General features: G+C 51.8%; 5 protein-coding genes across 11 annotated transcripts in view; all 5 read right to left on the bottom strand.

The window, feature by feature from the left end:
- Positions 1 to 12,981: 12,981 nt before the first annotated feature.
- Positions 12,982 to 14,830, bottom strand: HOXD1 (homeobox D1). Its single transcript, XM_075093544.1, has 2 exons — positions 14,038 to 14,830; positions 12,982 to 13,891 (listed from the first exon to the last, which is right to left on the bottom strand). Exons 1-2 carry the CDS (start codon positions 14,480 to 14,482, stop codon positions 13,620 to 13,622), a joined length of 717 nt encoding a protein of 238 aa, XP_074949645.1. The 5' UTR covers positions 14,483 to 14,830; the 3' UTR covers positions 12,982 to 13,619.
- Positions 14,831 to 20,589: 5,759 nt separating this feature from the next.
- Positions 20,590 to 53,357, bottom strand: HOXD3 (homeobox D3). 4 transcript variants are annotated; one of them, XM_075093539.1, is made up of 5 exons: positions 52,660 to 53,357; positions 44,448 to 44,474; positions 28,631 to 28,714; positions 24,528 to 25,073; positions 20,590 to 24,076 (listed from the first exon to the last, which is right to left on the bottom strand). In XM_075093539.1, exons 4-5 carry the CDS (start codon positions 25,021 to 25,023, stop codon positions 23,325 to 23,327), a joined length of 1,248 nt encoding a protein of 415 aa, XP_074949640.1. In that variant the 5' UTR covers positions 25,024 to 25,073; positions 28,631 to 28,714; positions 44,448 to 44,474; positions 52,660 to 53,357; the 3' UTR covers positions 20,590 to 23,324. The 4 variants fall into 4 exon arrangements, with proteins under 4 accessions (XP_074949640.1, XP_074949643.1, XP_074949641.1 ...); XM_075093542.1 differs by lacking the exon at positions 52,660 to 53,357 and adding an exon at positions 45,737 to 45,753; XM_075093540.1 differs by lacking the exon at positions 44,448 to 44,474.
- Positions 36,005 to 42,188, bottom strand: HOXD4 (homeobox D4). Its single transcript, XM_075093543.1, has 2 exons — positions 39,923 to 42,188; positions 36,005 to 39,519 (listed from the first exon to the last, which is right to left on the bottom strand). The coding sequence occupies exons 1-2, from the start codon at positions 40,332 to 40,334 to the stop codon at positions 39,215 to 39,217; spliced, it is 717 nt and encodes a 238-aa protein (XP_074949644.1). The 5' UTR covers positions 40,335 to 42,188; the 3' UTR covers positions 36,005 to 39,214.
- Positions 53,358 to 56,336: 2,979 nt separating the features above from the next.
- HOXD8 (homeobox D8) lies at positions 56,337 to 58,669 on the bottom strand. Of its 2 annotated transcripts, XM_075093538.1 has the most exons (3): positions 58,205 to 58,660; positions 57,778 to 57,925; positions 56,340 to 57,191 (listed from the first exon to the last, which is right to left on the bottom strand). In XM_075093538.1, exons 1-3 carry the CDS (start codon positions 58,616 to 58,618, stop codon positions 56,896 to 56,898), a joined length of 858 nt encoding a protein of 285 aa, XP_074949639.1. In that variant the 5' UTR covers positions 58,619 to 58,660; the 3' UTR covers positions 56,340 to 56,895. The 2 variants fall into 2 exon arrangements, with proteins under 2 accessions (XP_074949638.1, XP_074949639.1); XM_075093537.1 differs by having other exon boundaries at positions 56,337 to 57,191; positions 57,778 to 58,669.
- Positions 58,670 to 62,947: 4,278 nt separating this feature from the next.
- HOXD9 (homeobox D9) overlaps positions 62,948 to 66,016 on the bottom strand; it is a 4,756-nt gene continuing 1,687 nt past the window's right edge. For 2 of the 3 annotated variants that reach the window (XM_075093535.1, XM_075093536.1), the window contains 3 exons: positions 65,985 to 66,016; positions 63,934 to 64,554; positions 62,948 to 63,529 (listed from right to left, as the gene is read on the bottom strand). The exon at positions 65,985 to 66,016 is cut by the window's right edge. In XM_075093535.1, the coding sequence (XP_074949636.1) occupies positions 63,288 to 63,529; positions 63,934 to 64,554; positions 65,985 to 66,016 (895 nt within the window). In that variant the 3' untranslated portion in view covers positions 62,948 to 63,287. Of the gene's footprint in view, positions 63,530 to 63,933; positions 64,686 to 65,984 lie in introns of those variants that run through there. The other variant, XM_075093533.1, reaches the window with a different exon arrangement.

Raw genomic sequence — 66,016 nt, 5'->3', positions numbered from 1 at the left:
GTGGAGCTCCAATACATGTGAGCTCCAATACATTAATCCCATTAGTTCTCTGAAGATAAACTACTAAATATCGTTTAGAGCCTGAAAGCAGAAAAAAAGGTGACTCTCAAACTGCCTGAAAGTGCCACACTAATTGCAAGTTGGAATTCTTCCCCGATATGAACAAAAATGTTAGTTCTGGCTATGTAGCTTTGGAATATATTGCTCCCCTGGGCTGGTCCAGAACAATATACCAGTTTAACCATTAATTTTTTTACCTTTAAAACACATATGGTGGAGGAGAGGCAAGGTGGGCATAAAATGATCTGAATCTGACAGGAGGCTGTTCTGAGAATCTTCAGTGCTTTCTTTATGCACCATACTGAACATCTTTTCAACATCCTGATATCAAAATGCTTCCTGAAGTATCTTGGGGACAATAAGGTATAACTAAAGGAACTCAGTAAAGGGTACAGCTGCCTTTTCTTCATCCACGTTAAGATTCCAGAAGACAAACTCTGCAGGAAAGGAAAGATACACACCTTTCCTTTAAACAATCATTAATTTCTTAGTCTCAATTCTAAAACACAAAAATTACCCAAAGTTTGGGAAAATGCCATAAAATTAAATTATGCATCCAATATGTAGATTGCAGAGAAGGTAGTGCGTATGTGAAAGACTTTCTACAGTGCTGCTTAATTCTCATTTCTCTAGTCACACTTTAGTAAGAATTAAGAATATCTCATTTTATCAAATAGACTTATTCTACTGTGAAGGACAGACAACATGATATTTCAGTCTTGTAAGATCTTAATTCTTGTAAGGACTAGAAGTTATGGAACAAATATAGAAATGTATTAATGTTTGCGAAGTATGTGAACGTCCTCTGGTGACACCTACTATTGAGTCGCTAAGCAGCATTACTAAATACATTCTTCACATGGTAGTGGAAACATGCTATTAGAGCAGTAGCAAAAGCAGAAGAGCCAGTAAATGTATTGGAACAATGGACTGAGGACTGAAAACAGTGATGTGCTAGACCACTGATTATTTTAAAATGCTAATGAAAGCAACATTTTTAGTTTCAGTTCTAAGTTGAATAGCACCAAAAGTACAGAAACACTGAGAAGTCTTGAGAAGTGAAATGGCTTTTTATTAGATTACCACAGTCTAAATTAAGCTGGTGTGCCCTATTTGAGTCTTTCATCACCAACAGTACTTCGAAGGCTAAAAACACAAGACATGGTGCAAAAGTTGCTCTGATAAGGCTGAGCATCAAGGAGGTATGAGCTAGGCCGAATCCACATGGTAGTACCAATTAAAGAGGAAGGTTGCTCTGTAGACCTCAGTTTGATACAAAGAGCTCGTCTCCAGAAATGGAGATGTATTATGCAAACTAAGTCAGGGAAAAGAAATCAGGCAGTAATCCAGGAAGTATCAACAAATACATACCAACAGAAATCTGTTGACAAATCCAAACAATTAGCCAAAACAGGAGGAAAACTGAGTGGAGCTGAGCCCATGCCTCTGACATGTGGCAGGACACAGATGCTCAGGCTCCCTTCTCTGGGACAGGCGATCAGGGCAGTGATTTTTGTTTCTGCACTCCCAGCCCTCCTCCCTGCTCCCACTGAAAGGACTGGTTTAGCAGAGCATCTTGTAGGAAGTCCTCCAGGGAGATCTGCAGCAATGATAGATAGTAGCAATGAAACTGATTCCATCACCACCTTCACCTTTATTCAATATACCTCTCTCCTCCCCTGGCTTTTTGAGGAAAAGCATCCCTCTTGTGAGCCTGGCTTCCTGCAGGGCCTGCATGCAAATCGTTTCTTCAGCTGGCCACACCATTAACAGATGTCTTTCTGGTAATTCTTGCTCCACACCATGGAAAGTTCCCCAGCTTTCACAGATTTTTTTAAAGGCATAACAGCAGATCCCAAGGTGCTAGTCCCTCTGATTTCAGTGCAGAGGGAAGGATGCACTCTCAGATAGGATTTCAAGGAAAACCAAAAGGCAGAATTAGGCTGTCCCTTGAGCTTTGCATTTCAGAAAGTCAACCAGACTAGATCTAGCAGAACCATTACCCCTTAATAAGGGTCTCACCTTACACAGGCATGCCCAAAAGATGGAGTACGGTTTTCTCATAGCCTGTCTCTCCACATGGGCTGCCTTTACCAGGTAAGGTATTAATTGCTAGGGTTAAACTATCTGCTGGGGAAACAGGACTAGGCCATATAGTCATATGCTCTATTTTAAATAGAATGGAATTTGACTACGATTAATCTTCTGCCTAGAAAAAAAGAAGAGACTGTTCTTAGTAGTTCCCTTAATATTGTTTAGACAGCTTCTAACATGTGTGTTTAATTTGTATTGTTCTTTTGTTCCATGTTATTATTTCACAAAATGTATGACTATCAATAGCGCATACCTATACCTGCAGTACAAATTCTTTGCAGATAGAATTGCTATGAATATTTTTACAAGAGGAATGGAGAGATGGCAATGAAAGACTTTTGGTCTCTTTTTTTTTTTTTTTAAACCTGTTTGCTTTTTAACTCACCCACTATTGCTGGCCATTCAAATTACAGTCCAGCTGGCCAAGCGTATGACAGGACATAAGATTAAGCAGATCACCAGAAAGCAGAGGCGTTCGAATAAGTTTCTCCAGATTTGAGTTCTGCTAGGTGTCACATGCACGCATGCAGTTCAGATTCATGAAGCACATCATAGGCTAAGTCAAATTTAAGGTGGATACAATGATAATTGTGTGCCAAACACTGATAGCAAACATTCCTCTTTGGAGCGCTGTTGAGGTGGTAGAGGACACTGCAGAGTTGTTCGGTATTGTGGTATGACTTTTCTTCATCCAAAGACAACTGGCTGAGGGCACATGCTGCTCAACAGACCTCATCAGAGCACTGTCTCAGCACATGACTGGGGACCTCTGCCCAAACCAGTGCTCTCCACTTCCATGGAGCAGGTCTCCAACAAGTCAGGTCTTTCCAAGACACAGGAGGAGTGCTGACAGTTGTAGATTCAATTAGGAATGGTTCTCTCTGAAAGAGAACTGTGTGGAAATTTTGCTGATGAGTGAAACCTCTGAAGACTGCTTGTGTGGTACAGCCTGTGTTTGAGAATAGGCCAAGTGGTAGTGAGAGACAGCAAACAAACCAGCACTGAAACACCTTCTCCTTGCCTGGCCCACAGCCAGGCTGCCCCTCTGGTCTAACTTAGGGCATCCTGGGGGCTGCTCTGCATTATGCTGCCTGTCAGTGTCTTTAAAAAGCTATTATGGCTGCTGGGAATATCTGCAATGAAAAGACGACTTGAGTAAGTCCTTCCCTGCCAACACATCAAGTGCCAGGGAGCAGCAGGAGGGTGTTTTTAGCATGACTTCATGCCAGAGGTTCTCTGTACACTAAACAGTCTGGCAAAGTACACAGAGCAACAGAAACAGATGGATCTGGACTAGCATGATCAAATGAATCTCACAGGGCATTCACTATATCTTTAATGCAAGTGTTTGCCTATCAGCCGTTTCATGCAATGCTGTGTTCTTCAGTGTGAGGAACGGTGCCAAAATTGTCCAAATATGAGCCAAGTTGCAATTTTTTCAGTCACACACACAGTCCTGTGAGTTTACTAAGGAGGTACCATTTTATGTGAGAACCTGAACTCAAAATTGAGGCCAAACATTCACCTCTGCAGCTCCTGTGCACTTCCCTGGGAAGTTGGCATGTATGTCTTGTGGTACCATCCATAACTGATTAAGAAATTAAGGTGTTTTTATGGGAGTTCAAATATATCTTACAATAGACTTTCACACTATGATAAAATTAATTGCATGTTGCTGACAGTATTCTCTTATTTTCACGTACAAATTTTGGCCTAATAGTTGCGTAAACAAAATAAGGTATGGTTTCTAGGAACATGCTTCTATAAAAGTGCAATAGGCAGAGTATTAACACTAACCACTTTGCACTTATGGAAAATACTGCATACTTAATTGACAAATCAATTGATGCTGATGCATTTCCAACAACCCACATGAGGATAGAAAAGTTTTCATAGAATTTTAAGAGGCACAAGAATAGCATTTCTTAAAGCAAACAGGGGATCTCAAACTGTATATGAAAGCCATTAGATGAATCATTTTCTCTTCCCTTTCTCACTTACCTCCTTTTCTTGCCTACTTTTATTCAGCAGGGTCAGATTTTCAGTGGTACCAAGTCTATTTTAGTACATCTGTCATCCTTACAGTTGCACTGAGCAGGTATCAAAGCAGTTGTGCAGCAATCCCAACTTCACTATTTTACTCACTGGAGGCATCACCAGCCCCCAGGCTCTTCCATATTCCTGTCATTCTTAGCAGCTGCTGAGGAAGTTTCTCCATGCACTGAAACAGCTAAGATCTCAAAGTGAGACCTTGATCTTCCCAGCTTCACCTAAACTTTCATGTGGGGGCTCCTCAGGTTGGCAGGGCAGAGCCTCTACAGCCACAGCTGTTCCCACTGCCCCCAGCCTAGGGCATCAGGTTCCTCTGTGGGGATATGGACATCAACTCATACATCAGAATCCTACTAAGCAAAAATCATAGCTAGGCAAATAGCACAACTGTTCTGGGCTGAGCTTTAAATAGATCTTCTGGGCCAATGGGCAGGGTGTGTGGGGGCATCCCAGGTGGGGCTGGTCAGGCCCACTAATGCCTCCAGGACCCTGGCAGTGTCTCAGCTGCATGTGGAGCCTGTTTCTCTACACAAGTGGTAGATTTAGAGCGATAGGCTTCAAGTAGCTTATGCTATATGGGACAAGGATTTGGCTTTTAAACAGAATCTCAGATCAGAGGGGCCTGCAGGTAGGAGGTCCCAGAAGAGGACAACAGTTTCAGTGAGACTTTGCCCTGGTTTCCCCCCACCCTGTGCTACCACACAGGTCCATACTTCCTTCCTCTACCTTCCCTGCCAAACTAGCTCTACCTTTGGCTCCCTTGGATCCAACCTGGGTTAACAGACTGCTTCCATACTTGTCTATCTTTTTTGAATGCCTAATTGACCAGACACCAAAAAATCCTTTTTTAAAGCATGGATCAGGGCTACATTTTCAAAACAGCATGAATGTCAAAGCAGCAATCATGACTTCAACTTGCAGAAGTGATGGCTGTAAAGGTTCATCCTGATATTTGTATAGCTCATACTGCAGCAAAATCCCGATCCATCTTGTTAATGAAAGTAAGAATAATTGTTCACAGTTTGACTGTAGGCACTGGTTAGGCAAGTCTTCTCAAACTCTAAAGATGTTATCTGGAAAATTAAGGAGCTGCAATTGAACTCAGTTTCTGGACAAGTGTGGTAAATACTGAGGAGGTTTATTAATTCATCAGAGCTCCTTGTGAGAAGGTCTACATCCTTCTCTGGAGGCCGGCATAGAAAAAATTAACTTTCTCCTTCTTCCTGTAGAAATGATCACAACTGCTTACCCTGCATGGAGGGACAAGGCAGCTGTAATGAATTATTTATCTGTAGCACACTGTAAGAGGGATGTGCTGTGATTAATTGTAGAGCTGGGCAGGAAATGGTTTCCTTGTCCCAAAAGATTTTTGAGATTAAAAATGTGTTGCTATTCCACTCTGGGATAAAACCAAAACCCCTTTAAAAGATCTTAGTAATAAAGAGAGAGCAAAACCCACTTACAAAAAACCCTCAGCAGTCGTATGTGTAGGACTCTCTTGCAACACAAAAGCCTAACAGAAAATTTTAATGCCTAAGAATAAAGTTTCAGAGATAATTTATGGGTCCAAATCATCCCATTCAACCTCCATATCCTTGGGGAATGCTCTAGGAAGGAGACAAACACACTGGAGCAGGGACATGAACCTTGTTGATCTCACATGAATGCTGTCTCTGCTGAGCTGGGAGGGGGCTTAACTCTTGGCTTTTCATGCTGTCCATCTCACTTCAGCAGCAGAGTTGTGACTGGTTCTGCCTGATTACTTGGTCCTCAGAGAAGCAATCTGTTGTTTAAACTGACTTTCCTGTTTTTACAGCTAAATGCTTCAGAGCTGAATGATCTTTTATAAACTTTTTGCCTCCGCATAGGAAACTTCCATTTTTAAAAAGCTTACATGGAAGTTACCTTTTATTTTCTGAATCATTTTCCCCATGTGTCTCATAAATAAGAAGCTTTTCTCCAGTTTTTTTGTCAACACTTCCAGTTTAAACACATAGCCTGACCATACAGGAGGGCCCTGCTCTATTTTTAAGCAAGGCTGAGAATTGATCCACTAGATATGACATAGCAGAAACTTCAGAATTTGAATCTACTCCATCTAAAATCATTGTCTTGTTCCATAAAAGGAACAAGAAAAGCTTTGCAATAACTTCATTACAGCTGTAGAAGTTCATACTTGACATAGTTTCTCCCCAGGGTACAACTGTGGTAAGGAAAAAAATTATGCTGACTGAAATAGCTTGAATGTATATAGATTAAAAACATATGGTCTTTTTAGTAGTGGGTATGAGTTGGTGAGGCTGGGTACCTCCTGAGATTTGTGAGGAGATGTGGCAGATCAGATTGATCCTTTTCCTGGCACCAGCAGGATGTGAGAAAAGCACCAGGTGTCTCCTTTGGTCTTTTTTGAGACCAAGCAGCCAGAAACAAAAAGAAGTGCGGCAATGATTTCAGAACATTTTGCAAAGAATATGCACTTTGAAGCTTTTTGAACACTGGGACATGGAAAAGGAATGCCTGATTGAGAAATATTTTGAGCCGCATGAGCTGGATTCAGTTTCCGTGAGTGTGCAGAGAGCAGAGGCTAGCTGAATTCCAGCCTAGTCCAGCTAGCAGGCGTGTGTAAGCATGACATCCCCAATCCATTACCTCCTCTCAAGCCCCTAAAGGCTGGCAAAAGTTACAAGAGTAATGTTGTTAGGATCTGAAGCCTTCTTAGTCAGACGTTCAGAATTAAATGTGTTTAGGAAAATTAATGCCTGGGCTTGCCAGTATATTTCAGCTCTGGTACAGAAGACTAACACTGATGAGTCAGATGACCAGTCAGTCTGAACTATCAGCATAGGCGAATGCAGAGAAGACCAATGCAAAAGAAGCCCTGAGCCTGACAAACCCAGCAAGTGTAAGCAATTGGTGGCACTGCTTGTACATCATGCAGCCACCGGTGAGGGTCAGGCCAGCCTGCGGCTGATGAAGGCTTTAGGAAACAAATTGCAGGCTGGCAGTGACCGCAGGTCTGGGTGTCCCTGTCTGGGTGTGACCAGTGCCGACAACATCCAGATATGCTATCACCTTTTTATTAAATACAAAGGATTTTCAATTTAGGAAAAAAATCTTCAGAACATGCCAGAACCATGCTTTTCCAGTTCCTGCTATGTGCACGCCTTTGAAAGCACAGCTGTCTGCCTCTGCCTCTGTTGCAGGCCTTAGATCACAGGTCACAAACACAACAGCATCGTAGATGACACTGACAACATGCAGACAGTGAGCGGTGCTTTTTTCTTTTTTTTTCCTCTTCTTCACATTTACAATTAGCCCCAGAGTTGTGATAGTCCTCTTCTCGTGTGGCTCTCGCTGTAACAATTGACACCTGTGAAGTCCCAAATCAGATTACCAAATTTATTTGATTTGGTACTACATTTGAAAAGCAACCAGAAGCACCAGGTGGTCCATTTCTTAAGTGAGACGTGACACTAAGAGTGTTCAACACTCCTGTCCCATTTTTTTAATCTGTCTGCCTGGCCACAATAAAATGAAAGTCATAGCGCTCACAGTGCTGGTTACAATTACAAAATTTTACAAAATCTTAGACCTATTACAAGACATCACCCTGCTGTGTGCACTGTGTTTTGGGGTCTAGTCTCTCCAGCATGAGAAAACAGGTTTGATAACCCATTGGTGTCATGTACCAACCACACTTTTACTCAGCTGAATTCCTAAAGGGAAGGATAGATGGCTTTTACTGATAGGCTTTTAACACCGTTTGATAATTATCATTGGATTTGATACACTCAGGTGTTGAAAAAATGCCACCCCACATAAATGGTATAATTTATAAATCCATAATTGTGTGCGTTTTAAAAATAATTATTCCAATATCTATGCTTAACATATGGATCTGATACTAAAGACTGCCAGGATTAGAAACTCTTTCCATTATCTGAATAGTAACTGGGCAAAATCTGATCTGAGTAGTCATTAAAAAATTTAGTGAGATTTTTTTATCTATTTTCAAATACCACTCAAAGCTTTACTGTGTTCAATCTAGCTTACTTGTTAAAGGAACATAAAAAGGGGCATCAGGAATGTAGATTTAGTGTAGCACAACCATTAAAATGAAGAGTAATGGCTAAGAAGCTTAGCTCTCAGGTTCTCCTGCTATACTAATGTCACCAAAATCATTTTACTGGAACACGGGCATTTTTCATAGGCTGTATGGGCAGAAGGATTGGTCCCTTTTGCCCAGCAGAAGCAGATCTCCTGATCCACTGAATTCACACATGGGTATAATTTTATGCACACCCATAGCGCCATGGATCGATGCATTGCAAAGGTCTTTGTTCTCCGTGTAAGGGTACAAGCACTCAGGTTAGGTACGTTCCCCCATGCTGGTGGGTGTAGGGATCTCGCTGTAAGGCCAGGGCCATGGGCCAGTCTGCTTGAGTTAGACCCATTAAACATTTTCATAAGGCATGATATGCCATCCTGGTTAAAAATGTCTTTGTTTCCAGGATAAACTAAAATTTCTTGTGGTTTATTATTTGTAACACGATGCTTTCTGATGAAGTGTAGTAAAAAGATCTATTTTCCAGGCAGTGGGAAGTCTGATAGGCTGGTAGAGAAGAAACTGACTGTATTTGTTCGTGTACTTGTTTGCTTACTTAAACTGCTGTTTTTCAATCTGCTAATCACCAGGGACTGTTGCCTTTTGAGGAAACAAAAACACAAGAAAAACAAAATTGTTTATGAAAAGCTCTTTTGTGGGCCAGTGGTCTAAATTTTCTCAGTATAAAGGAAACCTTGTCCTGCTTACAAATAGTTCTCAGAACTGTATCTCTATCTGAGATTTTAGCAATCTGTGCAGGCATAAGTTTAAGCCAAGGAAGATTCACATGTTGCTAAGGGTTACTTTGTTCACTTGGCTGGTGCTCAAGAATGGCAAATGATTTCTGGATAAAAATAAAATACAATAAGACACTGGCTCTGGGAAATATATTTTCCTATATATTGCCCAGAATTATTTGAGGGGCATTTTAGAGATACAGTTGGGAAGGGGGATGAATAACAGACATTGTTACAATAGGGAGAAAAATGATTTGTCATTTCGTTCACTTTTCTTTCTTTCAACAGGGTGCATTTTCCTGGCCAAAGACTCCTCTAGTTCACTGACATTAGAAAAAGTCATAAAAAATGATGGTTGAGATCAAGTGAGTCACATATACATATAGCTATATGTAGCCATATATCACTGATAGAAAAGAATGCATTTCCCCTAAGTTTCAGTCACCTCTTAATGATAAACTGGTAACAACCATGTCTTAATTGGGATTTCTCTCCATACCTCTTTCTCCTTGGTCATCAGGGATTTGCAAGTGTTCTTGGGATTTCCTTGGAATTTAGGCTAACAGAGCGGTGCAGAAGAAATCATAAATATGATTTATTAGCTGCTAGAGACAAGTGCTTGGAACTACAAGGAGGTCTTTCCATTTTGTAATTTTGCCCGCAAAGATTTTTCTTAAAAGAGGTAATAGTCTGTTCTCCTCTACTAATAATCTGTACCATTTTATGCATAAGCCACTGTTCCAGGTTTTACCAATAAATAGAGGAAATGGCACACTTTTAAAAGGAGATTAAAATGTGGTGATTGGGTTGCATATTTTTGTTTTCTGGCTTACTGCTGTGTTCTTTCATGCTCAAAATAAACCTGTATATGCAGCTCATACCATAAACCGGAGTCGTTGGTTTGACCCTCAGCAAAGCGTTCCCTGTGCTGTATTTGCAAGCGATAACATACTCATTCAGTTCTGCATGGGAATCCAGATACCCGAGCAAGCCTGGGTTCTTGCCCGAGCTTCCTTTTCAAAGAAGTGTGATCTTCTGCTATCACTTACCTATCCAAAGGATATGAAATCTCTACATTCACATAAACCACTTCAGAACAGTAATTTTACAACTTTTTTCTCGTTGGAAGCCTTCCAACTCAATATTTTTGTTCTGTTTCAGGCAAAATGGGAACACTTTAAAAAAATTTTCGTTGGTATTCCTTTGTAGCCTGTGGCCCTTTGAGCAAGTCAGTAGGCAAAAATTAATATATGACTGAAATAGAATGGTCTTCCTGTGGTTCCTAATGATGTTGGAGGGAAAATAAGGCCAGGAAATAGTATTTTCATAATTTGTGATAAATTATGTGGTTGTGGGTGTCTACTGAGGCAAGTCTGGAATATTTTGTTCTGATGGCAGTGAGAACTGCAGCTTGTGCTCTTACCTCTATCTGCCTCACCTAAAAACTCTTTTCCAGCTGCTAGGCATCGGATTGAACACGTGTGAGACACGACTCTTGGGATTAATGTTAAATGAGTGAATCTTAGACCTTATCTATCATTTATTTATCTCATGTGTGCACCCATGTATATCACAGGCGTTTTTATTTAATTATTCAGGAATTGGCACATGATTTGCATTAGCTCCTTCCTCTGGGTATGTTGCTGACAGAACAGTGCAAAGGAGCAATATCTAATCCTCATACAGCTAAAACTGTTTGTGAAGAAGAAAGATCCTATTAAACTGGCCCTGCCATGTGAGCAGAAATTACACTTAATAATAAGTACCGGTTCTTAAGACAGAATATAGTTGTGTTCATACCAGCAAATTGATTCAGACTGCCTGCCATAAAAGAGTTGTAAGGTTTCATCTTAATTTGCAAGCAAATCTCAATATATTCAGGCTGTGTCATTTTGATGGATACAGAACTGTGCACTGCTACAAGGCCGGCACATGTATTTATTTATTCAGGAAAATATATGGCATGAAAACATTCATTATAAAAGACTTAGTGTGCTCTAATGGCCTGATCCAGCACTACTGAAATCAATGAGAATCTTTCTTTCCATGTTGCTAGTGCAGGAGTATGCCAGCAGTGTGGAAGACGTTCCTCTGGCCTGAAGTGCCTACACAAATGTCAAAATCATTAGGAAAATAAAAGGCTGACAAACTCCCAACACCACAGACATGTGACAAATTTGGAGGCAACTGAAAACACAGCTGTTTTCTAAAGTTTGCGTGTGAGCTTTTAGAAAGATGGGATATTCTGGCTACATGTCTATGCTTATTTGTTGTTTAAAAAAACAAGGAGTACTAACAGGAGACCTAGAAAACAGCTGAAAACGGTTGGTTAGTAGTTGACTTGCCTTTAATATTCAGCTTGCAAAACAAATGTTATTAACTTTCATTAATTTTGCCAGATTTTTATTTACTCTGCTTTAAATAGCATCTTCTCAAAAACAGGTGGCAGAAATATTATTTCCTATTTTCTAATGAACGATCAGCCTGCAGTATAAACGCTTATTTGGTGTCATCACTTTAATAAGGAACTGCAAACCACATGTTTTGGTTGCAACTAGTTTCACAAAAGTACTTCAGTCCTGAGAATTTTTCAGTGATAACCCATGAAGTGAATCAGCCAGTGGGATGTGAACCGTAACACCATATACAGAACCGTAACACCATACAGAGAACAAAAACCTCCCCATGTGCATGCACAACCGCAAGTCTGTAGTTTTATTGTACTTTCCAGGTACAGTTGGAATATGATGTGTAATCAAACACATCAGTCTCGGGAGGTCCCATCCCTCAGATTCTCACTGTGGGGGCATCCGTCTCCTTGCCAAGGAGGCCTCCTGCCCCTGCTCAGCTGTGGGCCTGCTGCCACAGCATCATCCCAACATGCCTGCCCGGCTTTTGGGAGCACACTGTTTCCTAGGGCTCCCACTGACCTCTGCTGAAGCTGCCATTGGCGATGGCTTCCCAGTCTCTCGACAGAAGAAAAGTCTTCATAAGAAAGCCTGCAAGCAAAGGGGTGCCTTGGAGAACAGAAGGTATTACAGAGCATAAAATTATCCTACACTGGAAACTTTCTGACTCAAGACATCCATCTTCATCTTCTCTGTGTTTCTTTTGCCCAGCAAGCATCCAACAAAGACCAACAGCTGTTGGTGTCTGGGGCTGGCTTCCAGACAGGGACCTGGTGCTCACCAGTCCCCTGAGATCCATCTCCCCGGTGCTACTATTTGTTCTTCACCCCAAAGTCCAACACTCAGCAGAAACCCAGAGCAAAGAGGGACTTGTCCAAATTAATTTTGTCCCACAAATAGATAAAATCGTCTTCCTGTAAATCCGGATGTCATTCCTCTCCACATTGCTGTTCTGCTTTCACAGTCACGGGCAGGAAAAGAGTCTGAACTCAGCTCCTTTGTCCACTTTGATACTGTTATTTTACTTCTGGGAAAGATGAAATCGTGAGAAGTGAGGATCACTGCTGAATTTTGCACTTGTGTGAGATAATCAGTCATTGTCACTGTTTTTGAACAATTAGCCCAAGTAAAAGACCCAGGAATCTCTTGCTGGCAGAGGTCTGTGGTCAAACCCAAGCATCTTTCTGCACTTCATCAGGTCTTGAGGTTTTGCAAGCGGTGACATTTGTTGCAGACTGATTTAATGTGGTGCATTTCTTTAACCATAAGGTACAATCAAGCCTGGGAGAGCTGGATGATCTGAGAGTCTGGCCCTAGATGCTGTAAGAGGCTTCATATTGTCTTGTCCTTTCCCAGGCACATGTGAGCAGTGTTGGGAGCCTGCAGGGCAGCTGCTGGCCCATCCCAGGCAGCCCAGAGCCTCTGCAAGGAAAATCCCAGCACCTCTGCAGTTTGCAGGTGCTCCTCCTAAGAGTTTCGTTCTTTTAAAACCTTCCCTCACAGTTACTAAACAGATTTTGGACTATATCAGCCACATCAGTTAAAGGAATGGGAATGAATGAGGAATAAATACAAGCATAACAAGCCTCTTTCTTTGCAGCAATTTTGCAAATGGTAGGGCAGAAGTCAAGGGCACTTTTTTCAAAAGGGGACCTTGGGCTCATGCTGGTAGTCGTGACCATCCCTGCCTCTTCCTGTGAGAGGAAGTTTTCCCCACTCTCCTCTGCTCTGCCTTCTCGGGGTTTCTCCCCTTCTCCTGCGTGAACTTTGCCTGAGCCTGCGGATCTTTCTTTTTAAATGCCAAACGAAGAAGGGGTCGGAAGCTTGGGGCGGCCCCCCGTGCCCCCACCGCTCTGCGGATCCCGGGGAGCTGGCGGAGCTGCTCTCTGCCCTCCCCGGGGGGAGCGGCGGTCCCGGCAGCTCCCTGCTGCACCAGCCCCGTGCCTGGGCCCGGCCCGAAGTCGAGGAGCAGCGTTTCGGGCTGGCACTTTTCCCTGAATCTTCACAAATAAAACCGTAAATAAGTTGCAATAGAAAAAAAAAACAGCGCGGCTGCGTCGCCGCGGTCCCGCGTGGAAGGACATCGCGGGTGCCCCGCCGGCCGCAGCTTCCAGCCCAGCCCCGACGTCCCGGGCAGACCTCTCGGTGCGGGGCGGCGGGTCCTCATGCGGGGCCGCCCGGGGCACCCGTGGGGGCGGCGGCGGGGGCGGCCAGCGCCTCCCGCTCCCGCTTCTTCTGCTTCATGCGGCGGTTCTGGAACCAGACCTTCACCTGGGCGTCGCGGAGGCGCAGCGAGCGGGCCACCTCGAGGCGGCGGGCCCGTGACAGGTACCGGCTGAAGTGAAACTCCTTCTCCAGCTCCGTGAGCTGCCGGGTGCTGAAGCTGGTGCGTGCGGGGCAGGCGGGAGGTTCCCCCCCGCACGGCGCCGCGCCGCCTGCAACGCCGAAAAACACCGCGCTTCAGCGGGGGGCAGAGGGGAAGGGAGCGGGGCCGGGGTCGGGGCCGGGGCCGGAGCAGGAGGGGAGCAGAGGGGAGCCGGGATGGGAGCAGCCCCCGCCCGCGCCCCGCTGCCCCACTCACTTCTCCCGGGCGGGCTCCGCTTCGCTCGCATCCACTCGAAGGTGCGGGGCGCCGCCGGGGCCGCCGCGGGGGCCGGGGAGCCGGGCGCGGGGGCGGCTTCGGGGCAGGGCGAGAGGCGCCGCAGCCCCCCGCCGCCCGCGCCGGGGCAGGGGCACGGGCAGCCGGGCTCCGGCGGCGGCGGCGGGCGGCCGCTCCCGGGGAAGATGGACGTGGCGAAGCCCGGCGGCCCGGCTCCGCGGGTCGGCCGGTAGCCGGCGCCCAGAGCTGCGGGAGGGGCGGCCGCATACCCCGCCGCCCCCGCGGAGGCAGGCGGCAGGGGGGGCGCGGCGGTGGCCACAGTGCCCAGCGCCAGGAAGGCGCCGTCCCCCCGCCGAGGGTAGGGGGGCTGCGGGGACCCGCGGCACAGCCCGGGCGGGAAGGCGAGGGGAAAGTACCCCAGGTCCATGGCCCGCGGGGCCGCGCCGCTCCCCACACCCCGCCGGGGCAATATTGCCCTAATATAGGGCCGGGAGCGGGGCGGCACGTCCCGCCCCGCGGCCAATGGGAGACCGGCGGGGGGAGCCCGCACCGGGGGTCCCGGGCGCCGCCGGTTCCCCTGCCCACAGCCGGCTGCCCAGGGCCAGCCTGAGGCTGAGGGTGGCAGCCCCCCCCAGCCCTCCGGGACTCGCCGGAGCCGCCGCGCACTTCGGAGCCGCTGACCGGGAGTTTGGAGAGGGGATCCGCCGGCGCTTTCACGCTGGCCGAGCTCCCGTCCCAGGGCAGCTCTGCCCCCTACCCTTGCCCCACTGCCGGCCAGGCCCCCGGAGGCTCCCACGGGAGCCCACGCAGCCCGGGGCAGCAGCCGAGGGCGTGGCGGGCTGCGCAGGCAACCCCAGGCTGTCCGCACGGGGGGGAGAAGGGGATGCTTGCTGCACCTCGGCACTTTAATGGTCTCGCTCCATCAGATAAGTGCTGTGCAGCTTCTCAAAAGTGAATCCCCGGGCTCACCCGGTTAATGGGCTTTCATTTTTCCCTTGGCGATTCGGCATTGTTTCCTGAGTGTTTGCAGCTGGCAGAGAGTGCAGCAAGTTGCACTGCCCGGCCAAACCCTGCAAATCTCTCTCTTGGTTTTCATCCCCCCAGGAATGGCAGACAACAGGAACAAGCCCGGAGGATGAAGCCTGGACTCCAAAAGTGAACATCCTTCCCTAAATGGCTCCAAGTGGTGTTTGACCATCCAGTCTGAGCTATACATATGCTTGATTTGGATAATGATGAGTTTCATCCAGCTTATCAACTGATAACCATGTATCAGTGCAGTTCACAACAGCAAAGGGGTTCGCTGGGCAGAGCATACTTGGGCTTCAGTGATATGGGACTGAACAGACAAGGAACATGAAGAAGAGCTACATCATCGCGCTTCATATTAGACGTGCAACCTTCTAAGTCTTAGGAGGTAGATGTGGACTCAGCTGGGAAATGCAAGGGTGGTACATTATAAAAAAAAGTTGTTTTATTTCTAAATAACAGCATGAAATTTAAATACCGTCATCGATCAGCCAGTGCCTTCTACTCAACAGCCCAAAGAGTTCTACAAGCTCTTGGACAAACTGCTACTCACTGTGGTCAGGAAGAGGCTGGAAACTTTGCAAGGACCAGACGTGGTGCCAACCACCCAAAGGCAACCAGGATCCCCAGAGAAGGAAAAATTCCTCTGGGTCTTTTGCAGGTTGCAGAGGGCTGGGCTGGTGGCAGAGAAGGGACACCATGGTGAGACAAAATCAGACCATTTCACTGACTCAGCCTCAACTCTTTCCCATAGAGACTTGAGCTCTGCAGCTCAGCCCCAACTACCCCACCGCTATGCCCAGCTAATGGGTGAGAGCAGGCCTCGTTTTCTTTCCTGCAGTGGCCCTGAGAGGACACGTCCCTGGGACAGGCAGGCACAAACCTGCAAGGGAACGGGAGCAGTTCCCTGCATATGAGCTCTGACCGGCGGCATGGCCTTCTACCAGCCCCGCTTTCTCCCCAGCTCATCAGCCCATCTGCTATAAAGCAACTACTACAGAGCAAAGGCTGGCTATACCGATTACTGCTTTAATGTGCTTGGGACTCAGAGTCTGCAGACAGAAGCCCAGAGACCCAAAGGTAGGTGTTCTCCAGATGCAGACTTGTTCGCTGCTCCAGGCTGTGCTACCCTGCTGCACTAATAATGGGGTATCACCTACATTTCCATTTGCAGAGGGTGCAGGTATAAATTAGAAGAACAGCTGAAAACAAATACACCTTATCAGGAAACCTACATTTTGCAGGAGGGTTAAATCCTGGATGATACAAACTTGCTTAGCACACCCATGGCAATCAGAGCAGGCAATGTAATCTTCTGACAAAACAGAAGCCTGGGAACACTGGGCTTTCTCTTCAGCAGAGAAAGGCTGTCCATGCAGGAGAGCATCTGTGCTTTTCTGTCTCCCCTGCTGTAAAAACTCCTGCCTGCAGTGAAGCAAACAGCACTGGCTCCGGAGGAGGGCTGCTGCTTTACTTGAGTCTTCTGTTTGCAGAACGCAACTGGTTTAATTACACCCAAAGCTGTGTTTTAAACGCTAGAAGAGCTGTCTGTGTTCACAGCAACATACGATCTTTCCATTCACCCGGCTGGATTCTGTTACCGAGTTTCTTGTTCGTTACCCATTTGTTTTTGCAGGACTGTTCAAGGATGAGGAATGCAGAAATCAGTGGCTAAACACAGGAAAAGCGTCTCTTCGCTGTTCTGGCTTTTGAGGGGGATGCAATTTTCTACGCTCCTGAATTTCACAGGACTTAAATAGCTAAGTCCCAGTGACATGAAGTTGAGCGACTGCAGCTGGTTTTTTTGAAGAGGTCTAATGGGAAAGCGTCCCTCGAAGTCAAAGGAGTAAGAAGAAAAGTGGGTTAAAAAGAAGAGTGGGAGGAACATGATGCTGTGAAAGGCAACTTGAGAATGGCTGGAAGGTTTACGGACCGCTGTGCAAGCAGTGTAGTGACGGCACAAGCCAGGGGAGCTGCTGGCACAGAAACCTCTGTGAGAACAATGGACCAAACCAATCCCTGAGCCACCACGCTTCTGGAAACATGGGCCACTGCAAAGCCTGAGACAGGCACTGTGAAGCTAAAACATGGTGTAGGAACAAGCCTAGCCAAAAAGCCCTAAACCCTGCTGGGTGCAGACACTTACCAGCAGTGCCCTGGGGAGGCTGCTTGAGCAGCATGTGTGTTGAAGGCAATGGCAGCCCTGCCCTGAGCCACAGAGACTTCTTTGGGCTGGGGCGTGTTGTCTTTCCACTCTGGAGCAAGAATCCACCCTCTATGCTTGTCACAATAACTAACACACAGGAGATGGAACAGATCCCTCCCCAGCCCTCAGGAAAATGATGTGGAAGTTCTGATTCAAGCATGACCTTGTCCTCACCCCTCTGCTGCCATGACACTGCCAGCTGGGGACAGCTGGTTCTCAGTGGTACGTGGGGATGTATGTTCATGGTGTGGAGACAGCCAGGGTGAGGGTAGGCATCCCAAAGAGAGGTAAACAAACACTGGGGATTTAAGCAGTGGCCCTGTTAACACAGTCAAACCATCAAAGGCCCCTGGGAGGAAGGCAATCAAGAGGAGGAGCAGAAGCTCTGGGAAGTTTATTTTGTAAAGTATGAATAAAACCAGGGATGTACAGAGACCCCAGGACAAAGAGGGGGAATAGTTCTGATGCTCCAGGGGAGCCAGGCTCAGCTTCAGCACAAGCACAGGCCTTCCAGGTGGGCAGGGCACATCGTGCTCTTCCGGAGGAAGGTGTGTTTCCCTCTGCCATTAATATTTCCCTGCCACGAGCTCCCCTTTCCTGGCTGACCCTGGGGCAGTTTCACCAGCTCTGGGACAGGGACCTCTGCTCTCCCAGTATGTGGGATTAACTACAAAGATCCTCTGCATGAACAGAGAGAAGAGGAAAGTCTCTCCCTCCCTTAGTAAGGATTTCCCCAGACGAGTGATTCCACATGGGCCCATGTGTCATGTAATGCCCTGTTTCCTGTCCCATGGCTGTGAATTTGGTAGGAAGGCAAAATTACGTGTATTGGTAACCCAGAGGTATCAAGGAAAGCCATACTGCTGTGTGCAAAACAGAGAAGTCAAAGAGTTTGCAGCCAAGATTTCTGCCTTGCCTAGCCCTTCTTTCTCCCAAAGATCCTAGAAGGTGGCACACGTTCCTTGGAGGAAAGATCAAGGCTACACACCTCAGCATGGGGTTGACTACCCTCTCCCAAAATTTCTGCTGTTGCAAGAAAAACTGCACATCAGCAAATAAAGAAAACACAAACCCAAGTGTTCAAATTGTATATTCAGGAGTATTTTTACCTGGAAGCTCTCCATCCTGCCTCATACAGATCCCATGCTAATTACATTCAGCTTTGTTCTTATGGTCATTGCAGATGAGCCTTTCTGGGGTTCATCCCAGGGCAGTTCAGGGAGCTCCAGGACCCTGAGCTCTGAAGGTGGAGGCAAAGGCCCACCTCCACTCCTAAGCAGCATCTACAGAGACCTGGGGATACGCAGGCACAAACATCCCACTGTGTCCCCTTTTGCATCTCAGCCTTTGTGACCAAAGGGGCTTGGTCCCATCCTACCACATTACTCCATGGCTCTTGGGCTCCAGGACTGGGCTCTGCCTCTGCTGGCTGGGGTTTCTGGTCGAGTCCCAGCTGGCTCAGGCCCGAGCAGAAGTAGGAGGAACCGCTATCAAGTGAAAAGCGCTCACTGTGTGATTGATGACCCTTAATAGAGCCAGCCTCCTCCCTCCCCTGCCAACCCCACTCCCAGCAAGGAGCACGGCATACCTACTGCCACTGCTAAAATGAGAATGGAGAGCCATTGCCCATTCAGGGATTTACCTGCTGCTCAGTCCTTGGAAGGTAGCTGCGGCCAGCAGAGTTCTGGTCCAGCCCATCTCGTACCTTTTAAAGCAAGAGGTAGCTGGTTCATCAATATATAATGTCACGTGGTGCCCAGCCAACCACCGTGGCCCTAATTGCCCCCGCAGCACCAGCCCTTTGTGCTGCCCGTCTGGCTCCAGCTTTTGTTCCCAGGCAGGTCTGTGGCGGCAGTGCTTGGATATCTTGGCCTCTCTGCCTTGCAGCACGCTGCACCTTTGCCAGGCTGCCATTGTGTGCGGCCGCTCGGTACACACGGCAGGCTGGCACACAGAAGGATGGCATCGCAACCTGCAGATCCTTCCCTCCCTCCCCTGCCAACAGCTGTCAATGAGGCACCCTCACAGTGGTAGCCTGGCAGCCCCAACCCCTTTACCCTCTTTTTTCCCTAGCCAAGTGGTCCTGCCTGTGCCTGGACCTCCCTGCAGGCTGTTTCATAGGGCTTCCCATGGGGCTGGAGGGGTGCAGAGACCCCAGTGGTGGATCTTGCCTTCAGACTTCTTTCCATGGAGCTCCAATAACTCAGCTGGTCCCCAAGAAAGTCTGGGGGCTTCTAGTTGGTGCTGGTGGGCTCCCTCTCTCTTAGCCAGCCTGCCCGCTGCCTGTCCTTGCATCTTGGGTGTGCAGCCAGCTGCCTCCTTTTCACCTCTGCAGCCCCAGGTGACCCAGGCATGGTCCCATGGTGGCAGCCATGTCAGGTGCTCTGAAGTCCCTCTCCAGCCTACCCAGGGACCAGGTCAGGGAGCCTGCAGTGCTCTGCCCAGGGAGCACTGGCTAATGGAGCAGGAGGCATTCAGCTTTGTTTTCCCAGCCCCAGACAAGTGGCACCTGCAAGACACCTGGGAGCCCCTGGCTGTGTCTGCCTAGGTCCCCAGGCCCAGGTGCTGCTCACCAGACCCTGGACTGAGGGACATGGATGGGAGCCCCCTCAAAAGAAACTAGGTGAAAAGCAGCAGCTCAGCCCTTTACTGACTGCACAGAGTTAACACAAAGCCTTGTCTCCTTTTTGCAGCAGGGAAACTGCTGCAGGCCCATTAAATGGTGGGTTACTCTAAGGACCAGGCCAACAACTGGAGACCCAAGACCCACTGATCTGAACAGGACAACCTGCATGGCCTTGCTGAAGCTTGGTGCACCCCTGATACCTCTCAACTGCTGCTGGTGGCAGCTTCCCTTCCCAAACACTGCTGCCGCGCTGCTGACATTTAGAGGCCATGACTCAGTGACCCCGTTATGGGTCTGGAGCAGATGGAGGGAGCAGGGAAGGAGGGAAAGGGGTGCTATGGCTCCTATTTGTAAAGAAAGGTAAGGCTGGGATCAGTCCCAGGCTGACGAGCTGTGTTTTAAATGGGTGACCGGAGTTCAGCACATCAGATGCTGTTGCAAAGGAGCTGAGTTCCTATTGAGTGTGAAAGGGGTTGTTTATAATTTATGGGTTTTAAATGATGGGCCAAGAAAAAGTCTGGCTTGTGCCAAAGTGTCTCTCTCCTCTAGATTGCTGATGATTGTACAAACATTGTAAAAATGCCAGCGATCTCGCCAAAGTAACATTACTTCTAATAATTAGGTTATCATCGCGGACTTCTATCGCGTTACAAACGAGATGCCTCTGCCAAAGTCACGGAGAAAAAAGTGAATTTATTTACAAAAAGATTCCTCCTCGCACATGCTCCTTCTCCTCCCCCACTGTAAACCAAGTCTGCAAACCCAGTCTTTCTGCAATATGAAAAGAATTCAGGGCAGCGTGCCTCCCTAACACCATGTTTTCGGTCAGAGTTCCTCTGAAATCCCCTTCTTCCTCAGATCTGGGGAAATGCTATCTATAAACGGTCTTTTGTTTTGTAACAGATTTAACGAAGGGCTAATAGTGTAAGTCAGAGCAGACACTGTTTGAAAAACAGCCTACAGAGCACAAAGGTGGGAAATGCTTGAGAAACCACATTGCGTTACATCAGGGATGACCCTGCAGAAATGGTGCTGCCTTGCCGTTTCGCAGGTAGAAGCAGGTAATGGGAAGTATGTTGTGTTTGCAGAACACACAAAAAACCCTGCGTGGCCAATTTCAGTCGTGGGTACACTGATTACAGAAAGTTTTGGAGATACAAACATATATATATATTTATGGATTATTATAGAAGTATAATTCATGAGTCGTGTTTAGCCTTACTTTTTGCATTGTTTGAATGTTTTGTTTACTCCTGAGTGGAGCTTCTAAGAAACAATTTGTGTGAAAACTTCCATAGAAAACAATTTTCGGGCTCAAAATGGTTAAAATATGTCTCCGAACAAAGTAGTTTATTCTGTTCTGTTTTGTTTACAGATCTACAACACATATATCCAAATTTGCTTGGGTAAAAGTGAAATTTAACAAAAGATACACTTTTCAACATAGCACGACATTTTTAAAATCGCACAGAGGGGAAAATAAAACCCTAAGTAATATTTTGAATCGTTACTGTCCAGCCAAACACAAGTACAAACAGAAGGCGAGGGAGAAAGCAGGGAGGAGAAAGAAAAGAAGAAGAAAAAGAAAGAAAGAAAACTTGTCTGTGTTGATCAGAATTGGAGGAGTTAAAATATTTCTCACAATAGGAACGCCAGGTCCTGTCATTAGAGGATGGAGTAGGAGCTGCAGTGTTTGTCAAACTGGAAAGTGGCGCATCAGACGGTTTGGTGGGGAATACAGAAGTTCGGATTAATCTTTAACTCGACACTTTTAGAAAGGTAAGAATAGTCTTCTCGGAGGGACACGTACCGTCAGGAAGAGACTTTAATGACAACGTTTACAAAAGAAGTATCTCTGTAAATCCAGCGAGGGATTCAACACAGCCGTGTAACTAAAGAGGAGGAAACACGAGGGTTCAGAGCATCGTTCTTTTTTCTTTTTTTTTTTCTCATTTTTTTCTCTCTCTTTTTTTTTAATATATTTCTTTATTCTTCCCCGTGTTAGCTGTCCCGTTCGTGGCGGAGGGAGGCGGCGGTGCCCCTTCGCCGCGGGCTGAGGGGACGAGACCCTCCTCGCCCGGCGCGGGGGGAGCGCGGCGGCACCGCCCGGCCGCTGCCCGCACCCCGCCTCGGCGGCTCCCCTTCGGCTGTACGTATCTGATTGTCAATTTTCTTTCAAAGTTTATTTTTATGAAAAACAAGAGGAAAAGCTCGGGCTTCCAAAGGTGTCTAAAAATTTGATTTATGGTTAGTATAAAGACAACAGTATAAATAACAAAGGAGGCGGCAGCTGCTGCGCGGATTGCTATGGAGACCCTAATGAAATTAGCACTATCGGAGGGTTTCTAATGTTTTTTGCGTTCTAAGCCTCTAATTTCTTTTCTATTTCAGATAGCCAGAGTGCAATTAAAAAAAAAAAAAAGGAAAAAGAAAGAAAAGAAAATAGCCCACCAAATAATAATATGTGCGATAGATACCCAGTCAATAAATAAATGTTAACCTCACCGAGGTCTTTGTATGCAGGATTTGATCTGAAACAAGATGGCCAAGCGCCCTGCTTTGTAGATCGCCTCCTCAAAGCGGCTGCACTTCCAACTCAAGGTGGCTTCACCCGGCCGAGCCAGCCGCCAGCCAAGCCACCCAGGCGTTGGAGTGGGGCCGGCCGGTTAGAAATAAATACTTTTAAAATATTTTCGATATTTTTTTTTTACGTGTAACGGCTCTTTGTGTGATGTCACAGTTTGTTTTACTCTATTAATGACTTACGACTTGCTGTCTTAATTAATCCTTACATAAACTACGAACACCAGCCACTGTTACAACTGTTCAAGACTACTCTCTCAACTAGCTCAGACCGAATATACTAAATAGGTGAAATGTAAGTCACCACGGACCTGAATCGCTCTCCCGAAGTATTGGTGAAGAAACTCTACAAATACCCACATAAATACATTAAGACGAGGATAAATAATCAGTGATACAAAAATGTCTCGCTTAAAATAATAAATACGTATCATTTAGTCCGATGCGATCCTTACGTTACGGAGGAATCCATAAATTAACTTCTCTGAAATCAGCTTACGCGCGGGCGAGTTCCCACCGCTCACGACTGGTCTAAAACACCTCAGCATGACGCGCTGCTAACACTACGGCATCTCTAAGACTTACCTTCAAGTACACCAAGCTTATCAGTCCCTCGGTTTGCAGTATATTGCACTGTCATGCTTAACACAGCTCTAAGAGAAAGGCTCCTGCTCACGGACCTACCCGGGGCTGCGGAAGAAAGAAGGGAGCTGCTAGGGGAGACAAATCCACTAATACTGTTGGCACTCGAGAGCAAAGTAACACTGTCCCGTCAGAAAAGTGAGGTAATTGAGAGGGGAGCGGGCCCCGCCGCCCGCCGCCCCGCTACAGATGCGTGAGCTTGGGCGCCTCCTGCATCCGTCCCTGAGAGGTGTGGTGAGAGGAGAGGTCCGTATAGGTGGGATGGGGGTCGCAAGGTCCGTGGTGATGGCCGCCGGGGATCTGGGCGGCGCAGCTGTAGTCCACGCTGGCGGAGGAGGGGTGCTGCAGGTGCCCCAGGTTGAACATGGGGCCGGAGGCCGGCATCGAGTCCACGAAGTTGCCCCCCACGTAGACGGGGCTGCCCTGCAGGCTGGGGTTGGCGAAGCCGCCGCCGCCGCTCTGCATGGGGTGGGGGTCGTACTCCGCGCCCGCGTAGCGCTTCTGCTGCGGCAGGCAGCTGCTCAGCGGCGCCGTGTAGGCGGCCAGCCCGTACATGCTCTGCTGGGATTTGGCGAAGGAGGTGGGCGAGGGCGCGTCGTAGCTGAGGCTGTTGACGCTGGGGAGCTGGCTGGAGTAGCCGACGTGGTTTGGGCCGCTCAGGGGGGGGCTGCGGTCCGGGGACTGTCCGACGGGGGAGTGCATGATGCCTTTGGCTTTCTGGTCCTTTTTGTACTTCATCCGGCGGTTCTGGAACCAGATCTTGATCTGCCGCTCCGTCAGGTTGAGCAGGTTGGCCATCTCCACCCGGCGCGGCCGGCACAGGTAGCGGTTGAAGTGAAACTCCTTCTCCAGCTCCACCAGCTGCGCGCTGGTGTAGGCTGTGCGCACCCGCTTGGAGGCCGGCCCGGGGGGGCTCTTGTCCTCGCAGCTCTCTCCTGCGGGGAAGGGGCACAAAGAGCCGTTGGTCCCCCCCGAAAGCCCCCCCTCCCCCGGGGTCCCCCGCAGCTTCGCTGCCCCCGCCCGCTCTGCCAGCGCTCGGGGAGGGGGCGCAGGGGGCCCGGGGGCGGCCTCCCACCCCTTCCTGCCCGGCGTACACACACACACGCACCCCCCGCAGCTGCCTCCCCCCAGGGGCCGCCCGTCCAGGCGCTGCCGGGACCCGTCGGGGCCGCGCCTGCCGCCGCTGGGCTGGCAGGGGGAGCAGGGCGGGGGCACCCCAGCCTGCCCCACCCGCAGCGCCCGGCAGGGCTGGGACCCCCGAGAGGGAGTGGGGGCGGTGGCAGCTGGAGGAGTAGGGGACAAGGCGCAGCTCCGGGGGCCTCAGCCCGAGGGCCTCAGCCCGGCTCCCCGGGCGGGCAATGGGCCGGGGCGGGGGTGTCAGGCTACCTGAGGGGGCGCAGGTGCTTTTCTGCTTGGAGTTCTGCCGGGACTCCTTCATCCAGGGGAATATCTGCTTGCTGAGGGTGGCGGTGGCCGAGCCCGAGGAGTTGGGGCCCCCCTTGGCTTTTTTCGGAGGGGGTGCGCTGGGGGGAGGGTTGGGCGGCGAGGCGGGTGGTAGCGCCGGGGGCTGCTGCTCGCCGATGCCCGGGGGCTGGCTGCCCCCGGGGCCGCCCCCGGCCGTCCGCATGCAGCTGCCGCTCAGCTCGCTGCCCTTGTGGGCCGGGGCGCGGCCGGGTGCCGAGCCCTGGACGGAGCAGGCGGAGCCGGGGTACTCGCCGTCCAGGCCGGCCTGGCCATAGGGCTGGTGGGCCGCGCCGTAGGGGTAGGCGTCGGCCTTGCCGTAGGTGTAGCCCCCGAAGAGCCCCGCGTTGTCGTAGTAGGCGGCTTTCTGCATCCTCCGCTCTGCGATCGCCGAGGCCCGCGGCCCCCGCTCAAATAACATTGACCGCCGCCCCGCGCCTCACGTCGTCGGCCCGGGCCACTCGCAGCCACCTGGGGAGAGGGACAGCAGGGACAAAAAAGACACCTTCAGTTGGGGGGCATCTGATGGGAGCGGCCGGGCCGGCCCCGAAATGCCCCCACACCCCAGCACCCCAAAGCGCGGGTGGGCAGGTGGGATCTGGGGTGGCGGGGAAGGAGCGGGAGGCACCGGGGAGAGACTGGGGGACACCAAGGAAGGACCGGGACACATGAAGGAAGAAGCGCGGGACACCAGATTAGGAGCAGGGGACAGCAGAGATGGAGTAGGGGACATCAAGGAAGGAGCAGGGGACGTCACCAGAGAAGGAGCAGGGGACAGCAGAGATGGAGTAGGGGACATCAAGGAAGGAGCAGGGCACATCACCAGAGAAGGAGCAGGGGACAGCAGAGAAGCACCAGAGTCGCCAGGGAGGGAGCGAGGGACACCAGGGAAGGAGCAGAGGCACCAAACAGGAGCCAGGACAAACGGGAGCACACCAAGGACAGAGCAGACACACTCGGGAAGGACCGGAGGATAACAGGGAAGGAGCCACCCGAAAGGGATGGTGCTGGGGGGGAACGGGGACACATTGGCGGCACTTCCTAGAGGCCACTTTTTGAGGTATTTTGGGGGGATATTTTCCTGCTTTGTTCTGCCCCTGGACCGTTCCCGCACGTATTTCGCTGGACCGCCCCTCCCCCCCCGGTTGCAGGCAGGGCTCTCAGTGAGCAAGGCCAGGCTGCGCTGGGTGGGGTCCCCAGGGACCCCGCCGGCCCATTTTGGCTGCAGGCCCCCGGCGCCCCCTCGCCCGCCACGCGTGCGCACGGCCCTGCACGGCTGACATGATGGATTGAGCCTGGGCTGCGGCCGGGCAGAGACAGAAAAATCCCGTCCCCTTTGTAAACCCAGCCTCCTTCTTCCCCCGGATTCCTCCGGAGTTAAAGTGTAACCGACGCCATTCACTCCCTTCACTTTGCACTATAAAGGAAGTCTCAGGTCAGCTCCCCTATTTTAATCCTGTGATGAATTAAATTCCCTCACCCAACGTTTCTGGTCCCTTTTATTTGTCCCCAGTAGAAAGAACCTGAGACATTGGAGATCATTTTTAGGGGTTTCTCTTCTCCTTCCAGCCCGCAGACTCACGGCGCTCCCCTCGCTGCGCCCCCTCCCAGGCTGCTCAGGCCGAAAGCGCACGGTCCCCTTAGGGAACGTTTTGGGGCAAGGTGATGTTACTTTTCCCCTTCCTGCTCCCGAAACTCCTCTGCGGTTGTTGCAAGATAGCAACGCGTCTGCAGTTTTGTTGTGGCTTTTTAATATTCCTCGTTCTTATTTTTTCTTGTCGGGTGGGGGTTTTCTCCGACATTTTTAGTAATAATGTATGTTAACACATACTTCACCTGACAATAGAAGTCTGTAACTCAACGTATTTTAGGGGTTCATTGTATTTCTTCGGGGTTTAAGCCTATTAACACACCAGAGAAGAGGAGCTAGAAATTTTTGAACAGTGGCCGCTAATTATCGTTCTCCAGCCTATACTTAAGCAATACGACCGGAGTACTGCTTTTTCTCCCGCAGCAATTGGTACCGCCAAGTACCGCTGATCTGCTCCCTAAAATTCACCGGGAAACACGTCTGTACAACTCAGAATAACCTCAGCCAGCTGCCATCCGCGGCCGCGCCCGGTAGCGTATCCCCTCTCGCAAACTGCCGTCCTCCTTTTCTTCCCTGAACAAAAGCCCCGGGTAATCTGCGTAGCTGATGGAAATGGGAAAAGAGCTATTTTCCTCTCCTATAAAAATGTAGTTTAAAAATGCCTATGGAAATGGACGGTGGCGATTCAGATGAGTTTTAATGCGCTGTGATACTCTCGACGAGTCCTGAAAGTATTTTTGTGTAAAATAACCATGTCTCTCGTTTTCCAGTTGTATCATCTACATATTTTGGGAGCGGTCTGGACTGAGGACTTTTGTTAGCACAACACCCCCTTAAGCGTAGGCTTTTATGTGCCTTGTAAAATATAGTTCCCAAAAGAATACGCAGAATCTTAAGAAAGAATATTGCTGTTAAGCTGTTAAAAGCCTTATTTCTTTTCTGAAATACCAACTGCTTGTGAACTCTGCTTGAACCTAAAAAGGAGGCTATGGGCCATAAATCACATGGACAATGCTCAACTGTTTGGTGGCTCATCTTTAGATCTTAAAAAGAGAGAGAGGGAGAGAAAGAGGGAGAGGGAGAGCTTTCCAGGTTTTGATTTTCCACGAGTGCAAGGCCCGGGGTGATGTTTTTATAGGTAACACCAAAGCAGGGGCTTAACACTTGGTGGTTTGGCCAGAAAGAGCCTCCGGGGAAGAAAAAAAAAAAAAAAAAGAAAGAAAGAAAGAAAGAAGTTACATCCAAATGGTGAGGCCGAGCCGTGGGAGGTGGGCTCGGAGGCACCAAGGGTAGGAAACCGCAAAGTATCCATGTCTGTGTTTCAGATTTCCCTTCCTCCTCTCCAGAAAGGTTAACCTCATCTGAATTGTCAGGCGTTGCACACAATAATGGGGGTCTTTGTCCCGCCACTGGTTCCAGCGCTTTTGGAGGCTACCGACCCTCTCATGGCTCTGTCTGGGGAGCAGCCGGGAGCCCACGCGTCCACCCCGCGCGTGTGCGCAGAGCGCGGCCGGCCCACGCTGACACCGGCCCGGCACTGCCAGCCGCTTTCCTCCAGACATTTTCGTGTTAAGCAGTTCTCTACTAAAACTTCCACTATACTTAATTCTGCTTAGGATCAATATCTAATATGATACCGAATAAGTAAGAGGCGGTGAGAGCGGCCAGCGGAGCGGTTATTAAAGCAGCTGGAGCTCTCAGGGTGCATATCAATGCACCTGTCATTGCGGTTTGTAACAAAATTTATGACTGCTAGCGCCGTGGCAGTAAACGCTCCGGCCAGGAATGAAAAGGAAAACACTTCCCAAGCCCCGGCACTTTCAGAAGTGCAAAGCAGCCGGCGCGTAGGAGGGAGCCCGGCAAAAGAATCCCCCGCTCGGCACGTTTCCCGGCCGCCGGCCCGGGGCAGCCCCGTATATAAGGAAAGCGCTGAGGCCGCCGCGGCCCCGGCCGCCGGACAGGGGAGCCTGGCGATGGGGAGCCTCTGCCCGAGGCGGGCGGCCGGGCACCCACCGCCGGGGCTGTGCCTGAGCCGGGGCGGGGGAGACTCCCCTCTGGGGGGGCTGTGGGAGCACTGGGGAGCGCGGAGGGCCCCCACGGCCAGAGGATAGGCGGGAGGGGGGATGCTGGCTCCGGCACAGAGCGGTGGCCACCTTAGGGCCTCATAAACTTGCTGCGGAGCCCTCCGCCCGCCCCTCCCCAGGGAGCCACCCGCTTCCCCCGCCTGGGTCCAGGGCTTGGCTGCTCCCCCAGGGGCTCGGCTCCCTCCGCCGACGGGCGGCTTGCAGCGGGGCTTTCTGCGGGCTGTTACTTATGTGGGGGTGTCGGGGCAGCGGGCTCGGCCAAGCAGCTCTGCCGCTCCGCGGGCCGGCTTTGGGCTTCGCTCCCCGCCAAGGGCAGCGGGAGGTGGAAGGAAAAGGAAATGTAGAGAACTCACCACACTTATGTTTTGTCTTGATTTTTGACTTTAACTGTGTGGGTAGGATCTTCGGGTTCCTTTGGATAATCCGTGGGCACGGACCTGCAACAAAAGTGAGAAGTCTCAGAGGAAGCTGCTTTGTTCTGGACTTTCTTCCTTACGACTTTGTTAATAAACGCACCTCTCGCCGTGCCTCTCCGTCCGCGTCAGATCTTTTACCAGACAAAGGGCAGACGCTTCTTTTCATTTATTAATAGTGCTTTGAGAGAGGTGGGGAGCAAAGAAGCGAGCGAAGCACCCCAGCTACGGGTCGGAGCCGGGCAGGGGGGCCTGCAGCAGCCCCTCCGCCGGGCGCCGCGCAACGGCCGCGGCCGCGGAGCCGCGCCGGCCTCCCGGAGCGCCCAGCCCGGGCCCAGGCGCGGAGAAGCAGCGGACCGGGGGACGGGAGGGCCATTGCAGGAGAGCTGCAATGTCACCCCCATCGGTCACAGCCATCGCACCCGCCGCCCGCACTCACGGCCCGCGGAGCGCTCCACGGGAACGGAGCTAGCGCGGGTCTTTCTCCCTTCCTCCCCCCACCCCTCGGAAAAGACAGAGAAGAAAGATAAGCGAGAAAACCCCAGCGCTGAAAATACGCCGCAAATATTTGCTGCTCGCAATCCGCATTTTGCGTTTGGCTGTGTATCGTGTCGGCTCAGGACTTTAAGAACTTGAGTGCCAGAAAATCCCCCACAAAGAAGCCCAGATCATTATAAAGACGATATCTAGCCACCATAAGCCTTTGAAATGACCTTTGGCTCGTGTAGCAATAACTCACCACTTAATGAACAACCAACGGAAGCGCCTCCAATAGCTCACAACACAACAGACCTTACAACTTTCCACCAAGTCTTCTCTCTCCCTACCCAAACCCAGTAGGATGCAACATTCCCCCTTCAAATCACCCTAATTTATGCTGGCAAACTGGAATTAGGGAAGTGGAGCTTCATGATTACACATGATGCTCGCTTAGGTTCTTGGCCCGGGCCTGTCCCGGTAACGTCTTATATAATATATTCACGTGGGCGTACGTCAACTTTAACTGCTTTATTTTTTTTTTTAAAGACAGTTCATTAGAAATAGCGCTTTACAGGATGTATGAAGGCAGCATAAGTTGGGTTGCACCTCAGCCCCTAAGCGGAGAGATCATAGTATTGCAAACCGAGTCATTGTTAGCCGCTGTTGATTAACACGGTAAGTTTTCATTTTGCGCCTAATTAATTATCGACTTCTCATCCTTTTCCAAAGCAGCTTCTTAGCCTCACAAGTGATAGCCTTCTTGCTCTAGACATGCTTTACTTGGCTAGAGTTTGGCCAAAGACGGAGATTTCCACGGCCACCGAATAGCCCCCAAAGTTTGTTCTGCAGAGAGGGGAGTCCGGGCACGCCGGGATTGTGCTCTGCTCCCAGCGCCACTCCTGCAGAGCCGACCTCGGAGAAGAAGTTGCGAGAGCTAAACCCAGGGAAATCTTTAGAATTATTCAGGCGTGGGCCCAATATAGGTATTATTGAAATTTTAGGTGAAGTTATAAGTGAGTGCTTCCATCGAGCCAAATGAAATGCTGCTTGCAGTAATTGGATTCAGCTGACTAACTTGGCAGGCCAGCAGCTTGGAGGCATACAGCTAAGAAAAATGTTCACCCCCTTTAACTTCTGATCGAGCAGAGCAACACGCAACAGAAAGAAAGAAAGAAAGAAAAGAAAAAAACACCACCCCGACTTTCTTCCCTTCCCGTCGCCTCCCTGTCCTGTTTCCCTGACGCTTCGGCCCCCTCGGAGAGCTCGCCTGGGCGACTCGGGGCGGGCAGGGTCCGGCGCAGCCTTACACCCGCTCCTGCTCGCCAGCGCAAAGCCAGGCTTTACGCGGGGGCTCCCTAATAAACGTAACCCGCGAGATCACCCGGGCTCCAGGCAGGCCCCAAGCCAGTGGAAACAGGCGCTCCTGAGACAGCCGGGCTGGTTGCAACAGCCCGAGAGGGAGCTGAGCTGCAAACACATGCGGGGAGGCTGTACGGCCGCTTCCAGCCCCTCAGTCCGCCCAGAGAGGCACCGGTCCCCCCCAGCCACCTTCTCGCCGCCTTATTGATCAAACCGCACAAATGCAGGGCAAGAAACTTCTCGGCAGATAAATATCACGCCGTGCTTCAAATAGCGTGTGTAACTCGAAGGCATGAGCGTACCGGTAATATCAACACTAAAAAGAACTGGGGGAGGAAAACAACAGCCACTGAGGAACACGAATGCACGGCGAGGGGAAAAGGTTCGGGAAGGCACTTGGCAGGAATATTTAAAAGACCCTATGTAGGGGCTACATTACCGACAAGCCTATTTTAAATCGCCCTTTACAAATCAGCACGGCTACCCCCTGCCCGGCTGTCCACGGCAAGGCATTAACGTGATGCTCAATCTTACTTTGGCAATGGGAGCATCTAGCAAAGTTGTCTCTCCCTCGTTTCCTCGGTTCTCTATAATCCCCTTCCTGAAACCACCGAAAATTGGGAATAGGGTAGGGATAAACGTCTTCCCCTAGCCTTTGGAAAGGACTCCACTTTTTATTTAAAGAGCGTAATATAAAGAAGATAGAACTTAAAACGTTAAAGGAGGTGGAGACCACTCCGTGCATTTGCAGCCGTTGTGGGCAGAGATCGCAAGCAAATTCCAGACAGTCTCTGAGTAAAGGCGATAATGCAGCCCCTGCGGTTAAAGGTCCCATTTTGTCATGCAGTTGCTTACCTGTGTATCAATTTATCATAAACCTGGGCTCCTCACTTTTCAGGATCTGGGCTTGCAGTTCTTAGAATATATCCTTCACCCTTTGTCTGCAGACAATACTCTCCTAAACCTGATCTTGCGGTTTTACAGACATTCCCATACACCAGAATTCCCGATAGAACGAAAACAGGCTCAGGCTCAACTACCAATAAAAGAGAGCGAGTAGAAATCGGAATTTGTTGGGCTTTAAGAAAAAAAAAAATCATCACACAACCCTTTAGCCATCAGCCTCCTGGAACCAAAGGCAGCAATTGGCCGGCGCGTGTTTTGTTTTGGTTTTAAATCGTGCGGCCATTGATGAATTTTGGGGGCGAGCGGGAGAAACCCCTCTATAATCAGAAATATAGACACTGCCTTAAAATACAGGCATATTCGCCCACGTGATCGCCGGAGCAGCTCGCCGGGGCCGAGGCTGGCGCGCTCCCCGCGGCCCCCCGCACCCCCGCGCAGCGGGGCTGCCCCGCCGGGCCCCGCGGGGCGGGCTGCCCCCGCTCCTCCGCGCACCGGCCCCGCTGCTGAGCCTGCTCTCCCCCCGCAGCGCTCCGCGCCGCACCGCACGGCACCGCGGCGGCGGCCCCCGCACTTACGCGCCCCGCGGGGCCGGCGGAGCCGGGGAAAAGGTGAATTCCGCGGGATGATCCCTCCCAGGGCGCAGAAATTCCCGGCGGAGAAAGATGAGGTATTTGGGACCGGCTGCAGCCCAGAGCCTGCGCCGGGGGCAGCTCCGCAGCAGCGCTGCTCTGGCGGAAAGGCGCTGGGGCTCACTGGCGTGCGCGAATTTTTGTTTTCTGCTTCTCCGTGCCGGGAAGATGCCGGGCAGCGGGGACTACCCCTGTCTGGAGGCTAAAGAAGCGTTGGGGAAAAAAAAAAAACCCTCATGACATTTGTGCGTGTGTGTGGCTGCCCTGAGCCTGCCTCCCCCCTCTGTGTGTATGAGGAGACATAGAGCAAACCCGATGTATATCCGTCATGTGTGCACACAAAGCTTCCCAACAATTCCAGTTCGTCAAAAAAAAACACACGAAAAATTTATATTAGCTCCTCTGTTTGATTTTTCTAACATATCTGTAGCTATAAATACACCACACCTAATCTAACATCTGCTATGATTTCATTACCATCCGAAGCATGGGGATGTGACAGTAACGTATTACCTTACAATACTAACCGTAAGTGCATTGTAACATTTATCTAAATTACATTGCTTTTCCTGACTTTGCAAACCAGTTATAAAAAGATTGGAGTCCAGTGATGGAAACATAAGTTCAATGTAAATTATCGTGTACGGTTTCGGATTTATAATCCTATATTTCTTCGAAATGATGCACTTAAATCTCGCCTCAAGTAAGAGGTAATGGTTCTTTATATCCTTTTCCGTCAGCCATATATTTCGGCGTCCGGGTAGTTTTGCAGAGCCCCCCGCGCTCGCATGTCTGTGTGTACATACAGCCACCCCTACACGCACAGCGTGTTCTGCATACTTGTGTACATACACACAAAGCCGAACATAATTCGGGCCGCTGTTTAGACATTTTGGATGACGGAGAGGTCTTTGGCTTCCTACGCAAAGTGCGAGGGAGAAGTTGGGCACCAGTCGAGCTAAGAGCACGAAGAGGATTCAAAAGAAAATGCCTATTTGGAGGGCCGTCCGGAACCCCCTGGAAAAAAGCCCCACAGCCCTCGAGAGTCTTTTCAGAGACTGGGGCTTAAAAAAAAAAAAGGAATGCGAAATTTAATGTAAAAATGGAGGACGGCTGAAAGAAAGGAGCACCTTCGCCACCGCGAATTAAGACATCGTAAAGGGGACTGAAAAGTATTACGGAAATGTTAATCCTTTGGCTGGTGGGACTCCAGCTTTGTGCGAATTTGTCTCCAGTAAAGGATCTAAGACTTCTTCAATCGGAGCATATGTTCATAGAGCAATAAAACAGAAAGATTTACAGTCTCCGCCCGCCCCCCAGCAGCCTCGCACCCTTTCAGGAATTACTTATGATGATTTATAACAACAACTCCGGCAATTGTCAAACTGATAAAATAGCCCGGGCTATATGCGGGAATAAACGGTCTTATGAGAGGGCTGGCGATTTATGTCCCGGTCCATTTTACTGCGCGTCTTGGTGGAGTTTGGTTTCTTTCCCGGACCAACAGGATAATATAAAACTTCATTGATAAAAATGTAGGAGTTCTTGTGAAGCAGCAAATCTGTTCCTTAGTCACTACCAAAGCACATAAACATTTGTCAACTTTGAATAATTGAATTAATGTGTTATTGTTTGAATGTATAATTCATAACATAGGAAACTTTGTCTCTGTCCTGCCACCGAAACGGAAGTAATAAAAAGCTACAATCCAGGGCTTTTTAGAAATTACTCCGGCAAGGGATAATAAAGAATATCCTGCCCGTAGAAAGTATTTCCAGCTGACTCTGGGATTTCACGGAGAAATCTCAGCCTCGTTGTCCAAATTCTACGGAGTTTGTAGAGAGTGGCTTTGTACAAAAACACAAATCCCACTTCCCCCTAGTCCGGGCTATTGATCGGGGTCTCGGAAGGCGGCGTGCCCGCTCCGGAGCCTGCATGCACCCGGGCTCGCCCGCAGCCCCGCGCCGGGCGCCAAGGCTGAGGCTGGCGCTGTGGCGGGGGCAGGCAGGGCAGGGGCAGGCAGGGCAGGGCAGGGCAGGGCAGGGGCGGGCAGGGCAGGCGGCCGGGGGAGCGGGGCCGGGGCCAGGGCCGCCCGGCCGGCCTGCGGGCGGCGGAGGGGGGAAGGCGCGCTCGGCGCCGGCTCCGTCCCCGCCACTACCCCGCTGCCCGGTCGCGGGGCAGAACCCACGGCGCCGCTTGCAAAGGAGCCGAGGGCCTTTTCCCGCCGGTGGCACAGGCAGCGCCTGTCCTGACATCCTCATTGTTCCTTCCGCGCCGCTCCGCGCCTCCCCGCGCAGTCGGCCGGGCTCAGCGCCGCCGCCCCCGGGAGGCGGTGGGTCGGTCGGTCGGTCGGTCTGTCGGTCGGTCAGCCTGCCTCCTCCGCGGGGCTCCGCGGCGCTCCGCGCTCGCCCTCTTCCCCCCGCTCCCTGGGAAGCAAAGGTCAGCGCTTGCGCCCGGTCCGGCTCCCGGCCGCTGCCGAGCTGGAAATCAGGAAGCGCCGTGCCCTATTTGTCAAGCGTTTGACAGCTGAGTTCATTAAGGCTTAAATAAGAAGGAATAAAAGTAAAAAATATTTACGTACCGAGCGTCTCTTTTTCGGCAGCTACCAAAGAGCTAGGTGCGCGGAGAGAGGGACTGCACCCTTTGTATATTATATTCTTGAGATCTCTTCAGTTTTCAAGTCTGATAGAGTCCTTTGCTTGGCAGATTAATGACGACTCCGTGTTTCTTAAGGGACGTGCTGAATTAATTATTTCGCAAATCACGTGGTCAGGACTTGTAGAAATCTATTCTTATCATCTTCCTTGCACTTTGAAATTCTGCCTGTTATGACTGTTCCTAGCAAGATTATTTTGGTCTCTAGGCTTGGGGGAAGAAGGAAGGGGGGGGGGGGGGGGAAAGGAAAAAGAATCAGGGAAAAGGGCTAACAAACATGGCCGTTGGAAGCGGTGTGGCTCTGCACCGAGAGGTCCCTATTTACTGTACTGTACAGTGAGTGGGGTTTGCTATTGACTCTGCCTTTCCTCTTCATTCTTACCTTAACGACTAGTGGCGATATAATATACAGAACTGTATTGATGTATCGGGAGTTAACAGGAGGAGCCATTAAACAGGAGAGAGAGAAAGTATAATCACAAAATGTGCCTCGATATTTAAACTTAGCGAGTGTGTGCTTAGAAACGCAAAAGCACCCTCCCCTCCGTGCACTCCAGGCAGGGCACATGCCTTGTTCTGTCCACCACGCTCCTTCCCCGGGCTGAGCAAGAGCCTGTGCTTTTGGACTCGTGCCTTGACCACGCTCCAGGAGAGGACAAGTCCTCAGTGACAAATACTTATGACAAAAATAGTGCAATCGACTTCTCCTGGCCAGAGGTATATGTTGTTGTCTGAGGTGCTTTACGCAGGGGAGAAAAAATGATGTTTGCCTTAGGTGGATGGGAAACTCTCCAGGTTTCTGTTTTCTTGTGATCTTTCGTTTGTATAGGCTGAAAAAGTGAAGCCTACTGCTCAGAGAAAGCTACTCAGCGCATTTCCATTTCAAATTTCCATTTCTTTTTAAACTGATACGTTCTAGGACTCACCTAAAAGGCACACATCTGTGTGGGGATCGAGGTGACTTCAGGTGTGGCTCCTTGCCTCCCACCACACATGCATAAATCCGGGAGTCATTCTAGAAGGGCTTGTTAAATGCAAAACAGTAGCAAATGGATGACAGGCACTTTTAACTGCAGCCTAAATGTAAATATAGACTCCAGCTTGGCCTACAGTCACACCATTATGGTTGGGGCAATCAGCAAACCTGTTCAAAGGGACATTTGGAAGGATGCTATGCAGAGTCACCCATCTTTTAACACTGTAATGATGGGAGGGACCAGCATTTTCACAGAGGAGGGACCCACCTTGTAAGGACTGTTTGTTCAAGGTACAAACCAGAATCTATTTCTCTACACCTTTTATTATTTCAAACGTATATGGAGGGCTTACATCAAAACTACAGGCGACAATTAGTATAAATAACGCTTTAATCAATGGCAGCAAAACATTGGCAAAGTCTATAAAAAGCATCACACTTTGACAGAGGTGAGAGTATTGCTGGAAAAAGCGACCGTTTTACAAAGGCTCCAATGCACAACGTTTCACTCGTGATAAACAAAAATAACCAGCTTCCCTTCGTACACAAAATAACTCTGGAGGAGGGTTAAAAAACAATAAAAAATAAACCTCAGGTTTGTTTTCCACGGGAGATAACGACCAGAGGGTGCTCCTGGTCGTTATTACAGACCTTCCTCACCCTTCAGAGCATTGGCAGCTGGAAACGATTTCTTTTGGTACCTTCTGCCTCCAGTTCACGTATTCTCCGAGTTTGCAGCGCAATTACAACCATGTAAACTTACAGTGCCCCAGCGTTGCTCAAAGGGGACTTGCAAACAGGGTTGCAAGAGCAGTGCCTGCTGAACCCAACACTCGTCCTGGAGGTATTAACATTTCAAAAGACAATGAGACAAATTCTGCTTGCAGCTACATCTCTGTTTGACTTCGGTGGGCGGGGGAAGGAAATCTGGGAGCAGAATTTGGCCCTTTAACTTCGGGAGCCATCTCCGTCGACGAGAAGCACAAAGCAAGGATTTGCTTATCCAAGGCCATTATTTTCCAGAACTGTACCACAGAAGCCAAAGTTGGTAGCTCTCTCTCGAAAAACACGTTCGCCCTGCTCCCAGCCAACTTATCACAGACTTTAAGCAAACAGTGGGGGTCCGGGATTTTCAAGAGCAGCCAGAGAAGTTTTTATCTCTCCCTCTTTTTTTTTTTTTTTTTTCTTTCCTCCCCTCCTTTCCCTAGATTCGTATGAAGAGCAAAGGGAGGGCTTTGGACAACTCTGGAGACGAAAGGCCGCTACCACAGGAACCGGGTGTAACAAAACTTGAGAACTTGCCTCAGGAATTCCCTCCTCAAGCGCTGCTGCTAGCTGCTCTCCATGCCAGAGAAAGGGAAGGGTAGTTTGGGTCCAAAAGGTTAAGGGTTTAGAGGTCACTCTTCCCGGCTGAAATACAACTAATCGAATAGAAAATTTGTCCTCTGGGTGAACCTGTTCCTGCAATTTAGCCGAACTTCAGTAAAATACCTTTTCAGCTTCTCAACGTGAAGGCGTCAGAAAAAAGACGTCTTTACTATGTATGAACTCGGTGCTTTTTGTCATAGAAACAATGATGCGAATAATGCGGGAATATCCATCTTTAATATCACGACATGGAGATATTCAAGTATTGCCATGTGCAAGTCTGAGAACTGGGCTAACCCTAAGGAAGAACAAAGAGTTTTCTCCAGGCTCTAAAACAAAAGACCAAGTCTTAAAGACACTTTGCGGACTGCTAGGGATGAGAAAAGGGCAGAAATTAACCGCTGGCCACAGTTAATGCTGCCGAATACACTCCTGTTGAAAAGCTCGCCTTTTATTTTCTAATTCATTCAAGCCCGTTTTGGCCAGTGTTTTCCCGAGTGAGCCCAGAAAGCAGGGAGTCCTCGGTGGGAAGCACCCAGCCTGGAGATGGGCACCCCCTGCTCTTTCCACCTCCCTTCAGGATTTCCTTCTTTGCCCCTTTTCTCTTTAATAAAGGGATCATCTCGTTACAATTTCGATGATATGGTCCTTCTCCCAGCCTGCCCTGAGGGTACAGGAGATAAGGGCTAAGCTTTAAAACCGCCTGAGCGGAGGTGTAAGTGGCTGAGGGAGCTGGTTTGGCTGGGTTTGGCAGTTACAGCGCACTAAAACTTTGGCACGACGCAGGCAGCAGCCAGCTCTGCTCCCATCCAAGCCTTTCCCCTTTCCCTGAAAGCAGCTTGGTGAGATCTCCAACCATTCCAGTCATGTGTCGTGGTTTGCTTAAAAACAATCACTATCCTTCAAATAATAAAAAAAAATATAATAAAACAAAAACCAAACCAAACAAACAAACAAAAAACCACCAACCAACAGACCAAAATAACCCCCAAACAAAACAAAGCAGCAACCCACACAGCCTCTCTCTCTCTTGGGCAGAAATTTAAAATCTGATTGAAATAATGCATTCAGCTTTCCATTTTGAATGGCTCAGCTTATATCAGAAATTACATAAATTTTTCACTCTCGGGTTTTCTTTTTAATTTTTTGTTGTGGGGGTTGTGTTTTCTGTGGTCTTCCCCCCCCCCCCCTTTTTTTTTTTCTCCCCATTTTTAAATGAGCTATAGATGGTTTAAAGCACAGCGCTGAGCACAGCAGACTTTGGAAACAGATCTCAAGCCTGTTAGCCCTGGATGGCACACGGTAAGGAGCAGGGACGTTTGCCCTATTCACAAAGAAGATAATTCAAAAACAGGGACAAGAAAGTTGTGTACGTTCAAGACAAGTAAACATTATACATGTGTTCATGAGACTGAGAAGGAGAAATACTGTATTTCAGCTCCCCTTCCCCGTTTTTGGTTTGACTATTTTTCTTTTTATCTTCACTCTTCTACATAACAAATAAATAAATACGCTAACACTATCAGTACCTAAAATAACCCGTTTTCACTTAATTCCTATGCACATCTTCTGAGACGTTATGGAAATGAGCAAGTATTTTTCGTTACACCAAGAAAGGTATAGCAGCACAAAAAGTTCACAAATACTCGTCTTTATGTTCAAATAAAAGACTATGCTATAAATTTCCTGTCCTCAACTTGCCCAAATGCATCCTCCCTAAATTGCATGGGATAAAAAGACAATTAAAAGTAAAAATCCCAGAATAAAGCATCAAACCTTCACTTTTGAATTCAAAACTGAAACACAGGACAGTTTCATTTTCAATGATTTATTACTTTTTATGGACAGAAGGTCTCGTTTAATATTTTCCCAGTTCCCACTGCCTGCATGATGGGGTTTTTTTCCTTTTTTCTTTCTTTCTTTCTTTCCTTCCCCCTCCCCCTTTTTTTCCCTTTTTTAGGTTGTGCTAGCAGAGGCAAATAAAATAAAGTCCAAAGTAGCGTCATTTTGTCTCCTTTGTACAACAGTACCTTAAAGAAAGATGACAGTTTCTCGAGTCCTTAGCTGCTACATGCAGGTTCTGCTTGGGCAGTGTCAGTTATGTACAGTACTGGTCAGAAGCGAAGGATGAAATGGAAAATTTCACCTCTTCTACAAAGTTGTCAAGTCAGTCTGATGGTCCTTGGAACCAGTCTGTAAATGGGGGTTTGAACCAGAGGAAGAAGACCTGCCCTTCGTGTTGGGCAGTTTGTGATCTTTTTTCCACTTCATTCTTCTGTTCTGAAACCAGATCTTGATCTGGCGCTCAGAGAGACACAAAGTGTGGGCTATCTCGATACGGCGGCGCCTGGTCAGGTACCTGTTAAAATGAAATTCTTTTTCCAGTTCTAGGACTTGTTGTCTGGTGTAAGCTGTGCGGGAGCGTTTAGGTTCCCCTCCGTTGTAATTGGGATTCACTGGGAAAAAAACACGGAGAACTTTACAAAGCTAATCTTGACTTGCCGGTTCGACTTTACAAAAGAAAACCTTACGAGCTGCGAGCATGTGGCCGGGCTGGATTCGTCCCAGTTGCTTACAATGGACGGGCTGCTCTCCCCCTCACTTAAGGCAGGCACTACAGGCACAGGCAGCTAGGTAGGCTGGGAGCCTCTAGCAGGCTCCTAAAATGGAGTTTTCTCCTGCACGGCAAAGCCCCGCATGGCCAACGGCCTATTTCCTCAGCAATAAAAATTTATGACGAGTGTAATTGGCTACCTCGGCTTAAAAAGCTCGTCCCCGAGTCTGGCAGGGACTCGAGTGAGCGTCGCTGAGGGCGATCAGAAGCAGGGTAGAAGAGCAAAGTAAGAAGAGGATCCTTACCCGAGTTAACATGGACTTTCTTCATCCAGGGATAAACTACTGCTGGCTGCTTAAGTGCTGACCCGTTTGGGGGTTTGAGGGCCGGCTGCTGGCTGCAGGCTCGCGAGTTGGGCATTGGAGGCGGTGGACAATGCTCTGCTTGGCCGGGGAAGTGGCTCGCTGGGCCGGATTGCTCCTGTCCATGACCCCGCGGCTGCACGGCGGCAGAGCCTTGGGCATTGCTACAGCTAAAGGGCTGCTCGCTGTAGTTTGACCGTGGGTAGAGTCCCTGGTGCTGGAAATCAGAGCCCTGCGAGGCACTGTAGTACTCGGCCCCCTGCTCGCCTAGGTAGCTGTTCTGCAAATATTCCTCGCAAGGAGGAAATTTGGGATCCACATACTTAGAGTTCACCATATACGAACTCATGGCCATTAATTTCTGAAGGTAGAAAATACTAATTTTTCTCGTGTTGTCTTTTTTTCCCCTGCCATAGAGCCCTCCTACTTGCTGTCAACTGAATAAAGTTAGGCGGGCATGTGACCGGCCCGGCCAATGGGGAGGCGGGAGCCGATCACCGGATTTCTCCGCAGCTCAGCATTTCCACCGATTTCACTCAATAATATCCCTCTAACCGCGCGACCCCCCTCTCCGGCGGGTCGCACCCCCCGAACCAGGTACCGGAGGTGCGGGGATGCTCCTCCCGGGGCGGCGGCCGCCTCCTTGGCCGGCAGGTAGGGCCAGCCTTTTGTCTGGGCTGGCTCCCCTCAGCCCCGAGGGGTGATGCCCCGCCGGCTGGTTTACCAGCCGCCACCGCCACCGGGGCTCGCTGCCTCGCTTTAAACAAAATATCGAAAGAAATATATGGAGCGAGGAGCCGAAGTGGGGTTAAAAAGCGGGGAACTGGTAAGGAGGCGAGGAAAAGGAAAGCCATCAGAGAAGAGGGTAATATGACGTACAATAGATCTGTTCTGTCTTTGTCTCGCAGAGGTCATCCAAAAGTTACCAGAATTTAGTTCTGCTGAATAAAATTAGGCAATCAGTAACTTCTCATTCACTTTCAAGCCTCGATATATACGTGTGCGCATACGTACGCGCGCGCACACGCAAACGCAAGCGTGTCTGTAATTCTATGCGCGTATGTACCTAAAATCACACGGATGGCAAGAAACCGTTCACTTTTAGCCACCGAAGTTCAATCAATCGAACTGAGTACGGCATTTAATTAGGTTAAAAATATCGCGGCTTTAATGAGATAAATTCGGTCTTCATTCATCAATATCATTCCTGGAGCACAAGTAAATACATTCCAGTGAGGCGAATGCTGCTTTTTCTGCTGTCGTAAATATTTTGATGCGATCTGGACCCTTGACAGGAAAATTTCGCTCACGCCTGGCAGATCTAGCTAATTTATGAGTACCTTTTAAAATATTCATTCACTGATTGGTAGATAATTTTTTTTTTCAGAAAATTTGTAACTTCTGGTGAGATTAACTGTTCGAATTCACAGTCTGTCAGTGAGAGTTACGACTGAACGACAACTGAAATTTTAAGAGACGTCCTAAACCCTAGCAAATAGGAGCGAGGCAGCAAAACTTTTAGAATTTCTGAGTGTTCAGCACGCACATGCCTTTTGATTCCGCCAGTATTTAAACTTCTAACCATTTGCAGAAAGGTGAAGTTTTTGCATCGACCATATATTCCCCTAGAATCGAATCTGTGACTATATGAATATCACACAAATTCGGTTCTACAGGGTATATATAGACAACGTAATAACATTCTGTTTTCATCTACAATACAGCAGGTCTTTGCAATTCTCTTAGTCCTTACTGTCTTCTGAGGAATGCAAACTATCCTGCTGGGACTCAGTTCTGAAATACGGATTTGCAGGAAGGTGGGATTTCAGAAAAGACTCACGCTTGTTATCATCGCTGCAAAATACGACTCTCCACCAATTTATAGCGATGAATTTCGCCTACCAAATTCTCAGAAAGACCTGCTGCTCACTTTAAAAGCTCTGCCGTTTACGTCCTCGCTACGGAAAACGGAGTTACCGGTCAAACTGCGCTATTTACAATAATAATGGTTAAAATAATTTAGGACAGAGCCTTTATCTATTTAGGCTAACGGGAAGAGATTGTCCATAGTTAGAAATCCAACCCACCCCCCCAGAAAAAAAAAAAATCGAAACAGAAGTGAAACAGCCGACAACAGAAACAACGATTGGCGAAAAAGAGGAGATTAAAGACTGGAGTTAGTTGCTCTCGGGAAGAGGAGAGTTTCCAAATTTACCTTCATCCCATTATGCTGGTCTAGCTATTATCCCCGCGAGCTGCCTGCGAGCCGCAGCCTCGCACCCCTCCCAGGTTCTCCCCGCCGTAGCGTTTATGGTGAAGGGCAGGGCGAGAGGTCAGCCGAAATCATTTACAAACATATCACAAAGTTTCATTATTTTTACTTTGTCGACAGCGGCACACAGGAGTACAAAAGTTCATGAATTGTGTCTGACCCAGCTCCTCGCTGCTGTCCTGCGGTCAACCTCTTCTCCTTCCACTATTTAAAACAGGCACCATAAGGACAAATAATGGTGCGGGTGTGATACGTCCAACCACTGCGGAGGGCAGATTTGGGGGTGTTGCGTTTATCCGAGCGATGTGTACCGGTTTGTTTGCCTGCCTCCAACTCCCAGCTGCCTGATGGGGGGACGCTATTTTTAAACATCTGCTTTCTTAGCACCGCGGTGGTGTCTTCTTCACAGCAAGTGCAACTCGAAACGACTTTGTGTCCCTAATCTCTTTCCCCCCCCTCCGCCCCCGGCCCTGGATTATTTAAATCTCCACCCAACTATTTTAAGCAGCTCGCCCCGCTTTCTCCTCCTTTCTCTGAGGGGAGGGGGGATACCTCCCCCCGGGAGGGTTAGTAACCTCCCCCCCCGGGGTTAGTAACCCGGCTGAGCTGGCAGGGTAACACACCAACCACGGCACAGCCCCACGCCCCCCCAAACCGAGCTTGCGTTTGGGGCAGCCCCGGGAGCGGGGGAGCCCGCCGAGGGCTGCCCGGGGAGAAGGATGGGGCTGGGGAAGCAGCAGCTACCCGCTCTGCTTAATACTACACATTTTCATATTTGTTAGACGCTGTGACCTGCGTTTCACCTTATTGCACGACTTGCTCAGACAGGTCAAAGCCAAAGAGTTATTGATGAACAAAAGCGTTATATATTCACCTCCTGTTCAACTGCCCATACAGAATGCTTTTGATCTATCGGGCTTTTTGTATTCTGTTTCATAATCAGTATGCTAAATGTACGTTGGCAGAAAACAAGCAATCCTACATTTAGGGCCGGCCCTGGAATAAAATGCCAAGGGCATCTACATAGCGCAGGGCTGAGCTACGGGGGGAGGAAAGTTACCTATGGAACACAATTAAAACTGCAACGCTGCAGGCGATTCTTTAGTTCGTATTTAAAGGGCTCGAAAACCAATATCTCATCGTAAGGGGAAAGAGAAGGAGAAGCCTGGCACAAGCAGTGAAAGATATTATTTATCAGCAAGCAGGGAGAGGAAACAGGGAGAAATGCAAACAAACACAGCTCCGCTCCTCTGTATGCTCCCGGTCAGAGCTGGGCTGGCAGAAGCAGGGAGGGCAATGTATATGTACCTAATGAATGCATCTCCAAATACCGCAGGCTTTCTTCTCCTCCTTGAGAGACAAGCCGGTCTCAGCCTGAAGCACCAGGACTAATGCACTTAGATCCTCACTGCAGCCAGAAAGGGTCAACAGCATTTCCTGCTACACACCGATCTGCCGCCCTCCGCTCCGTCCCCCCAGCGCAGCTCATGCGGGACCATCAGGGATGCAAAAACCCCTACAGTAAAAGGTTGCCCTCCTAAGCTCAGGCACCCATTCCCGCCCGTGCCTTCAGGGCATTTAAACCCACGTTTGACTCTCCCTTGTCCGCAGAAACCTCGCACCAGAGGAGCAGCGCTACCGCCCCGCACGACCCGGCTGCATCGTGGGCTGCCCCGGCCAGCGAGCGCTGCCAGCCTCCAGAGCCCGCCGCCTCCTCGCTCCTTCACCAGGCTATGCCGCACGAGGTTAACAACAGAGAGCAGGCACAACTCTACTTTCAATCCCGTCTGGAGAAAAGGGGGGGAGTAGCCAAGGTTATGAGGCGCTGGGACACAACGTGGTCCGTCCGGGCTCTGCACGGGGAGGCGCTGCACAGTCCCGCCGAGCTAAAATGGAAACGCTGCTAATTGCTTCAGAGTGCTTAAGAGCAGGAGGACACCTGTACAGCCCTACAATAAACCCTGAGGAGCCTGCACCTCTGTTTTGAACGCTAGCCAGGATTATGACACCGTACCACAAGCCGTCTCTACAACAGCACAAGGGACATCACATGCTGACACAGTCTTTTCTCTCTCTCTTTTTTTTTTTGGTAGCAATATTCAGCAGGGATACATCAGTTTTAATTCTTCCAGTCTGAAGGGAAAACACAGGATTTTCAAGCATCTCAAACTCCATAAGAAACAAGAGGTTACTTACCATGGGTGTCCTTCCATGCTGCCGAACCTGTTGCAATAAAAACGTTTGTTACTGTTGTATTCCACATACGGGCGATATTTCTGAAGAACAGTTACAGACCACGTTTGATAGATGAAGGCAGAGAGGAGCTGGTGGTAAATCCTGTGAGCAGCGGAGTGGTGGGGTGGAAGCCCCTTCTGAATGAGGACCACGTTGCATTCAGGCAGTTTTTTATGAGCACATGCTTCCCCTGTGTCCAGGGTGTGATCTTTCACTTTTAATATTCATAGTCTAGATTTTATACTGGAGAATTTCTAAAGGGCTGAAAAGTCAGACCTCCCTCTTTCACTGATGGGAAAAAAAAAAAAAAGAATAACAAAGGCCTTTTTTGTTGTTGTTGTTTTTCTGTGGCAATCCAGTCACTTACAAATGAAATATTCAGATCACCTTTGCTAAACCATCACCCATAAAATGTCACAATATGCCATGCAGCATCGCATCCATGCTGAGCACAGAAAGAACTACAGTTTTATAAGAACAAATCTCGGATTACTCTAGGATAGGTCCCCTTTAAGATCACCTACTTAACCAAACAGTAACCACAAGACATGCGTCTTTGTTTGCATTATAGAAGGACGAATTTGACTTGAACTTTCCTTCAAATCTTTTAATAAATACGTTCAAATATCACAGCAAGGAAAACAAAATCACGCGCTCAGCCTAATGCTCCTGAAAAGCATCGTATCTTTTAGAGTAAAATACTAACACTGGGGTTTTCCTTTCTGTAAGCGATTTTTCACCCCTTCTCTTGCCTCACTACGGTATCTTGGAGAGTTATTGCATTACACACGGAGCAATTGCCTCGGTATCAATAGTTCAGTAGGTAGAGCTTCCCAAGGCTGTTTTTGTTAAAAAATATTTTTTTAGCTCTGCCCACTTTTGATAGCACTCAGAGCTTGCGAGGGCAGTGGAATAATATCAGCATTTCGGCACTAAGCATTCCCTTAGCGTTCTTTTCCTTTCTTTTTTATCCATTTTTTAATCCTTTTGTTTTGTTTGGTTGTTTTGTTATGAAAAAGGTTAGCTTCCAATAGGATGTCCCAATAAATTCAGACCCTTCAGGCGGGGAGCAGCCCGCTCCTCCCGGCGCTGCCCTGGCCACCTGAGTTCTACCTGTCCATCTTCCCCAGCAGAGCTGTTCTGCACTGCAGGGCAGAGCAGCGCTGGTACCCCACTCCCACGGAGTTTCCAGGGGCACGGCGAGAGCCCGGTCGCGGCGGCGGCGGTGGGGAGGCTGGTAGCGGACTTACTGCGCGCTGCCCCCCCGGCCGGGGGGACCCGGGAGCAGAGGTGCCTGCACGGCCGCATTCCCGCAGACGGCTCCCTGCTAACACTTTCCCGATTACTGCTTCCAGGAACGAAAGCATCTGCACTTGTATGCTCTTAAACTAATTTATGGTGGGAATTATATTTTGGCTTGTCAACTCTCAAGCCATAAAACAAAGTTTATTGGAATCACGTGCCTCTAAATAGCCACTCAGGACCTATCTCTGTGGAACCATAAATAACCTTCAGCTTTAAACTTTTATTCGCTAAATAAAGGTTCGCTGACTCTATCCTGCAAAACGGGACTGGGTCGGAATAGCGGGGATGGGCGGAAGGTCAGCTCCGCGGCGTTATGCCGGCCTTTTTGCGGAGCCTGCTGTAGGGAAAGCTGCTCGGGGGGAGTTAGCACTCCCACATTGCTCTCGAGAAGGGAGACGGGTGCATTCTGCCGCGGGTACCCCTCCAAACTTCTCTTTGCATCTCCTAGGGGACAGGGAAGCCCATCGTCAGAAAAAAAAAACCCACCCACCCACACACAAAAGCAACAAACAACAACAAAAAACACCAGAGATACTGCGGGGAGAGGTGAATCCCTCTCTCCCTTCCCGGGATGTTGATAGCATTTTGGTCAGGCGCCCCCGGAAAACGGGTTTGACTCGTTCACCTCCTGAGCTGTTGCTGAGGTGAGCTGTGCCAGGGGCTGCGGGCTCGCCAGGCACCCAACGGACCTCTGCAAGCGACCAAACTGTAGGAGAACAGCGAGGGCACCGGGCTTTGGAAAGGGAGAAAGTGTGAAGCCTGCCACAATGAGATCTTTGAGGACTGGAAGTATAAGGAGGGTTATAAAACAATAAAACAGCCCTGGTGTGAAGGGAGCAGGGTGTGAGTTAGCAAATGAGAATTTCAAGGAGCCCGAACACAGGAAGTCAAATGTCCCTGGCAGTCACACAGCATAAAGGAAGCCGGGCATCAGCTCCCAATCTGTCATGGCTAAGATGAGGAAGTCGAAGCGGCTAGCAGCTCCTGACCCTTCCAAGGAGGGGCTTGTCCCTTTCACAGAGGGCTGGGAGCCGCGTCCGCCCCGTCGGGGACCGGCGGCAGGCAGAGGGGACCGGCCGCTCCCCCGGCCCGCGGCTGCGGCTCCGCGCAGCGGCTCAGCTCTGACAAGCGAGCCTGCTTCGGCTCCTTGCTGCGTGCTGGCACCAGCTGGGTGGTGCCTGCCTAAGGCCAGAGTTAGGTCCCTCCTGCTCTGCTCTTACTTGGCCATTTCCTACCGATTCTGGCTACACCAGTTTGAAGTTGCCTCTGTGACGCAGCTTAGCTCTCGCCGTACTCCTCAGGTGGCTCAGATCACAGCTGATCCATTCGTTTTTCTCCAGAGAGCAAGAGTCGTCCTCAGCTCTTTTTCTGTTCCTTCTTTCCCACGCGGGGTTATTTCGTATTTCGCGATTTCCCTTGCTCTGTGTCAATACTTTAATCACGCGGCATCACCTTTGTGCTTTATTAATGGCCTAAGCTGGAGAATGGCTCTTTCTCCCTGTGCCCTCACCTGCCCCGGACAGCTGGCAGGGGCAATGCTCAAGGCGACATTTCAGCAACTTTATCGGGGGGCCGAGGAAAGCCAGGGGTGACCCGGCCAGGTGCCCCCGGCAGAGGGGTGGTCTGGTCTGTGTGAGGCTGACGCGTGGGTCGCGTTCAGCTGGATCGTGGCCCGTGCTGCCAGCCCCAGGCAGGTGGGGGGAAGAGCTTGACGAGGCTGTATTCCGCTCCCGGGCCTGGGCACGGCAGGCGCTGGGCCAGGCTCCGTGGCAGCCTCCCCCCAGGTCCCACTCTCCGCCCCCCCGAATGCCCCGTCCCCACTGGCCTCCGGAGGAGAGGCTTCAGCGACAAGCAGCTGCAAACTGACAGGATGCCCGTCCCCTGGGAAGGTGGGGGGAAAGACTACGGGTCGGGACATGAGGGGAAGCATGCAATGGGGAATTCCATCAACATGTGGGGAAAAGAGGCTGCGACGACAAGAACCACGACGCAGAGTCAAATGCCTTTGCCTCGGGCCTGCCAGCGGGGTACGGCAGAGCGCCGGTCCCAGGCAGGGAGGGTCACGGCTGCGCTCGAGCCCCTGTGCGGGCACAGGGAGTGTCACGTCCCTTCCCGCGTGTCTGCGATCGCTCCTTAGTGCACCTCGTGGGCAAGAGAAACTGGCGGTTTCGGGACAGGGGACTGTCCAGCAGCCCTGTTCACGCGGGTGCGGGAGGCGAGGAACCGTGGCGAGGCCGGCGGCGTGGCAGCGCTGTGGGCGGGCGCCGGAGCATCGGTCGGTCCTGGCAAACGGGGCGGGAGCGGCGTCCCGCGCCGGGCATGTGCCTTGGCTCAACTAGTCCAGGAGGCTAGGGCTGGGAAGGGTGAGGCTGTGGGATTGTGAGGAGCGATGACAGAGATTCAGCTCCCTGTGATCTAGGGGCAAGATGAATGTTCCTGCAACTAAGTAGTTTTAGTCCTGAGATTTTGAAGAGGCAATTAGGAGGATGTTCGCATTTCCTATTCTAAAATGCAGATGTGAAAGCTAACTTTGCAGCTCTGGCCAGTTCACTCTCTAGGCTTTTATGCAAGTTCTCATACTTGGGCCTGACGATAAGATGGATGGATAAGATGTGGAGTGAAGTAATCCAGTAATAATTGGTTGTCCCCTGGTAATTGTTGAGATAAAAGGGTTGGGGAAAGTGAACTGCATGTGTAAACCACCATCGCTCTCGGCGCTATTTGACGGACACGAAGACCAGCATCCTACCCCGAGGACCACACCGCCAGAGAATGATAGACTCCATCTCTGACTTTGAAGACTTACTGAGCACCTTGATAGCGTCCAACGCATTAGCCCTCCCTGTTTTTATCATAACCCCGACCTTTCAGCAGCGACCTCACCTCCCGTGCCCCCGCCGTGCCGGATGAGGGCATGCAAAGGCCCGTGCCCCGGGCAGGGCCGGCGGCGGCAGAGACCTGGAGCGGGCAGGGCAGCGGCCAGCCGCGCCTCGACATCAAACGGGGGCAGCGGCGGCAGCACCCTGGGTCCGCGGGGGAAGAGGGCGGGGAGCACGGGGCAGGGAGGGGAGGCCGGGGGCCGTGGGAGCGTCTAGTTGGGGCAGGCATGGCCCGGGAGCCGCCAGGGTCATGTCCGGGCACGGCTGGGGAAGATGAAGCCCGGAGGCAACAGGTGAGGTGGAGGCAGGGAAATCTGCCGGGCCCCGGCTTGCAGAGGTCAGGGGGGACGTGCGGGGCCCGGGGGCCCTGCCCGGGGGAAGGGAGCCAGCGGGGAGGCGAATGCGGGCCGCCACGGTGCTCTGGCACCCACATCAAAGGGGCAGGGAAGGAAGCGGTGGCTGCCCGACATCAAGGGCGGGCTGGTGACTGGGAGGGCGGCGGGGCAGCCGAGGTGAGCCCCGCCGGCACCGTGGGGAGGACAGGGAGTGCGAAGGGGCGCGCACGGGTGAGAGTAAGGGCCTGGAGACCCTGGGTGGGCGGGAGACTGCAGTGCTGGAGGTAGTGGGACAACCGAGGCCCAGCTGGGGAGGCCTCCCGGGATGTCCGAGAAGGGTGGCGGAGCCTCACCCGTGTGCCCCGCCCGCCGGTGGGCCTCTCGCGTGGGCAGGAGGGGGAGCGGCCGGGTCCGAGACCCGGGACAGACGGCGGGGGGCAGCGGGGCAGCGAGCCCCTCGCCCAGGCAGGGAGAGCGGCCAGGCTTGTCCTACAGCGCCTTCTCCTGGAAGAGGCCGTGGAGACAAAATGGCTGGTGGCGGCGGCCGGGGCCTGCCGCGCCCCCGGCGGCCGCTCCGCGCCCCGGCCCGGACGCCCCGAGGGCGGGAGCCGCGGGCAGGTGACCCAGGCCCGGGCCGTCGGGGCGGGCGCCCACCCGCGGGCAGAGGCGGCGGAGCCGGGCCTCGACGACGGGGCCGGCCGGGCGGCTGGGCTTCCACCCCTCCCCCCGCAGATCCTGCACCCTCGCGTGGTCCACTTCCCCGCGGACGATGGGAGGCTAGTGCTGGGTTTGGGCAGAGGCCGCTGCTGCTGAATGCACTTTTATTGCCTCTTGTCTCTGCCAGAGCCCCTTCCTCCGCGCCCCGCCCGGCCCCCACGACCTGCTGCAATGTTTATTGTGCCTCATCTTTTCCTTTCGCTTCCTGTTTTTTCCTCTCCCGCTCCAGCAGCATTGAGTGCCGCACTGCAGTAGAGCCGTAAATACCTTTAACAGCTGCCTGCCAACCGAGGGGTGAAATACTGTCTTTGTTCGGATTTCTTTCTGCCCCAAGCGCTCATAAAACACCCCGTGAGAATTATGTTTGTTTGGGGAAAGAGAAACATTATTGGGAAATAAACGAATCGGCGGGATTTGCTGTTCTTAAGAGCGGAAAACCAACTCGTACTTCTTCCCTCAGTCTTACGGCGTTTCCCGGGTCCGCAGTCCACATCGCCTCTCCTCCTTGCACCTTGACAGGCTTAGGGAGCAGAGTCTGCGCTTCTCCTCCAGGCAACTTGGAGCAGCTAAGCGGGATCCCAGCCTGACTTCCCAAAGGGCAGCCGGCGCCAGCGGTGCCTGGGCAGTGCCAGGGAGCGCGGGCTGCCGTTTCCTGCTGGTTATTTTGTGGTGTTGCTCTTTTACTGCCCGTGCGTCAGTAAAGTGTGGGCTGCGGATCGGCTGCTTCCTTCCAACAAAAAAATTGAGATGAGTCATAAATTCTGTCGAACAGGTCGGGAAACGAAGCAGGTGTGAGAAATGTGAATATGGATTCTGTATTCCGAAAATTACAGCAGCCGACACATCTACACACGTACAGGGCTCACGTTATATAGGTGTATGAATATATATATAAATACAGCCCTCATATGTGCCATATGTATAGAGACACATACATACAGAGTTTGTTAGGAATACTCACACACATAGGTATATTAAAGAGATTTAAGAGCATACATATACCTAGGTGTGCTTCAATGTTAATGTAAGAAATTAAAGAAAAAAAAAAAAAAAAAAAACCAAAGAAAAGGAGAAAAAGCAAGGGAGGAAGGAAGCCGTTTAGGAGGGGCCGAGATCCCACATAAACCAAAGGGATCATAAATGCATATGTTTATCCGTATGTGTCAGCATATGGACCCGCAGACACACACATGCACATTAGAATTCGTTAGAACATCCTGCTTTTGTTTTCTTCTTTTCCCCCAGGCTACGAATAATTCGAAAACAGCTCAAGGACGAGATTTTTCGAAGTTTCTGGAGAGGTTTTTATAGCCAAGCAGCTATAATTACTGTGTCACCTAGGAGGGAGTCTGAGAGTGAAACCTAACGCAATGCATACTTTCCAAGTTACTCTTGAAGACTGTTGCTATGTTGAAAACGATTCCTCCCAAATAATCCCCAAGTCCTTCAGCAAGGCAGGGCGGTCGGCTAGTGCAAAGAGCCAAAGCTTGAGGGAGAGGCATCCTATCGCTTACTGTAGCGGGGCTCGGGCTTGGCAAGCAGGGGAAGTGCTCGGGGGTAGATTAAAGAATAATTTCTTCTGCGGCTTCAAAATATGTACCTGGGGCACGTCCCACACCTTTCCAACCTCGCTGGATATGGTTTAATCAGGCATTTTGCTTCACCGTTAAATAAGTGGCTGCTTTTGAGGTACATGGCCGTTCGGTAAATTCCTGCAGTGCAACGGCACCGTGCATTCCCACAACTGACCAACGGTGTAAACACTAAATACCGGGCAGAGGATTTTCTACCGTGCATTAATATTTTGAAAATGAAGAGGAGATGTGTAAAATATGTATACATTCAAAATACTATACTGCCAAAGAATATATGTTCTACAGAAAGAAGTAGAGGTGGGGATACGAATACAGGCGTATATAGGTAGTGCAGATATGAGTACGTACACAAATGTAGGTAACGCGACCGTTCGATCTCCTCTACATATTTCAAAATAAACCTAGGTTGGTTGGTTGGTTAGTTGGGTTTTTTAGGGGTTGGTTTTTTCTTTTTTTTTTTTTCCCCGAGATCTCGTCCCCCACCTAGCCCCCCATGATTTCCACGTGGGTACGGCGCCGCGCTGCGGGGTGCGCTCCCGGCCGTGGCTCCGCGCAGCCCGCCCCCGCACCGCCCGTCCCGCAGGAGCCCGGGGCTGGGGCGGCTCCGGCTCCAGCTCCAGCCGCCTTCCCGCTGCCGAGCCCGTCCGTGTGCCTCCCGCCGGGCCGATGGGAGCCGCAGCCCTGGCTCGGGCACGGTACGGCGGGAGGAGGATGAGCTAAACCGCGCCGGTGAGGCGGGCGGGGACTCCCGGGGCTGACCCAGGCACAGCCCCCAACCCGACCGGCTCGGCGGGGCCGCCCCGCGCCCTCCGCCCCCGCGGGAGCACTGACCCCCCATTCTCCTGCGAAAACACCTGTTAAGCTTTAAAGTTACGCGAGCGCCCTTCCGCCATGGGGAAAACAAACCACTGCATCGCCACACCGCGCTTCAGGCTGGCGGGGGGGAAAAAGCACTCCAAAAAAGGCCTTTTACGGGAAGAAACCCCGCGGCAGGAGAAACGCTGCCTGCGCGCCCTGCGCCCCAGCCTCCCGCCCCACGGCGGCCCGCACCGCCTTTCCGCGCCAGACCGCGCAACAGCCGCACGCACCCCGCGGTGTGCCCGCGGCTCTTCCTGATAATAACAACAGCGATAACTGCAACAGCAATAACAGCAACCGTAGTAACAGCAACCGTAATAACAGCAGTAATAGGAACAGCGAGAATAATAGCGAGAATGAGGGGCTCCGAGGGACAGGTGACCCACCGGGCTGGGGGACAGCAGAGCCGGCGCCGCGCCGCCGTGCGGGACGGTGCGCGGGCGCGGAGGACCGGCGGCCGACTCGAGGGGAACCGAGCGCTTACCGGTTCGCGGCACTGCCCGCCTGCGGAGGAGCCTGGGAGGATCGTTGTAATCCATTTTGCGCCCGCGTAGCAATCCGTGTGCCGGAGCAGATAGCGGCAGCGGGGGCAACAAGCGGCGGGAGAGGAGCGGAGGGCTGGAGGCGGCGCGGCGGCGGGCGCGGGGCTCCGCGCATCCCCCCGCGGGCGCGGGAGAGCAGGCGTCGCGGGGCCGGGGACGTGTCAGCGCGGCGGCGGCGGGACCGGCCGCGGGTTTCGGGGAGCGGGACACAAACATGAGGGCGACTGCCATACACCTCAGCCTAGACAAAGGTTAGGAAAAGAGGGGCTGAGGCTCTCTGAAGGCAGAATGCAGGGGGAAAATCGCCAGGGAAATCAGGAAAAGGCCATGAAAGCGCTCGCTGCCTGCACATGACCAGCCGCAGCCAATGACGAGCCCAAATAGGTCATAAAAAGGTCTATTACCAAGTTGTAAATTTTCTTCAAACAAAAAGGAATTTACTGCAATTCCTTGCGGATTTTGCACATACTGCTTCCCAGCGCCATGTTTCTTTCGCCTGCGCGCTGAGCTTTTGCTGAGCCCCCGGTCCCGCCTGCCCGCGGCCTGCGCACCCCGGGCGCGGTGGCGGGGCCCCGCGGGCACGGCCGGGCGCGGGAGATCCGCGGGGCGAGACCTCGCGCAGCGGCCGCGGAGCCGCACAAAGTGTGGGGGGGACGGGTCACCGCGCTGTGCCGGCGGGTCATGTCTTGCCCTAAGGGGGCTTTACCCGCATTCCCCCACCTCCCCCCCCGCCCCGCCCTGCCGGGCCCTAAAAGAAACCACATTTCCTTTAGCGCCCACTACTGAAGCCGAAGCCGTCACCGACCTAAAAATAGTCCAAGCCGCTTCCCCAGCCCCAAGCGTGCGGTTCCCACAGGTTGCGCCGGGCGCTCTCACCGCGCCCAGGCTCTCCGCAACGCCCCCGGGCCGGGCGGCCCCTGCCCCTGCTGAAACCTCCCCGGGGCCCTCGGACCTGCGGCACCGACAGGGAAAACCCCATTTTTAGAAAGTGCTTGGAAAGACTAAAACCAGGCCCATGTCCACAGGGAATGCTCGGCTTGGAGACGGATTATTGGGGGTGTTTCTTGCTCAATTATTTGTTTCGGGGAACAGACAAGAGTCCCCCGTCAGTGGCCTCCGTGATGATCGCACCCGCCTCGAAAATCGAGCTAACAACATTAAACACTCCTAAAACGGTTAAAATCTTTTTTAAAACGCTGCTTCAGGCGGTTACACACCCGTGAATATCACACCCGTCCCTGGGCCGAGCCACCGGCACCTTTCACCGTGGCTCTGCAGTACCCACGGCCGCGCAGAGCTGCTCGACGTGGGGACGGAGGAATTCCGCGGAAACCAAAGGTGCGGTATATCCGCGCTGCGGCTGGCACGGGCGGGCCCTTGCCGCCGCTGCAGCTGCCACCCGCGCAGCTCCGTCTTTTTCCTGCCGAAATACCGCTACTTGCTCCGGAGATCGATAGCTTCATTTTACCGGGGGTTTACGGACCGCCCGGGCCAATTTCTGGCTCGCTTTGCTGTTTCTTTTTCTTTTTCTTAGCAAGACTTCAAGACAAGGGAGAGATTCAGCTACCGGGCTACGGGGCGAAATACCTTATTAGCTACAGGGTTTTTTTCTCTTATTCTCAATAAATAGGACAGGGACGATCCCAGTTACCACTAGGCCTTCGCAAATGATGTGTGCACAAGGAATTCAGTTTTTGCCTGCGTGGCCGCGTTCCCAGTCAGTCCAAGGAGAGCGACGCTAACGGAAACTTCGTCAGGAATATTTTAATTTTATTCTCTTTGTCTGGAAATTAAACCCAACTACGGCAGCAGCTCTTTCCCGGACAAATATTAGCTTAGGTAGGGCTCCGCTGGGATGCGAAGGTCTCCGTGATGCGTTTCCCCCGCAGGCAGCCCGGGCTGCAGCGGCGGCCGCAGCAACACGGCTTTCCCCGCGGCAGGGCCCACCGGGGCCCCGCTGCACCCAGCCCCGGCCGCAAGAGCAGCAGAAGAAAAATGCTCATTCCCTGCCCGGAGACCCAACGTGCCGGTGCCTCTGGCAGCGGGTACTATTTTGAAACGCCAGTTGTTTTGGGTTTTGTGTTTTGTTTTTGGTTTGTTTTTTTATTTCCACGCCAGGCGACTGGGTTTCATTAAACCTGCCGTTACCAGCCCCACATCCTTCCTGGACACTAGGGATACCGGTGTATATATGCAAATACATGCAGCAAATATTTCCTTCACCGCTTTGCTGCAGTTTCTCCGCGTTTACAACCTTTAACCAATTACGCGATTAAAATAAACCCAGAACAATAGCTCCGCTTGCTTGTGCCTCCCTCTAGAGCTGGCGCTTTGCAGGAGTGGAAGCATGCAGGGCTCGGTGGCGGGGAGGGGGGAAGAGGAAGGGAAACGAAATGAACTAAACCCGCCGTACAAATCCCGACCCCGGGGACGGCGGTTCCCGCCGTGCCGGGCCCGTCGCGGGAGGGGACCGGTGGGTGCGGGGAAGGGCCCAAGGCCGGCCGGGCATGGCGGCGGCCGGCACCTCCCAGGGCTCCTGGATGTGAGTTTCCGAGCGGGACCCCGGCTCGGTGTCTGTTCCCTCGGAAGGACGCTCGTTTCTTGGGCAGATAATATCAATTTGTGGTGTCTGTCGCGGCGGCTGTCGCGTCCCTGCGCTTCCCTTCAAGGGGCCGTCATTCACAGGGGCGTGAGGCGGTGGGGAAAAAATGACGCAGAAATCTTGGTTGGGATTTATACCTCATACCTCAGCCCTCTGCCTGCTGTTCCTAAAAAGGACTGCTCTCGGCCCTCCTCTCAGATACCGCGGGCCGCGGGACCCCGCCGCGGAGCGGGAAAGGGGAGGGAGGGGACAGGGGGAGATAAATTAAACCGTTTTACTGATCAGAGCGGACTTCTCCCGTGGCTGTGACAGGCTCTGCCCTCCCCGGCTGCGGCCTCCGCTAGGAAACGCACCCAAACCGTGCTATAATATTCAGGGGGAGAAATGCCCCCTTTTTTCCCGTTTACGCGTGGTTTGGGACCAAATACAATTACAGCCCCACGTAAAGGCCGCGAAACCTTTGCATTTCTCTCCTCGTCCGCCATCCGCGGGGAAGGCTAGGCCCGGTTTAGCCGCGGTTTGCGTGGCGGGGCTGGAAGCCCCGCACCGGTGGGGTGCAGACCCTGGGGCCGGCGGGGGCCGGGCGGCAGCGGGCGGCTCTGCGGGGTGAAGGGCCGTGTTTGGCGGCAGCGGCTCCCCTGCCCTGCCGCCCCGCACCCCGGGGGGGCCAGGACGAAGCGAAGGCAGGGCCCAGGCGCACACGTCGAGGGGTCCCCCAGGGCCCGGTCAAAGCGCTGGCTTAGCCCGCTGGTGCGGCCGCACTCCCCGCGGGCCGCCCCTACGAGCCCGGCCCCGCAGAGCCCGCGGCTGGAGGCCTCCGAAACATCGGTGTCGGGGGCAGGGGGTGCAGGGGACAGAGCATGAAACCCAGGTTTTGTACCCAATGTGCCATTCCCAGACCCCACAGAAACACCCAGCGTCGGAGAAAGGACGGGGGCAAGGTGCAGGAGAGAGTTAGTCCAGACCGGGAAGGCTCTGAAGGTTACTGGAACGAGTGGATTGCAAAAAGGATATCGGGAAACAGATACATTCTTTATTTGAATAAATTTGGTTTATTTTAATCAAATATCAATAGTAGAAGGTTAAGTATATTTCTAAGATCTTTTCTTCAAATTTATTAAATTTATTTAATTTACTTCAGATAAGAACAAGAATTAAAATAGTACAAGTGCACTTGTCTTGATTAATAAAGCATTGTTAAATGTCTTGCTTATTGGTGCTTATTATTAGGAAGTTAATGTCGTTTCCCGCAATCATCGTCTCTTAAGATTGAAAAAAAAAAGTATTTATATGTATATTTAGAAATGTATTGCTACAAACTCTGTATCAAATTTCCAAAAGAAGTAGGTGAACTGTTAAATCTAGAGATTGTTCCGGATACGGTTAAAAACAAAACAAAACAAAACAAAACCACAAACAAGTGAAGCACCCGAAGCAGAGAAACGTCAAGCGGAGGGACACGGGGTCGCCCGTCCCACGTCCCGCAGGACCACGTACAGGGGGAGACGGGCCGAGACGTCGTGCTATGGCGCTGGTTATTTTTTATAGTCTTTCACAAAGGCTTTTAGGGCAAAATTTAATTCGTCTGGCCTTCAGCTCTGTCTTCTTCCAGATCATGTGCTTCCTTTTTGGCCTCCCCTTCCTTTCCCTCCTGTCTGGAAGCGGGGAATTTGTCCTTGTTGTTCTCTTTTTTCCATTTCATCCTCCTGTTCTGAAACCAGATCTTTACCTGCCTCTCGGTGAGTCCTAGTGCGTGGGACACCTCGATCCTCCTCTTCCTGGTCAGATAGGGGTTAAAGAGGAACTCCTTTTCCAGCTCTAGAGTCTGGAATCGGCTGTATGTTTGTCTTCCTCTCCTCCTACCCGGCGCTGCTGTTTAAAACAAAAACAGAGGGGTTTGGAGGCTCGTCCAAAACAAGGCGCAGGCAGGGAGCGAGGGCTCGAGTCCCTCTGGAAACCCCTCGAGAGAAGCCCCGCAGCAACGCCGGGAGAGAAAGCAGAGGGCACGGCGGGGTCTAGAGCCGTGCACATGAGTGCGGGAACAACAGCGATAGCAGATGCACGAAGCGCCTCGGCTCTCCTCCCGCATCGGGGTTTACGGGAGCGAGTTTACGGGGTCACTTTATGATCTGGTAACTGGGCCCCCCCGGCCCTGCACCCCTCCCTGTCCGGCAGCGGCAGCGGGAGCCGGGAGAGCGTGTCAGCTGCGCCTCCGTGTCCCAGAGGCGACTTTAAGGCAACTCTTGGGGTGGCAGCCGCCTTCCGCGGAGGTTTCTGCTTGCTTACTGTATCGCTTTATTACCGCAAGCCACCGCGGTGAGAGGAATCGCGGGGAGAGAGGCAGGGAGAGGGGGAGGCAAAGGCAGGGAGCGAGAGGCAGCGAGAAAGAAGCGGGAGGAGGAAAAGAAAGTTTCAAACTCAGACGTGAGATGGAAGCAAATTTTTGATTGCGTCCAACCTTGTGGTCTCATCCAGGGAAACATTTGAGCAGGAGACGAGCTCTGATTTAAGTGGTCTGGTTCCTCGCCAATATTAGCACTGGACGATTTACAGTCAGGATATTGTACCAGCTCGGCCTCTTGCTGTGTCGTAAAAATCTGCTGTCTCTGTAAGTTATCGTATCCGTAAAATTTAGCGGGCTCCCCGTGACAGGTAACCCCGCTGCAGGGGGCAGGAGGCGGAGGCGCGGCGGGGGGAGGAGGAGGAGGCTGGTAGGCGGCCGTGGGGCTCCCCCCGGCCGGGTGGTAAAAGTCCGCGGCCGCGCCGCCGCCGCCCCCCGCCCCGCCGGGCGCGGGGTGCGGGAAGCCGCCGGCGGCCGCGCCGTTCCCGTAGAGCAGGGCGGCGGCAGCGGCGGCGGCGGCGGCGGCGGCGTGGCGGCCGCTCACCTCGGGCGCGAAGTGACAGTCGTAGTACGGGGGATTGATGGCCTCCCCCGCCGCCGCCGCCGCCGCCGCCGCCGCCGCCGCCGCCGCCGCCTTGTACTTGGAGTACAGCGGGTTGACAAAGTAGGAGCTCATCGGGGAGGGGGCAGCGGCGGGCGGGGGCGCGACGGGGGCGCGGGGCGCTGCTCCCGCCGCCGCCGCAGCCGCCGCCGCCGCCGGTGCTTCTACGCCGCGCTCATGCCGCCGCCGCTCGCCAGTGCGCTCCCCGCTCCTGCTCTCCGTGTATGCGGTGACCAGGACTGGAATATAATCGCTCTCAAAATGACCTGCCTCACTGCTTTTACTATTTCCTATTAGGCACACAGCAGCCCGCGCACGCACACGCGCACACACACACACACACACACGCACGCTCATGAGCTCAGGGGGGACTTTTGGCTTCAGTTTACATGTGCCGCTCCTCAGGCGAAAAAAAACCCGGCCCAGCCCTGCCCGGATCCACCCCAGCCGCGGCGCCCCCGCTCCCCCCCGCCGGTGCGCGCTCGCCAGGAGCCGCCGAAAGCCCCGCCGCGGCGGGGCGCGGCGGCCGCGCAGATCCCGCGCGATAACCGCGGGCGCGCTGCCCGGGGCGACGCCGCCGGCCCGCCCTGCCCAGGACCCGGGGCCGCGGCTAGGCGCCGAAGCGCGGCCTGTACGGCCGGCCGGGAAGGGCAGAGGCCCGCCGAGGGAGCCGAAGCCCGGCGCGGGGAGCCGGGGGTGCCGGCGAGGGTAGCTGGGGGGCCCGAAGGGCGGCAGCCTGCAGTGGCCGGGCTCCAGTGCCAGCGGGCCCTGCGGGGCATTTCCTTGCAGGCGAGCAGAGCCCTGGGAAATGAGATGCACATTTACCCTTGACGCCGTGCACGCATGGCTGAGGCTCCAGGTTAATTGATACTTAATGGAAATCATGCCTATGAATATACTTTCCATCATTTCACCCTTGGTGGACGTCATTACCCAAGCAGAGAGAGAGGGAGGAAAGAAGAAAAATAATTGTGTGGGTGAGCGGTTAGCACCGCTCGGGGACGCGGTCCGAAATAAGCGAGCCCTGTTCTCCGGGAGGAAGGAAGGAAGGCGCTGCCCGGCAGGCTCGGCGCTGCCCCGGCTCCTGGGGCCGCCCGCCCCCGCGGGGGGAGCACGGTCCGGCCGCCTGACCCGCTCCTCGCGTCCGAGAAGCGCTGTCTCCGGTCCATTCTTCCCCGCTTCGTCGTCCAGCGGGAACCAGCTTTTCGGACGGACACCCCCAGGAGCTCGAGTCCGCCCTGTTTTGAAGAGAGACGAAATATGTAGGTGAAATATAATACGGACCCCGCCAGAGCCACGTGTGACCTTCTGGTGTGAATTGACAAAAAAATATTTGTGGTTACGTAAAAGTTATCGCGGGTCCTTCCCCATCACACTCCGTTTCCCCCCCGCCCCCCCCCCCCCGCCTCCATGCTAATTAACTCGGTTTGTCCAGGCGACTGGCTCGGCTACCCCGCATATGAGCACCTGATGGGCCCCGGGTCCCGCAGCGACACCCCCTCCCGGCCCGGGGCCCCGCCGCCCGGGGCACACGCCTTCGGGAAGACGGCGGAGGCTCAGGGACCCCCGTGCAGCCCCAGGGCCAGGCGGGAGGGCGGGAGAGGCCCGCGGAGGGGGGACACAGGGATTTTTGGTGCTACGAGGACAGACAGCAGCAAAAGCCCATGGCAAGAGAGCAGCGGGAAGGCAGAAGGGCAGGCCAGGCAGGGCGTGAGCGGCGGCGGCGAAACACCGCCTCACCCTGCGGAGGGGCGCGGAAGGGCAGCGGCTGCTTTCCGCAATCGCGCCGGGGCTCCCCCGCCCCTCTGCAGGCTCATCCCGCCAGGGTGCCAGTCCCGCGGGCCGGCACCGCCACCCGCGTGGGTCTGCGGTTCCGGCAGCGGGACGGCGGCTCCCCCCGGCCGGCGGCCGGTGCGCGGGGCGCGCAGCGCTGCGCGGGGAGCGGGGCGCGGCGGCAGTGCTAGGGTGGAGCGCGGGCGCCCTCTGGCGGCCGGCGGCGGCGGCGGCAGGCAGCGCTGCCCCCCCCCCGCGCTGCCCGCGCTGCCCGCGCTGCCCGCGCTGCCCGCGGCTCTCCTGGCCCCGCCGCTGGCCGGCGATTCTGCCAGAAACCCAAACTTCTCCGCAAGGCCCCGGTGCCACCGCGGGGCACCCGGGCAGCTCTAAGCTCCTCCGGCGGGGCGCTCGGTGATGAGCGGCTCTTCCTCTGCCTTCTGTTTTTGAGGCGGTTTACTTCCCTTTTCTTTTTTTAATTTTTTTTTTTGGTTGGTCGGAGTTTACAGTGCCATTTTCTTAGCACATTTGGGTGACCCTCCTTTCCCCCCCCTCCCAGTGCTATAATTAACCACATACTAAGTAAGCGCCTCGTTTACACATGGCAGCCAGGAAAGATGCCTGAGCTTTGAAGACGGCTGCTATCGCGTTTTCGATCATGTTCCCCCACATATTACACCACGAATTCTCCATGTGTGGTAGTTTCAGGGTTATACGTTTTTGTCTTGAACATGTTATTTTATTTGCCCGTGCATTTATGTATTTGTGGATTGATTTATGTAAACGAAAGTAAAGATGAATCTTTGTTCACCCACCACCACCCCCCCCTTCATCACACAAGCCTGTGAATTATTCGATATAATGCGTGTGCGTCTGCACGCGACTGTGCATATGTACAACCATATATTGACACAACCAAAGGGTAGGAATTAAATTATTGTTCAGTTTGACACTAAAAGTAATTTCCATGGAAGAACTGCGTTTCGCCGATCGAGACTTTCAGTTTTCTTTCTGCCGCTTTGAAATAAACGCATGGAATATTACACAGGAATAGGTAAACGGGGCGGGGGGGGGGGAAGAGAAAGGAAATATACTAGGTAAAATTTGTCTGTCTGTCTGAGATGAAATATTAAAAAGAGATGGTGTGGTCTTGGTGGCAATTTCTTACCAGGGCCTCAGCTAGAACCAACATAACAACAGCGTTGTGTGGCAAGAATATTGTTTACGTGTTGTTAGTTATAGATCAGCCCCCTCCATAGTTATTTCCAAAATATGGAGGCTAACATCCTAGGGCTCGTGGCAGTAGAATACCCAATAAAATACATTTCAACAAATCAGTGGACTTTGTAAAATCTCTCAGTTTCGTGACCTTCAGGTCTTTTTCGAGTCTGTTGCCTTGGCCCAACGCTGACGTACTGAAATTTATAGTCCAAGATTTTAAGACCTAGTTTGTCTGCATTTTTTGAGCTTTTTTTTCTCCCTCTAACAAACACAAACATCAAAATAAGGTGGTTTCAAAGAAAAGCGCCATAGCATATCGTAAACTCATTAGGTCCAGACGTCTAGCCATCTCAATGGTTTTATTATACCACGGTTCTTCCTGTTTTAAAAGAATTATAGGTATCTTCTCGACAATGGATGGGAAGCAATGCAACACCTTTTCCTGGCACTGCATGCCTTCGCCTTTTTTTTTTTTTTAAATAGAGGTAAAAAACATTAAACACCAGGTCTGTCAGCTCTCCCCTTAATCTTGAATTAACCGAACTGCTCGTAAATATTTACGGGTCCTTCATTTTAATGGTTGCTCTTTAAACAAAGCCTTTTTTACAATGAACTTCATCTCAATTATCTTGATAAAGTCATGTGTGTTTATAAATGCAGAAGGCATGAGACGCGTCACTAAACGAGCTCTCGCCAGCAAAGCTGAACGTTTGGAAGCAGCCGTGTCCCCCCCGAGCTTCCCAACGTGCAGATTAAAGAGCGCGGAGTTAAAAACGGGTGGGGGGGCGGGCGGAAATATGTTTAAGAGAATAGACATCATTTTGTTTCACTGGCTCTAGAGGACCGGTGCGGAAGTATTTCCTAAATGATCCCAAGAGACGGCTGATGTTGCAAAGACCCCGCGTACCCACGGCGCTGGGGAGCAGCGCGGCAGCCGCGCACCTACGCGGCAGGGCCGAGGCCGGCCTCTCCGCCGCTGACCTCCAAGAGCAAACCGTCTGCTGGGGGGGGGGGGGGGGGGGAAGGGGGAAGTGATTTTCCTCCGGCCTTTGCGGCTGCCAGAGGTGCTGCCACCCCGGCAGCGCGGCCGGGCTCTTCCGTCGGCCCGCGGCGGGCTGCGCGGGGGCTGCGCGGTGCGGTCGGAGGCGCGGAGGGCATCGCGAGGGGCGCACAGATTTCTCCTCTCACCGCAGAGCTGTCGTTCGGTCACGGCAGACTTTATTGTGTAATAACTGACAACAATTACAACAGGTCCGTGGTTCGACACACGGGGTGGTTAATTAATACAACAGTTACCGGGGGCAGGGACGGCAGCTAGCCGGGGGACCAGGGGACGTTAGGCCTATTGCAAACGGCTTCAAGGGTGAGACAACCTCCTACTAGTGCACTAAAGGGGGGAATAGCTCGTGGCCTGGCTGTGGCATCTATTGCGAAGGAGCGAAATTCAGACCTAGAAAGCAGAGGTTTTGGGTAGGTTTCCTCTTCGTGGACAACACAGCACCCCCATTGATTTAAGCGACTGTAATTTAATACGTATTTTATTATCGTAAATATAATTAATTTCCTTACCTTTATTTTTGCAAAGTAACTACCTAGACTACATCACTTTTAAGAAACGTGTCAAACATTTAACATCAGATAGAGTTCCCAAAGCTAACGTGCACTCACAATACCATCAACCAAACAGTCTGGGAAGGAGGGGGGTGGGGGTGGGTGAAGCGACTCTGCAAAACACGTTGGCGAGCAAGACAAAATTTCCCAAAATACCTGACATAGACCACGTTTCACTTCTATCTAAAAAAAAAACAAAAACAAACCACAAAAAACAGATTGATCCTGGGGTGGGGGGGCACGGTAGAAGGAGGAGAAACGTAGTGGGGGCTGAAGGGGCAAGGGAAGAATAAAAGCAAACCAGAAAAAAAAGTAAACTACCCACCAACAAAAACCACCCCAAAAACCCAAACCCAAAACAAAACCCCAAAGCCCCAAACTCAAACCTAAAGCAATATTCCCCAACTGCGTTTCTACCCCAGCGTTAGTCTCCTTTATTGCCTTTCTCCTTGTTCATCTTTTTCATTTTCATTCTTCTGTTCTGAAACCAGATTTTGACCTGTCTCTCTGTGAGATTTAAAATCCTAGCTACTTCGTAACGGCGGTCTCGGGTGAGGTACATGTTAAAGAGAAATTCCTTTTCCAGTTCCAGAGTTTGATACTTTGTGTAGGGACAACGCTTTTTCCTCGTTGAACGAGCGTGGATCCAGTTTGCTGCAGGGTTATCTGGAAGGGAGGTATATAGGGAACGGGGGGCGGGGGGGGGGGGGGGAGAGAAAGGTCGTTAAATTAATTTAACGAAGGATGGACTGTTTTCACAACTTTGGAGGAATTATCATAAAAGCCTTAGTGCCCCAGTCTGTTTACTGTACAAATGATGTCTTGATGGTAGGTGGTTATGTGGAGTCTTTTATGGGTGCTTGCTGCTGCTTGCGCTGGGGTAGGCGTCTAGACGTTTTTATAGGTTAGTAAAACTATCAGTTTTGCACATTCGAGCCTTACAGGTTTCAGCAATAAATCAAAGGGGCAATTTCTTTCTTTCTTTCTTTCTCTCCTTCTTTCTTTCTTTCTCTCTCTCTCTGCTTCTCTCCCTCTCCCCCCCCTCTTTTCTTTATTTTTTTTTTACTTACTTGGGTCAAGTTGCTGCTGTTTCTCCTCCTTCAGATCGCTGCTCGGGCTGGGGTTGTGGCTGCAGACGGCGGGGTCCTTGGAGCTGCCGGCAGCCGCCTTCTCCCGGGGCTCCTGGAGGAAGGAGCTGCACGTGTACTCGGGCACACCGATCCCCTGGGACTCCCGGGACGAGGAGCACTCAGTCCTTTTGGAGGAGGAGGAGGAGGAGGAGGAGGAGGAAGACGAGGAGGCGGCTGCTCCCGTCTCCGGCTTTATCCCATAGTGGCGCCCGTTGGAGGAGCCGGAGCTGGACGCGGAGCCGCCGCTGCCGCCGTCGCCGCCGCCGCCGCCGCCACCGCCGCCGCCCGGGAAGCCCGGGAAGGGCTCAATCCAGGAGCGCACGTAGCGGCCGGCGTCGGCTGCCCCTAAGTGGGGCTGATGCATGTAGGGGTGGTAGATCCCGGTCATTGCCGCAGACGGCTGAGGGTGAACCGTGGACCAGGAGGTGGAGAACACGGTGGATTTTGGTGCAAAGCTACAGGAGGAAAAATCTGAACTCTCTGCAACACCTGATGGCCTGGAGGTCGCACTGTGACCTCCCTGGACGAATCTACTCCCGTAAACTTCTTCGCTTTCATGGCCTATGAGAGAATCGACATAATAGTTACTTATGGTGCCACTAGACGACATTTTAGGCTCCCCTCTTAGTCATATAAAAGGTTACACTGTTAACTGTATATGATACCCTCCCGGAGAACAATCGTAGTATTTTGCAGACTGCAACCCTCAACCATTGGTTGCGGAGCCCACGTGATCATATTTACCAATACTGCGAGTAAATCAATCCGCTAAACTGGGGCTGCTGTGATTAAAAAAAAAAATCATCATCAACAACGGCCCCGCGCAGCGCGCCGCGCCGGCTGCGCGCCCGGACCGCCCGCCCGCCCTGCCCGCCCTGCCCGCCCTGCCCGCCCTGCCTGCCCGCTTGCCCGCTTGCCCGCCCTGCCCGCCCGCCCTGGCCGCCTTCGCTGCCCGCCTGCCTGCCTGCCTGCCTGCCTTGCCCGCCCGCCCGCCTGCCTGCCCGCCCGCCTGCCCGCCCTGCCTGCCCTGCCTGCCCGGGGCGCGGCGGGCGTGGCCGCGCTGGCAGCCCACGGCCGCGGCGGGCGCGGACTATTTCTTCACCTCCTTTGAGTGATTTCTGCCATTCATTTCTTAATCAATGAGAGGCAGGGTGTTTAAATAAATCCAACAGCCTTGGCTTGCTAATCACACTCCAAGCTGCTGAGGAAACCCGCTGGGAAAGGGGGATTCTTGCCTGTAAAAACAAACCATCGCAAGCTGGGACTGTAACGACTTCTCATAAAACAGGAAAATGTTACAGTAAAAGCACATTGCGGTACTTCCATATTTCAGAGCATGTGCGGGTATTATTATCCTCTCCCCTCCCCCCCCCCCCGGACAGAAAGTTTCCATGGAAAGGACACACTTTTTAAAAGAGATGCCCATTGTGTTGTTTTAAAACAGGTGGAAGACCTCTGTAATGATTTTATGCCTTTCAATAAAAATTTTATGAGGTGTATTTGATTATAGATTAATGTGTCCCTAATAAAATGGACGGATGGAAACAGCAAAGCCTGTGTCTCCGAGCACAACTGACGTGTGGCTGAACGCATGCTTCTGTATCTGAGAGACTTTGGGGCTACACAGCTCCAACACAGCCCCCCTTATGGTGCCCAGCGCGGCCCGGGAGGGGACGCGGGCAAACGCTGCCCGGAGGAGGCTGCCTGGCTCGGCAGGGGCAGCGCCGCGGCCGCGGGCAGGGGCCGCGCAGGCAGCGCGCAGGCAGCGGGCGGGCAAGAGGGCAGGCAGGAGGGCAGGAGAAGGGCAGGCAGGCAGGCTCCTAGTTCAGGGGGAGCCAAGCCGGGCCGTGCTGGCCACGTTCAATGCCTACGTGAGATTTTAGCCCGCTTTGCTTTCTTTTCCCTCCCTTCCCTCGGCTCCCTCCCCGGCCCGGCCCGGTTATCCTTCCCCGAGCGAAATGGTGCCCGGTTAGTAGTGAAAACTGGATTACCCATGGTCGTCTGCCCATGCCTGCTCTCCCGA

The sequence above is a fragment of the Phalacrocorax aristotelis genome, chromosome 5 (genome assembly GCF_949628215.1).
Source record: "Phalacrocorax aristotelis chromosome 5, bGulAri2.1, whole genome shotgun sequence".
Taxonomy (NCBI): Eukaryota; Metazoa; Chordata; class Aves; order Suliformes; family Phalacrocoracidae; genus Phalacrocorax; species Phalacrocorax aristotelis.
This window is presented reverse-complemented; position numbering and strand designations above follow the sequence as displayed.

Bases quoted from the DNA above. Each gene is read 5' to 3' on its own strand.
- HOXD8 (XM_075093537.1), bottom strand. From the start codon at position 58,618: ATGAGCGTGCGTGTGTGTGTGTGTGTGTGTGCGCGTGTGCGTGCGCGG. The intron at 57,192-57,777 runs GTTGGACGCAAT...TGTTTTAAACAG, and splicing joins TCCCTGGATGAGACCACAAG to CAGCGCCGGGTAGGAGGAGA.
- HOXD4 (XM_075093543.1), bottom strand. From the start codon at position 40,334: ATGGCCATGAGTTCGTATATGGTGAACTCTAAGTATGTGGATCCCAAA. The intron at 39,520-39,922 runs GTAAGGATCCTC...TTTTTTTCCCAG, and splicing joins GAAAGTCCATGTTAACTCGG to TGAATCCCAATTACAACGGA.
- HOXD1 (XM_075093544.1), bottom strand. From the start codon at position 14,482: ATGGACCTGGGGTACTTTCCCCTCGCCTTCCCGCCCGGGCTGTGCCGC. The intron at 13,892-14,037 runs GTGAGTGGGGCA...TCGGCGTTGCAG, and splicing joins GCGGAGCCCGCCCGGGAGAA to GCGGCGCGGCGCCGTGCGGG.
- HOXD3 (XM_075093539.1), bottom strand. From the start codon at position 25,023: ATGTTATTTGAGCGGGGGCCGCGGGCCTCGGCGATCGCAGAGCGGAGG. The intron at 24,077-24,527 runs GTAGCCTGACAC...CCTTCCCCGCAG, and splicing joins AAGCACCTGCGCCCCCTCAG to GAGAGAGCTGCGAGGACAAG.